Source organism: Cyclospora cayetanensis, unplaced genomic scaffold, assembly GCF_002999335.1.
Source record: "Cyclospora cayetanensis isolate NF1_C8 unplaced genomic scaffold, CcayRef3 CcayRef3_contig_63, whole genome shotgun sequence".
In the NCBI taxonomy this organism is placed as follows: Eukaryota; Apicomplexa; class Conoidasida; order Eucoccidiorida; family Eimeriidae; genus Cyclospora; species Cyclospora cayetanensis.
Window position 1 is genome coordinate 1 of NW_020312624.1, and position 50,882 is coordinate 50,882.

Consider the following 50,882-nt stretch of genomic DNA (forward strand, 5'->3'; position numbering starts at 1 on the left):
CTAAACCCTAAACCCTAAACCCTAAACCCTAAACCCTAAACCCTAAACCCTAAACCCTAAACCCTAAACCCTAAACCCTAAACCCTAAACCCTAAACCCTAAACCCTAAACCCTAAACCCTAAACCCCTAAACCCTAAACCCTAAACCCTAAACCCTAAACCCTAAACCCTAAACCCTTAAATACCACCTTGTAGGGCTGTGCTAAGGCGTGGGAAGCCCCAACTGAGCGCGGTTCCAAGTTGATCCCTGAAATGTTGTAAATGACGATTGAGGGCTGTTGATTCTCGCATGCAGACGCTGTGTATATCTGCAACGCGGAAGCGTTCTTCATACTTTGTCTTGTGTAACTTTTAGCATTAGCTCTTGTAGACTCTGCACACGCTAGACACACAGCGAGGTTCCTCACAAAGTTGCATCCACGTCTGACCACGGCAGTACTGTATGCTTCAGAACATCCGAAAAGCACAACATCGGCTGCGAGACGTGAACTGCCTCGTCATTAGACTTTTTTTTATGCTCTGAGTATTTTCCACCCTAAAGGAGATAGTACTCCATCCTTGATGCATGCACCAAGTCGTGGTAGACGCACTGTGACATCTGCTGCCATTTCTGAGGTGTCCTCACAGTAAATTATGCAGCACGTTGTCCAAAGATACGACACATTATAACAGTACCTTACTGCAGGCGGCCCCCGCTACTCAAGTAGAGCAGTCATAAAAAAATTGTTGGAGAGAACAACACACGGCAAAGATGTGTAGGTGGGCTGGGAAGTTTGTTAGAAAGTGTCATTCATGCTGTAATTTTACCAAGCATCAGAAAGCCTCATCGACAGGGTCTAACAGCTCATATTTTAAGACCTTGCATCCAAGGCCGTACAGCTAATTTTGAATACGGACCAGGCTAACTGAGGCATATGGAGGGAGATATCGTTGCTTGATAACGTCCCTTAAAAAACCCTGAGGTCCCATGGCCCTTATCAATTTCTCCAGACGTGGACTGTCCTGTACTGCTGCAGTACGAGGTGCCCTTTCACCAGGTGAAACCTAGAGTGCCTTTTTAAGTGAGCGAAGCCTCCAAGCTCGCCCAGACCGTCCGTTGTAGGGGACTCTAAAGAAGGCTATGCAACCCACGGAGATGTATGCTCTGAACGCAAATGCCGTGATCGGCTATACTAGCAAGTGCCATTTGTCCACAAAGACAGTGTTGTCCTCAGCCTTAAGCGCAGAGCAAAGTGGCGTGCCTGCTGGGTGTACACCATTTTCCAGAAAGTAAGCGGGCATGGTAACTAAACAGGAGGAATTTCCACATACATTCATGAAGATCAAAGGCAATTCCCTGCAAGCAGCGCACCCAAAGTGCATCCTCGTTGGTGTAGGGTCGAAAAGTAACTCAAGAGAAACGGAATAATCTAGGGTTTGGGTGGAACTCGCTGCCGCAAACATTAGTTAAGCTATCTGCCGGTTTTTGTGACCTTAGGAGAGATACGCATACGATCGAATCACATTATCTTTCCTGGGGGGGGCATTCTTCTACACTGCGTGCAGGCAGAACAAAGGAACACATTCACTCTGCCTACAGCAAAATCGACATGCACGAGCGCGCACTGTACGCTATGGTGGAAGTGTGGATTTTTCACTCAAATTTATAAGCAAACATTGATTCACAGTAACTTATGCTCCTCAGCATCCCAAATATAATATTTCTGTACAAGATTGCCTTAAACTTTCTGCTTTGAGCCTTTTACACGTGATTCTGAGCGAAGGGATGCTCTCATATGATGGATACTCACACCAGGGAAAGTCTTTGGCTGTATGAAGATAACTCATGTAGACAGCTAAAATCAAGTTCCAGTTTCACAACCGACCGCAGTGCAGCACCCCTTCATGAGGGTTTCTGGGTTCTCATGTGCTGGAAAATTCCTCGTCCTGCAGTCCAGGAGAATCGGGATGACGTATTTTGAACACTTACATGTATGACGTACTCCACAGGAGAGGTGCAAATGAGCCAACGAACTGCCCATGTTGCTTTGAAAAGAAGGCCTACAAGCTTCTATGCAGGAATGCATGAGTCTAGAATCCAGAATAACGGGATCTCATAATCCTATGAAGCGGATCCTGCCCCGTGCACAACGCAGATACAAACTTGTGCTACGGGGGAGCACTCGCTAGATTCATGCAAAACTCTTCAATACTCATGAAAGGCACTGCACCATGACGCAGCCAGTTTTGCGCCCAATGTTCTTGAGCGTCCCCTTCCAACACATGTTGTGTAAATCCGCAGTCGATCCAGCAAAGTCTAGGACGGGACCAGTGCAGCAGCGATAGGTACAGCTTAGACTAATGGCCCCTACTACAAGGTCCTGAATGCCACAGTTTTTTTACATACTAGCCTTGGGTAAATCTGGTACTTGAGCACTCTTCTAGAGAAAATTGCTGAATTCAAGAGCCGTCCAAGTTCGCCTTATCACAGCCGTTTGTGGCATCTGCCCCGTGGTACAAATATGAAACAGTTTCATTCCCAACATTACCTAAATGAGAATAACAGTGCTACCTTGCGCGATGAAGCGCGTCTAATTCAACCTGCTTGAAAGTCGAGATGTTCTTGAACTCATGCATCAGGAATGCCATCTGCCTTTTCTACTTGTTTAGCCACTGCTTTGCATCGGACGCGGCACTGCTCGTCTCTGCAGCTATCACTATTTCCAGGGTGACCTATCGCCTTCCGAGATTCTTAGTGGCTGGAAGCAGTGCAGCTATCTTCTAGCTCGCATGCAAGCTGGCATTTCACCTCCCGAAAACGCAGGTGATCATCCTCAGCTACCAACATTTGCAGGTAATCCCTCCATGCAAGCACCTGGGGGAGGCAAGAGGAAAAGTTGTTACTGTGACGTAAACGGCTCCTTCTGCTTTGGCAAACCCCTAAATTATCTTTATCGAGCAAGCTCTTCCAGTGTTGTGCAACATCGACAGGCGTCACTGAGGCTTTCTGCAGTCAACGTCCTGTCACTCTTCAGGTTCTGAATCATTGTGATAAAAAGTGACCCCCAACGCGTAGTCCATTTCCTTTTGACACGAACTTTCGGAGGAGACTGTTTTGACCTCCTATTCTTTGGAAGCCACTAAGTGAAGGTTTTCACTCAAATTGAACGTCCCGTGGGTATTGCTCTTGAGAATGCACTTGGTCACCCATAATGCACAAAACTTGCACCGGACGCCGTTTGCGCACCCCTCCTCGCACAGCTCGACAGATTCACGTTTCACCGGTCCACTTTTGCCGCCGTTCTCAAACCTTTCGTTCCTATGGGAGCTTAAAGTATCAGCTCTGCACTCCGAAAACCCAGATACCCGCTTCTCCCTGTACGCAGCCCCTCCTTATCCGAGCAGCACTACGCAAAACTTTATTCTCGTTGGTGAACAGGGCGGAGGCGTCAAGGTGGTCATACCATCGTCTGCATTCTGCAGGCTCCGTGTTATCCTTCCCAAGATTCTTGGTTCTGCTGAGGCGCATGCTTCTTTCCGAAATCCGCGGTGCTTCTGTCATGTGTGGCTGTCATCTCAGTTGACACTCGTCGGCTGAACTGATTCCTTTACTCACGTCCGACAAGATAATCCTGCAGTACTTGTAGATGTCCTTCGGTCACTAACACTTTTTTGGACCGGATATAAAATACGGGTTGTTCCTTTTCTGGGAATCGGAGTTCCCTCCGTGAAGCTCGCAAGTACTTACCGTCGTATTGTAAGCAAACGTCGTACAATTGGAATCGGCTTGGCATCTCTTTTGGCATTCCGTGGCAGTGCTTGTGGACAAGATTTGAAGCGGCACTGCGACGTATTTGACCCCTCTAAGTGCACAACCTGGAGCAGCCAATGCATAAAGTGGCTCGGCTCCACAGCCATCCTTAGGACCACTCCAAAAGCCTTTTGAACGTGCACCCACAGCACTCTTAGTCTCCCCAAAGAGATAGCATCCCCGTTTACTCGATTCATAGGTCCACCTGCTGCACTTTGAATTTTCTGAACATTGGTAGTGACACTCTGAAATTTTGTCTGTATTCATTGTGGCAACCCTCTGCCCTTGGTATTCAATGTCCTTTAGGAAGCAGCTTGTGTCACAGTGCTTCGGTCCAGTCACGTCTCCACGCTTAGAGAAATAGAATCTTTGTCCTCTAGAAGATTTGAGAAAGCATATTTTATCTATTCGATTGTAGGTGAACCACTTGCAATTGCTGTTAGAGAGACAGGTAATATTGCAGGCCCCATCAGAAGGTGATCCTCGCACCATTGTAAAGTCCACACCATCGGTGGTATATATATCAACTAGGCACGATTCTGCATAATTAGCTGCTTTGCTGCTCACTGAGCAGCTTCCCCTGAACCCACTTACTGCGTTAGCGTCGGCTGCCGTAAGCGCACCATTCGGATAGGAGACACATTGTTGATCCTTCCATGTGAAGGCGCGGCAAGTCGGCTCTCCCTCACACATTGCCTGGCAGATATTCGGGTTGGGGGCAAACCCCAGCGAAGTCCCATCCTCAATGAACTTCTTGCCTTTCTGAAAGCACTCCGAGTCGCAAGACGGCACAACCAGTGTCGACAAGCCTCTCGTGAGCCCCCGCAAGCTTTTCATCAGACTGCATGTTGACGCGTACTCATCATAAATTGCACCGATGCAATACCTCGTCTGAGCGCACAGCTCCTGGCAATCATCTGCACTGGAAATGCTAGAAAGCGTTTCAAGGACCTCCGACTTGCCGTTGTCCACAAGAGTGCCCATACCAGCGCATTCGTTTTGGGGTCCAACATTAACGGCATAAGCCTTCTCCTCGCCTGATACAGTTTCGAATACAACAACTAGAGAACCGTCAGGAGCCTGGATCGTGGGTAGATGCGTATAAGGTGTTCCCCATTGAGCTTCAATCATGGACTGAGCATCGAATGATTGATCTGCTTCTACATCTTGATGCTTCGCGGCGTTCCATGCTTCCGTCCTTTCCTGGTTTGAAAGGGCTACGACCATGGCGGCCAGAACCGTTAGTTCCTTGACCTGCCTCATCGAGCGGCGCATAAGATTAAGGCGTTGCACAGTGCTTAAATATGCGAAGATATACCAACCAAGCCTTTATTTAGGCAGGACCGAAGGCTTAATCCAAGCAGGATGGAGCCAAAGTAAAATTCTGCTTCTCAAATGTGTGGACTGCTGCACTTCATCCACGCGTATAATGCATGGAAGTCACAAGAACCCGATCTGAAGTTGGCGGCTTACAAGTGCTGTTCTTCAGAGACCGGAGTTAAGTACGCTCCTAGCACAGGAGAACGCACTTGGCAAGTTGACGGTCACAACTGAGATTGCGGCGGTGTTCTACCGTTCTAGGTCAGCATTCATCACAGATCACCACTGGGAAGTAATGTAATTGAAGTCTGGACATAGATGGTTTGAAAGAAATATGCGGCTCAAAACAGGCTAAGACCCACTTCTGCACCAATATGAAACAGGAGCTGGGTAAACAGGAAGCGACTGGGCAGTGCAGAGTGTGTGACATGGCGACGTGAGCAGGGGAAGCTGATGGCATCGCTAGCTGCAAATATCTGAAGACACACTGAGCATGGCACGATAATGTCTGCATTAGGTCAGCTAATTTTGTTTCTTTCAAAGTAAACATGTAGAGGTCATAGAGGATCTGTTTCTCTGGTGAAGAAACATGGAGTAATTGCATATCTACGTGCGTCTACTTGTGCAAGCCCGTGTGCCTGGAGCCGTGCTCCTGTGCCGACAAGAATACTGATATCATTGGGACGGCCCTCCATTTACTAGCTGCAGTTTCCTAGATATAAATGCATGGGGAAGGTACCTGTGAGTGGAAGGGTGCCTCTAAAGACGACTCCAGCCCCCGTATGACACAGCGCTGAACTTGCCTACTCACAATTCTGTAATGTAACCTATCTTTTATGTGCGTTTAGCTTATTTACACTATAGTTAGTTTTTACAAAAATTTCAACAGCTATATACTAATTCTAGTATTCTAACTGCTGCAAACAAGCTTCTTTATTGTTATGCCAGGTCTGCATGGTGGATATGGTAACTACTTCTTACCAATTTATATAGGAGCTTCAGAAGAAGCTTTCCCTAGACTAAATTGAGTATCATTATCATAATTTCTACCGATCGCTTCTATTGTAGTACAGACATTGGCTATATAGGCAAATATTATAAAGTTTCATAAGATCAGATTCAAAGCATACATTTGTGAATGTAATAATCGACTTCATATTTTAACGCCTGTCCTGTTCCTTTGATGTAGTTATCCATGTTAGACTTACATATGTATAACTACTAAATACCAACACTTTTGAAAAAAATGTGGCAATAAGCATAAATATGCACATGATCTCCTGGATACTGAATCCTTGCGTGATCCCACTGGCACGGTCCCTGGCTGAACTGTGTTAAGCAACATTCCGAGCAGAGTTAACTAGAAATGCTCCAGTAGTACCTCCTAATGTAAATAAGAAAATAAAACTTAAAGCATACCATTTATCTAATGATATTGTACTAAACATCACGAAGTAACTAAATAGGTATGAACTTTTTCCTAGACAGTATCAAAGATTTTTACCAATAGGGACTCCAGAAGTTAAACTGTCGAGTCGAAATGGGAACAACCGGAAAGGTTACTGCATGTCCTAAAAAAATATATTTGAGTTCAGATATGTGCTATCATCTCTCTGTCACCTTCTGAAACGTTTATTCCGCCAGAAGGTTCTTGTTTGTACACATTAAGTGCTCCCAATCATTCTCGACGCTAAGACCGTCCATGGGCTCTGCCATTCTTCTTTCAGTGTAGGATATCAGCTTCCCGAGATCAGCAGAGCTGCAGCAAGAGATGCTGCTGATAACCCATTTTATCTTAGAAGACACGGAGTTTACTCTCAGTCCATCGTGTCTTATTCTAGAGAGTTGATGATAATATATCCGATTTGAGACATGCCTAACGATCTGCATCAAAGGTCTCCTGGATCGGGCAAAGCTACTATTCAAATTTTCTGCTACACTAGTTGTCTTTACTTAAGGATTAATAGAGAACGGGCTTATTGGTTTGCTTGGTTAGCATATTCTATTCGCTGCAGAGTACTGCGAATTCGACATAAGAAGGCGCAAAATTGTGTCCCGGGGTATGGCTCTATCTGAGGTTTCTAGAAGGAGCTACTTCCCTCAAGGCTTATTCCAGAATAAATGAAAAGCCGTTACGCTGCCTTTCCCTACCATCTGCCCTTAGAATCTTTGATGAGAGCGCAGAGGGATGGCTAGAATGCGCGTAGCTGCACTCTCTACGTGATTCTGACATCTATTCCGCGTTCCGAATCGCATATGCTCCATTGGTAAACAGCAGTTGTGTCCTGTTGTGTTGAGCCAATACTACTCTGCATAAACAGTGGTGCCAGCAGATTAACCGATTGGTCAATTCTTCAAATCCCGCTAGTTGGATGCAATTATTCTACCTGGAAGTGTTGAAGAACACTTTAGACCGCAGCACGCCTCTCTTCAAACTCGCCATCATGATCCCTACCCCGCCCTCAAGACCAACTGCTCGCACGATAGCGGAAGCGTTCCCTTCCTCTCGCCACTTCCTAGGAGGAACAATCGAGAAAAACACTGGAACTGGCAAGTAGTAAAGTATTAATTACAGTCATTGCTTCAGCTGCACTCTATAGAAATGCCCTGCCCTTGCCTCTGATTGCAACGTTTAAAACGGGATGAGGGGCTCTTGTGGGGTTTTGTGTTGCGTTCTACCAGGAAGATAAATAAGGCGGAAACGGTATAAGCTCATTGTGAAGTGTTGTATTCCTTGAGGTAAGTCGACTCGGGCGTCGGGTGCCTGCACAATCGTAAAATATTTGATCTTCCGTGTTTGTACGGAACCAGGCAATGAGCAGCTTGCACCATAGGGAGCGTGGGATTCTAAACATTGATACACGCAAACGGTTTGGGAGTTTTGCGTGCTGGATGCTAGAGCTGTCAGCAACAAGCACCAAATAACAGTGTCGGGGTCGCAAGGATTACAGGCCTCCTAGAGACTCCACACAGCCCCACTGGTAGCCTGATATCAATGTGGACAACACATTTCCGTACCCGCTAAAAGGGGTCCTTGAAAGACACAAGCCCTCCGCCAGAGCCCGCACTTCGGTAGCTAAAGCTGATGATCTGCCGCTGAGCTCAAGTCAAGCGATGCAGTAAAAGCTGGCACAAGCAGTCCTCGGGGCAGATTTCAGCGTAACCGTGGTCGATTACGCGCGCTTCCATCATCCAACTCCCTTGGCCTGCAACTCCCTCTTCGCTGCTTGCTTGCCTCTTCATTCTAAACCGGAGGGCGCTGCATTCCATGTGTTACCTTACCATATGGCGCATTAGGGGTTTTCAGATTCACTGGCAGCTTGACCATGTACAAATCTCTGGGACTAGCGAAGAGTTGCTCCTCGCAGAACCCTACATATCCAGCTTCCGAAGGACCACTTTTTGCAATGCCTAGCAGATCGAGGTGCCACTACTGGAAAGCTTCTAGAATTCTTATTAAATGTCTTACTCAGCTTACTGGCATTACACTTAAACAAAAATAAACTTCGCAATCGAGTCTTATCGAATCTTCTTAACAGAGCATAATACGCACTTTACAACTATGCATCAGTCCACAGCTATGTCCTGGTACTAAGCATTGCTGCTAATACGCAAAGCAAAGCTCTACATGAGCCCCCTCATATCGTAGTAACACATTGCAACAAGAGATAAGAGCAATGAAATTCTATTATCTGTAGTAAAAGCCTTGAGTGTAGTCCAGAATTCCCTCCAACGTCCACCTTATCTAGGAAGAGTTTCACATAAAGTGACTCACAAGCAATCAAAAGCCAAAACATGAAGTATATTGGGAATGGAACTGTTCGTGATCAAAACAAGTGCGGAGTCATGGTGCGTAAAGCTTTCCCCGGCACCGAGCTTCCCTTCCTGTTGTCACCTACGTCCCCTCAACAACAGCTATTGCTGTACACCCTTCTGTGTGTGTAGCGGGCCTGGGGGCGTGCTCGCATGTGCTGCTTTCCAAAGGCCTTCGCCCTGAAACCCTTTCTGTGTTGTGAGCAAATAACGAATTTTTCCTCTACCCGAGAAGTGGCAAGAGCCCAACACGTGCATCGCTTCTGAGGCTAGCCGTTGAGGAAAACCGATACCTTGAGCTGCCTGGTTGCACTCATGCACGCTGCTCTAAGGCTTATCCAAATCTGGCTCACTCCTTTTAGTGCGGACTTTGAAGATGCAGCGTGCAGTATTCGTTTAGGACAAACTTTGCAAAGAAGGACATCGCTGATACTCAAAAAGACAAAGGGGCTTCGGGGAGCTTGGGCTTGAGGAATCGAACTGCTGGTCTCTCCACAAGGCGCGTTCGTGCGGACGGCGCTAGCGCATACGGCCGCTGCATGTTTCTGCTGGGAGTGCTTTTTGTAGATCAATTTCACCTGCCCACTATAACATGCTACCGCACGCACTTGTAACTTGTATGCTCCTATTTTCTTCTAAATGCCTTTGTAATGAGCTACCTGCAGCTGTAATCGAATTATACCACTTTTTAAAATAATTTCAACCAAATCATGCATTAAAATCGGAAGGCAGGTAAATGGCGGCTCTTTAGCGAGGGAGACAGTTCCAAAAGGAGAATTTTAAAGGTTGCTTCGAAAAGCCCAAACTCGTCGCTTTAGATTTTCGTGCAAGCTGTTGTCAGTCTTCCAGTGGTGCAGCGGTGGACAATACAAGTAGTGCTTCTTCCTGAGACCACTACACTCAACGTTCTCAAGCTCCAGAGGAAGAGGTAGAATCAAAGAGAAAATATGCGACAGCGTGTGCTGTACGAATGCATTTAGGCACGTACAGGATAGGGTCACAGATTCCACTGTTTAACGGCTACAAATAGCCTTGATAGTTTAGCGTACACTTTTACTCAGTGCCTGCCAAACACGGCGAGACACCACGAAGAAGGCTTCCAATATCCATCACAGACTACAACGCTCTTCGAGCGTTCCTTTACGACCAAGTCTCGAACAATAAATTTTGCTGCATTACGGCAGCAGAGATACTAAATCATCAGTCATACGGGTGAGACCGCAGCACTTAAAACCAATGACCAGTGCTCTACTACACTACAAAACTCCAACTCGCCACATATAATCCTTAGATCCAGGTGGGAACCCCCATGGCCATCACCCGTATCTGTTGTTGTTGACAGTTTAATTCTCCTCACAAAGTAAATGCCATCCAATTAATTCAACCTTCAAACTGAGGAAGCTGCACATAAGGGACTGTGCTGTGAACACTGGCAGAGCACAAATTGGAATTTTTCGCGTGGCCACATTTTTGCTGCTGTGTATTTCTTTTTCGGCATATATTCACTTAACTCTCTACGGAATAGTAGATAAACACTAAAGAGAGCTTCGGTGCATTGCGTAGGCCATCAGTTTCCGGATGCTTGCTTGATTTCCTCGTCATGAGTGTTTTCCGTTCGCGGTGGCTCCTCAACCCTATACCGCTTATCGTACTAACCTTCCCCTTGAATTTTTATTGTTTACCGAACAATCTGTTCACTACATACTTATTCCAGTCGGGCTATTCTACCTAAATGTATCGTTTTAGGAGTTGTTACTGATGTTCTGTGTAGGCAATCGAGTCCAGTTTCTACACTATGTCAACAGACTAAGAAGCCGGGTAGCTCTGCGTGTACTGAAAAAAAACTCGTTGGTGCATTCATCAGAAACTCACCGACTGCTTTATGACGATTTGAAGCAAATTAAGCATGTAAATAATCGCCGTATGGTCTGCTGCAATATAACGTGTTAAAACCTGCAGCATGAATCTGGAATCAAAGAACGCGTGTGACTCACTGCCGTGAGTATGACAACTCCAAATATACAGCGAACTGCTTGCATTCAGCAAGTGGGCATCACACTAAGCCAACATGTAAACGCACTCACTATCCTTAGAACGTTGCTGAAATGCGGAACTCTTCTTAACGCGTATAAAACGGAAGGCATTCTGGGTGCGTCATGAAATCGAGCACTAACACTTCCTTTTAGATGTAATGCCGTCATTGTATTAGCTGCCGTCCCTGTCACTATTGACCTCCAGATCCCATAGCCACACAGGAAGCATCTATTTTTCAAGCAAATAGCACCAGATTGTTCACATTCGTGTAAATTCGCCTTACTATGCGCAGGAATCGGACAATTTAGCGAGTACGCTGTATCTTGCCCTGGAAAAGCTTTTGAATACAAAAAAACTTGATGAACACAAAAACGTGCGTGCGGGGTTCATGGCTGTTTTGAGGCATGCAAAGCATTCCTGGTATGCGGGTGTGCTGATGTCCTACTTTTAGACAAGGATGATCCTGAATCCAAGGCCACAATTCTTCATCGCATTGCACAGTAACATTACAGACGCTATGGAAACAAGCGAGACCAATGATGCACGTTTCATGCACCATGCCACAGGCAAGTATATGTTTGCATTATCTGAAGATTCTACGTGGCCGGTGCAGTCGAGAAGCAAGGTGACAGGTGTAGGCTCTATAAACGCCCCTCAACACGCAGCATCTACTTCTATATAAGCGAAAAAGCCTCCATTAAAATTACACGCAGCGGGTCGCGAATATGCACACTTTTACATATGTTGAAACTATCCCCTATCTATACCATAGGATCAGGTGTTATAAGATATACTGTGACGGCTCTTTCCGATATAATTACTATACAAGCTACTTGCACACCACTCAAAGCAGAGCATGGTCATGTTTTTTTTGGAGCCTATATTAATCAGCGGAAACGGCCTCATCCGCGTGATCAAGGAGTCCGCATCAGGATTCGGCCCCCTAAAGGCTAGCATTGCCAAGCCCTTCGGCGTCACAGTGTCAGGTAAAATACTACACCCCCAGAATCTGATCGATGCTGCGACATGAACAAACCCTCTCAAGCAAGGGGAGACGTAGCTCAGACGTGCTGGCACTTTAAGTCGAGTGCAGGGAAACAAATTCTTCTGCTCCGAGGCTTCACGAACTTGAAATTCGTCAAGCCCCATAGCCTCAAAGTGATCTGGAGGGGTATGAAGGTAGCTGTTTTCGTAACCCGGTGACGTGAACTAACGCGTACATTCGCCAGTAGAGAATTTAATCAGTTGCGTTGAACACGCTCGCTGTAGATTACAACAAATGAACAAGCTTGTCACCTTCCTGCTGTCAGAATCAGAAATCAACAGTATGGCAACTCCCGCGTGCGGCAAGCAGGATGGCAAGTCATATTGCACTTCATGAGATGCTGGTCTTCTTTTGGATATTGTAATGTAACCTGGCATGCTGGGTAATACCTTATAGATTCACATATTTTAGTGCCTATAAAGCCATGCACATCAGCTTAAGACACTGAATGCGCTTATGCTGCGTGTCTCATCACTAGCGCCTGTGGTGGAGTCGTTCAAAAAGTATATTTTAGCGGTGCATCTTTAGTATGGGTCAGGGGGAACACCAGCATCCAATGCGCAGTCGGTGTTATATGGTTTCATTGGTGCCTCAGATATGGGAATCCGAGTTTTTAGTGCAGCAAGAGAGCAGGGCAATGCGTGCTGTCTGATTGCTAAATATCTCTAAGTGCCTTGGTGCGCTCAGCCTGTTGGGCGCATTGGACTATGGGGGAAGTATTTTGCAGTTGGCAGCAGCACCAACAATCAACAAGGCAGCACCCCCATACAACTTTCCGCCGCAAACCCACCGCTCTCTACGCCGCGGAACCCCAACACAACCTATCTAAAAAACGAACTGATTAGTGTAACAAGCAAACTGAATAGCACAGGAATTGTGAGTGTTATTTTGCAGTCGTCTGTGGACAAACATTTGCCACCCTACATTCTACGGGTGTTGCGCCATTTCATGAGATTCAACGTGTTATAGACGAATAATACAGATAGTGCTGCACTCGTCTTGTAGCGAAGCGTGAAAATGTTTATTGGTTTCCTAGCCAACAGGCGAGCTAGATGTATGCATCGCATAGGACGAGAATGTGCTGAGTGCTCATAAACGTTATAGATGGTCAACAGGCCTTTGCAGATGTCTCACAAGCAATCCCAATGCACGTATCTCTATTAAAAATTGAGCACCTCTCCCCAAAGCATGAAGGCACCTGGCAATCTCTTGCGCATCACGTATGTAGCCGAATCGAATGCCTGTGAAAGAATGAGTAGACGCATAATCGTGCGCAAGCTGGTTGTGGTTCAATAGCATAAGCCGTGCCCTTCATAAAGCCACGAAGATAAAAAGGGGAATCGTTCCAAACATTGTTTGCTGTTGTCGTGCGTCGTGTGATAGCTTGCTTAGTAAGTTGGCTTTTGTTTTCCATGACTGCGTTCCTGGCGACCATACACACTCTGGGCAAAATGTTACATATGGAGAAAAGCCCTCAGAATACCCACGTGTCGCATCCGTAGTAAAAGTGCAGGTAGCCCTCAACAATTCTAGCCAGGCTTCGGAAGATATGCTGCATCCTTGTTGCACATTAGTTTTTACTGATATACGACTTTGTATCTTTCAGAATTTTGGCACTCACTTTTAGGTTCCCCGTTCACTGTTCTAGCACTCACCGACGCAGCATCACTTAGCCGGATTGCTCTTGCCAGTGTAACTGTTCCGCTCCGAGTAACAAAACTTTTGACCACCCACATTGCTCAATCCGTCAGGCGATTCCCTGGTAAAGAAATAATACAATACTGAAGATGTGAAAGCGCTTTGCAAACCTGTCGCGCAAGACAACTCTGTAGCATTGGTAAAAACACATTTTCTGCGATTCACCTGCCACTTGCTTTGACAGTTCAGGGTCTGCCCTACACATTTGGACAGCTATGTGCACTTACATGGCATCGTTGTAGTGGTCATTTGGGGCAACCTCTTCGTTACGATTGTCAATACACCGCGGTGAGAGCGAGGTAGTGTAATGAACGCATTTTGATTTTTGCCTAGCTGTGGTAATACTTCGGAGGTACCGTATGACGTTGTTTCTAGGAATACTCACATGAAAAACATAGAGCTTGTGTAGTTAACTTTCTGCTCAGAATACCTCCTCACAAGACCAGGACTTCATTGACGGCAAATAGTCCTTTAAGCAACATTTGCACATCATGTCCAGCGCCACCTTAAAAATCACAAAATGACTATATCCGTGGTCCATTAAAAAGCAATGCCCCCGTATGACAACTTTTATTCATCTAAAGTAAAATTGAAACCGAACAGCTTCCACGGAGCCATCCTACTCACACATGTGCTAGCCCTTACTGGTGAGCCGCAGCCTCTGTGGTTTCTCTGTGGTGGATATTCTAGCTGGCTAGAGTTGTATCTGGTCGTGCAAAGTGCAGATGCACGAACACTTTGACGTTAAATCTGAAGTAGATTTTTATGTCTCAGGCGTGCGTCGCAATCCGACCAACACGGCGACTGGAGCAATAGACATCGGCTTTTAAAGGCGCACTGTTCTCATTACGCGCACACCGAGCCTCCCCACTGAGAAACAAATATGACTCTCAATGCAGCAGTCCTGGAGCGATGGTAAATCAACAGCACCACAACTTGGCTTCATGGCACAATGGCTTAGTCGACAAGATGACGACCGTCAGAAGGGGAACCGGGACCTCACAGCATACGTAAGACTGATGCTGGGTACACTTCCGCACAAACGCATGCACGCCAATATCCAGAGAAGCTGCACCCCACTGTCAACTTCGAAGCAACTCCATTAACTGCCTTCTACTGCACATGTCAAGCGTACAAACAATAGCAGAGTCTTACAGAAAATCGGATAACACTCTTTAAAGGACCGCATCCTCTGCACCAATGCTCGGAATGCACACTCAACAGCAGCGGAGCCACGCAGCACCGACTGCAGATTGATTCCTGCTGCCTGCGCACAACAAACATCCATGTTGGCTTTTTAATCGCACTTACTGAACCACGCCACGATAGACGCGCATAAAAGAAAGCGCAACATCAGCACACTGAGAGCGCTAAATGCAACAGGGAAACGTGAAAGAACTGCGACGGCTCCAGTGTTTTCAGGGCCTTCGGAGCAAGAATGCAGCTAAACAAACTACTGTTTTTACATCGGTGATTTCGTCGTGGACGTCGCATCTGGCATTTCCTTCCAATTCACTTTGTAAAGGTAATGTAATGTATTTAGCCTTTGATTCCATGGGCATGTAGTCTCCACGCTGCTCGAAATTGCAGCGAAATCCTAAATAGTGGCAAATGTTCGAATATTTATGTACGTGACCAGTGGATTCTACCGATTGGAGCGCGCAGAACGTCCCACATTCTTCGGACCGCTCTAGGCTTCTACTTCAAGGTGCTACACACGGTTGCTAGCCACCGTGCACCAACGCGTCAGCATGCGTCTGTGTACTGCTTTCCACTTTTGGACAGATGAGCATGATATCTGCCTGTTTTGTGGAGTCTCAGCTTTCACTGGCGAAAAGCGTCCAGTCCAAAAGCACCACGCGATCAGCAGTGCATAACCACACTAATAATCTGGAGAAATTCTGCACGTCTTCCACAGATGCAGATATAGCTTTAGCTTATGAATTAACCCATGGAAAACAAAACCTTACAATGTATCTGTACAAACGATACGTAAGTCAAATATATTTGCTTTCCTGCAGGTGCGTCTGTACTGTAGACACGCAGAGCACGTTAACTATGCAAGGTGAGTATGAAAATAATAGCTATGTTCACAAACAACCTTGACAGACACGCCAAGCCAAAATGCTGCAGAATCGATGCGCGACCCTGTTGCTCTGAAGCGATTAACAAATGGATATCAGACATTATTCTGCATATCCCGCGGAGGCACGATAGAGAGCCGTCCGCTACACCTTTGGTCCGAAAACGCCGAACACCAAACATCGCTGGCAGCCCAAAACAACCTGGGAGCACCCATGATTAATGGGCCATCTGCAACGCGATTCGCTGCTCTTACGAGGCCAGTACAGACTACGCACTATGCTTACCGTACAGGTGAAGCCAAGCAATCAACGGAAAACCACTTGGAGACAACTTTCTGGCATAAACGCACCATACCCGAACACCCCGCATCCACACAAAACTCGGAACCCCACCGACAGCGTGCACGACTGCAAGAGGCTTTGTGTAACAGCTTAACAGCTTGCCAATATTAAATACTGCCACAGCAGGATATAGTCAGGTCCCCACATTGTCACCCTCAGCGCCTGCCACCACAGTGGACCATTTCTAAACAGCTAGGGGAACATACCTCAAGAGCAGCACGCAGCTTACTGCTCTTTGTCAGCCATCACTCAGCAGTAGTACTAACAATCACACTGCACCATAGAGCCTAGGTGATGGAGTGTGCATAGCTGCTATAGCTGCAGGAAAAGTCACCACCTACACTCGACCCACCTTTTACAGCAAAGCGATTACTTCCTGAGTCATGCAAAAATGCATATTGTGACAACCCCAGGATCAAATCGAAGTAGGATGTTTTGTAAAAGCTTGTCGACTTCCGTCTACTCCAAGTCCTACATTTTCATGGGCAACCGCGCAGCGAACCTACATATTCTGAGCCAACTGACTAAGTCTGCAAACGTAAGCCCAGGAAAAAGAATTACTCATCAAATCAATCGCTATTTGCTTGAGCCCCTACAAACGTATTCAAAGAAAGAAACCATATGAATATTGTTGCCTGAGCACATGCGATTTCACAAGATAAGACCAACACAGATTCACATACGGGAATCGCACTGCTACGTACTTCCGAATGAGCTGCCGACTGAAAGCATCTCTGTCTTAGTGCATTTTATTCTTCAGTATAAACACAGCAAGACAGGCATACAGAAATCAGCTAATACACACTGATCAGGTGCCGTGCTGCACTGATACTCCCAAACACAATCGAGGCACCAGCGAATCCCTACAACGGCGAACACGCATTGGCTGCTTCTGTGCACCTACATCTCAATCGCTCTTCCCATGCACAAACGTACCGTCTGAACTACGGTAGCACAGCTGCTAATAAACGCGCACTAGCAATATGAGCGCGTAGGCAGCGCCGAAGACAACGGCGAAGCACGAAAGGCCCGCAGTAGCGCCATGGTGCTCAGGCTCCTCTTGCCAAGGATGCCGCTAAAGGACATGTCTATCCTGGCATACGTGCGTTGTTGTTGCAATCCCCATCAACATTTGCTTCCGACTCACTTTGGAAGCCCTACCATGGATTCAGCCTTTGGCGATATCATTAGGCTGCTGCCAGGATGTTAGAGTCCCTGCAAGTATGCGTCGTCATAAGTCTGGATATGTTAGTAGCTTCTGCATGGGCGCGCGTGGAACCAGTGTTTGCTCCACAAATTTCAGCTTGATCACACAGAATTTACGTCCAGAGCCAAACCACTAAAAGATCAGCAACAGATAATTACAACAGTTTTGCCGAACAAACGTAAATGCCCTCCACAGATGGGGGCATGGGTCTAGCTCGTTATTCTATGCAATGCCAACAAGGTCTTACCAGAAGCCTGCGTGACCCACGTAGGGGCCACAGGCCCTCAGTTCTTGTAGGCGCCTTGGAAGTGCCATTGGGTGTCCTGCATGCATATCCACGTTGACAGTTGTAAAGCATGTAGAATGCTGAAAAGCATGGACAAAGTGCGAGCAAGCCTAGGACGGCAAATCTCCATATTGGTCGTTATGCTTGCACAGGAATTAGCTACCGTCTAAACAACACACTATCAGAATTCAATGTCACCAACAAGTGGGCATAAAGGCTGTGCCTGTTAGTAAACAGAAGCTGCACGCTGCCTGTTTTCATTCAGCCACTCACGTGTCCATGCAATCCACAATATCTTGTCCCAATGTTGGCGTCAACCCGCAGCACCTGGTAGAGTGCCAGCCACATTTATACCTGGAGCATGTTTGAGAGCTTTGAAATAGTCTTCGACACAAATTGCAAGCACGGCGTTTGCCTAACACACGTCGGAGTGAGCGTTGCACAAGACAAAGCCAGCGTATAGGATGAAGCGCCTACAGTTCGTAGTAGCACCACCTGAATCCAAGCATAGTCTGGTCAATATGTAGTTGATGCCTTTGGATCAGTGCAGAGCTTGGTCGCGTACCACGTTGCATGCAGCGATGCATGCTATACCAAAAAGAAAAGCTTTTTCTTTTTAGAAAAGGACTCACAAATGGGTACCCGGGTTCCTTCTACACAGCCTCGGGCATGCATCCTTCTGATGGGCTTCCGCTACTCTAAATTGTAAAAAGTCCCAACAGCAGCTAACAGCCTACATAAATCTAAAACGCATCTAAGCGCCTCCCAAGTTGCAGCGCACTTTGTGGCTTCACGGGTCCACTGCAGCCTGAGCACTTTGCTCATCCTACAGTCAATGCCAAACAATTAACGTGGCGGCAGAAAATTATTGCAAACAGACGTTCAATTCCCTGTTGATGATAGAATTGTGAGCATAGAAAAGCCTTGTGCATAGTATCCACATCCTCCCGAATCGTCCCGCTGTGTTATGTGATAGGCATGCAGATAAATATTAGGCAAACCACACTCTACATACCTGCTGGTCCGTTGGCCAGTGTTCATGTTTTCTAGCTAGTGACTCTGGGTGAAAGAGCGAGCCAGATGCTTGCCTCGGCACCAGAAACGCTATCATCAAATGCCCACTCGACTCCAGCGCTCTCACTACGTAGCATATTTTGCTGCTCACCCAGGGACCACCCAAACCACCATTAAAATCTGGTGGCTGCGGCATGGACACAGGAAGCATCGCTTGAAAGAAGAGCAGGCACCACAGAGCAACAGCGCATTACCTACCCTATACACATGGCAAATGGCAGCCTACATTTTGAGCTCACAGACAAACCAGGTGAACTAGTGGCAAATCTACATGTATCTGGCAATACCAATGATTGCGCAGCTCCATGGAAAGGCTAGAGCCTGATTCACTGCCAGCTCAAACACCCAGCGAATGCGCCCTACCCGGCTTGCTGAATTGCGGCTTCTGTTTAACAACATTGCATCCAAATCCTAGCCAGTCCTCACGCATTACACATCGGCATTATGCCAATCATGCACTGGCATCTCTTGACTACTACATGCAGTAAAACCAGTGAAGAATGTGGGTAATACAGGGCAGCACCTACATCCAAATGTGCAACAGTGTATGCGAAGCTTCTTTGGAAAGCCCATCCCCTACGCTGTTATAACAAGTAGTAAATGCGCTCCTTACAAAGTGGACAAAGACAAGGTTGTAGCATGCCCTCTGGCGATACGTGCACAAGCCCACACGGCCTGTCGCACATGGACAAACTGTCCAATGCTGCTAATCTGCATAGCCTGCCAAAGCACTCGACCAAGAACAGCTACACTCTCACACACTGTTGTTTTTTAATCAATTAGATCAGCATCATGTTCGCTCTGCAGAATCGTCGTTAGTCAGACATTGTTCCGCTGGCTTAACTAGCAAGGAGCGCGTGGCTGATATTTTAAACACCCCACATAATTGCTGCAGCTCACATGCGCACAGCTACAAATGGCATGCTGCATGTACGCAAGATCACAAAAACCTTAAAAGGGTGTCCTAGTGCTAAAACTATTGGCACTTGATAAACAGGCGTAAGCATTGAAGGAGGAGGAAAAACTACTGGCTGTACGCAAACGCACATTCTCAAATATGCGAAATAAGATGATCTGCAGCTTGTCAAGTAGCAATACTTCACACACCCTAGGCATTCGTGGTATAATTCAGCCTGAATCAAAAACACATGTTTTTTTGCGTCTAGAGAGCTTAGTCCTCTACAAGTACCCTTCGCCGTGCTAGCGGACAACCACACAGGCTCGTCACTAGTGTGCTGTGGACTCACAACAGGTTCCTATTGTTCCTGGACAAGCGCAGAGGAGAACGCTGTACCTAAAATGGCATTAGCCCTCGCTATTGCTGCATACATAAACCTGATTTGCAAAGTCAACAAATGCCTGTTTGAGAATCCATTCAAAGCAAATGGCATACCTAACTAAGAGAACTGCAAAACAAGCAAGGACGACCACATGCGTAGTACTAACCACGATGCATTGCGCTCCTGCCCTTTGAGGTGCACACTCTCTCACATCAACATGCATCTCCTGGTAGCTTGCGGTCGATGTGCCATGCTAGCCATCAGGCACTGCGAGCCATCTAACAAACACAGTGTTGCATACGGCGCCTCAAGCCGCTTCTCCAATGAAATACAAACTGCGTGAATAGGCAAGAGCATCAAGCCTTGTTTGCAGACTAACGGCCCCCACATGTATCATCAATAGCCCGAATCAGTGACTCCTGGTTATATGCAACAGAGTTTTACACGTAAACAGCTAGCAAACACCAGCAGGCTGCCCCTAACACAAATATGGCAAAAGCTATTTCAGCAGCCTTCATCATAGGTAGCACTTCAGCTTCTGCCTTTACCTTTGATCGATCGGAACACGATGTTCAATCGGCCAGCATACAACCTTAAATGCATCCACGAGCATCCGGGCAGTAGCGGATACCTCCCCCGACGCACCCACACTGCATTCGTTACTTTTCCTCCGCTTGCACATTTTGAATGCTTTCAGCGCCCACCATATGAAAGACTATGCGCCCCATAATAATCATTCCAGTATACGGCCTGTACCCTTTGACCGATGTCGCAAACACGACAATGGCTGGATGGGCGAGGTGGACCTGCATTAGCGTCTACCTGCAGACACTTTACTAGAGAGCCACACCTGACCACGAGCTTCCACACCTCGATGTTCATACAATTCCTATCCACCACAGCGGCGACTCAGGGCATCTGCGCTTCCTCGCACAATGTACAGCCACTATTATACACTACGGCACACGACGCTCAGATTAGAGCATTTGCACATGATGCGTGCATGATCCACACACACACACACAGAGAGAGAGAGAAAGACCTTTTAATCAGTTAACCGCGCCTACTTTTTCATTAGAAGGTTGAGTTTGCCCACATCAATTTGCAGGTGGGCCTATGGAGGCCCAACGGATATATTGCCACTGTCAACTTCCATAGCCGTAGCGCTTATTCCAAGCTAGTTGTTGGAAAAAGTCAAAGTATTGAGCTGCCCTATACTTTGAGCACAAGTGCATTAGGGTACATAGCTGCAAGGAACTTTTTAACCATCTCACGAGTGCATCCACAGCCAGTGGGTGAGCGGGAAGGACCTGCACAGCAACAGGGGGTGCTACCGACCCTGTCGCTTCATCTTTCTCCGTAGTGAGTTGTACCTGGACTCTATACAAACTTGATAAATTATTTCATAAGATCAATAAAAGGCGCTCCTAACTTCTTTTCCGCTCTGTCTAAGCCGTCTGTGTAGAGGGACGGAAAATAGGTGAGCTAACTTTAAGTGCGCCTTAGAGTCAATCCGAGCATTCATAGTTACTTCGATTGAGCATCTAACACACACTCACACGTTGAGCTTTTTTTGAATCAAGCCAAAAGTGCTCTGCAATAAATAAGCTGAACGGGTAGACAAATAAGAACTGAATTCTTTACAAATTCTTACGTAAAGTTCACTAGTTTATTAGAAAGTGCGGGTGTGTAGCTCGGCGCTAGCAAATCCCTAATTAGAGGCGTTTAGATACACATGCACCACGCATGCATGTGACTCTATGCGTGTCTAAGCACAACATGCGTTTGAAGTGCCCAGCATAATGCACAAACATCCAAGTGCATACCTGAAAACATCCAAATAATGCATACCCAGAAGTGCACCTTTGTCTTCGTAAAATTCTACAGCAATCTGTAATATGTTGCCTGACTCAACTTGGACGCTTCAACCAACACAAGAGTGCACCGCTTTCTCCGCCTACCTCTGCTTCTGTCTCTTTAGGCTCGCAGCTTATTGGTCCCCAATACAGGAAGCCTCCTCATCATATTCTACTCGTCTTCCCATAGGTCTGCGAATAATCCATCGCATACAACCTATGTATACACATGCTTCTGTAAATGGCTGGACAATGCATCACGTGAAATTGCAAGCATGAATAAATGAGTGGAAGCTAATTCAAAGCCTGCAAACATAAGTACGTGTGCTCACATACATACAGTGAAAACACCTATGTAGCTGAATCGGACACCATGGTCTCTTAAAAGACGATGGAAACAACATATACCAACTCTCAGGTGAAGGAAGACAGGCAATGCGGTTTATTGCCTAAGGAGAATGGTCGGGGTGCTCATTATGTCTAGATCTTCCGGAAAAGCACAGAGGGGCCCCTTTGTGGGGGACGCTTTGCTTTCAATGTTTCCAGCGCTTGTACGCACTGCGGTGCCCTTCACTTCGCCTAAGAACTTTGAGTACCTGCAGCAGGAGCAGCAGCCCCCACTGCTGCTACACCAAGACATCCGACAGATGCGAGGATGCAGTGCCACTCCGTGAAAAGCTAGAGGAGAAACTACGTTTTCTCAAAAGCACAAGACTCTACACACACTACATAAAGCACTATGCGCTGTCTGCGCCAGAAATCGCCATCAACAATCCACTCAATGGCATGTGCCCAAAACCCCGACGAAGCCGTTCCATCTACGCCATAGCAATGCTGCGGTTCTGCTGTCTCTCGGTCGATCTACGTAGAACCCCCTTTCGGGGTGTACCCACCAGAACCAACTCGCACACTAGCACGCACCTTGTCCCATGGTGTGCGCATCCCACCTCCGGTAGACCATGTTGCACATGCCACTCCATCTACAGCTCACTCTACAAAGAAACAATTGCACGCCACAAGTCGCACACACACAGTTAGCAGCGCCGACAAAGCGTACCGCCAGATACACCAATATTCGTGGAACAGACTAAGGCTGTGCGATTTTTGTAGATTCAGCAGAGTTTCACCTGTCTGCTGCATACCCTCAAAGACGCAGTCGATCGAATACAGTGCAGCGGCTGTGATGCGCGACACAACATCATTAAAAGATGCATTTTAGACGACTACCAACGCAACTGTTGTGTAGTACCCTTAAAGCTTTTGTAAGGGCACAAAGAGTGCTGCATCCAACGGTAAGGACTTTCTGCCTGAACTTTGCTTTTCCTCGTAGAGCAATAAAATGCTCTTTGCGTCATAAGCAAACCTTGCGCCTGCTAGAGTGTTCACGGGGGAGACATATCATGAAATTACTCGAAGTGGAGGCAAGTACTTGATAAATACAGAGAAGTGGCGTTCGCATTCTAAATGTCTTGAACTGTTACAGATGTGCATTTACACTACTCCTTGCCGTTTGTGTCTGTATGCTTTTATTCGAATCACTGCTCAGACATTGCCTGGCTAAGGTGCAGTTGTACTTTAATGTGTAGGTACTCGACCAGAAAATTTATGCGTGTGCTTGCAATGCGAAGTGCGAGTACGTCAGCAGAGTCAATAAACAAGTATTACTTTGTCCAGGGAATTTAGCAAAATGCATCTGCCTACTTCGAGCTAAACATATTGGGTCTTTGATACTTTTACGTGTGCAAGTTGAAAGCTTAGCCCCGAATTGTAAGGATATCGAAGTGAATGCACAGCTCTATACTTACAGGGTGCGAGAACACTGTGTATGCTGACTGTTTCCATTGAGAATCCACCCGACTAATAGCTGCCAACACCCAGCATAAAAATGTTCATCAGTGTTATTGGTTCTCTAAGAGGCCCATAAATGAGCTGCTGTAGTGCAATGGATTTTAAATTGCAAAAACGAAAGTCCACAGTGGAAACCCAAGCTTTTCATAGGATTTTACCAACGTTCCATTCGCAGCCCCGACTAGGTTGTGGTTCCATAACAGCTCTTAAGCCACTGTAGAGCCTGAGGTAACTTTTGCGAAACTTGCTTGTGATCCACTTGTCTATGTGTGCTGGCGATCTCTTGCAAGAAAATAGACGTCCTTGATATTGGAGTTTTTCACAGCGGCAACTCTGGATATTCTCTTGCTGCTTGCATTTTGCACATATTCGAAAGCATCGACTAATCAATCAAAGAGCGACCCTGCCTGAAGAAGTCGAAATTCATAAGAGCCACTGGTTAGCAAATTTGATGTCCTGTGTGGGGTGCATAATCCAGTTGCAATAGAGAGCACTTAAATGCTCATACTTTGATATAAGGTCAGTTTTAAGTTTAACTTTGCGGTGCGAGAGTTCGTCGCAGCTTCGGAATTGACTGCACAAACGCAAACCCATCGGCCTAACTGGTGCAACTACCAACAGCTTTCTTTTAGGAACTCGTCCTGAGCTGCGAACGCAGCTTCACGTCAAAATATTGAAAGCATTGCGATTCGCGACAAACCAGTTATGTGATCGTACCCACATTTACAACAGCTCTGACAATCCCTAAATGTCTGGAAACACGTTCACAGCCGTCATGCGCAGGGCAACGGCGTGAACGGGGCTTTCCGTACGCGCTACAAAAACGCAAGCTTCTCGAAAAATAATCTTTCAGACGCATTGTACGGAAGCCACGTGTGAATTGTGCCGATGAGGCAAATGCATTTGCGAAGAACGTTACGCTAAATGAATAAGAGCACACGAAAAGCAACCTTCATTATTTTGTAGCCACATCATCCTGCACAAAGACAAGTTTTCCCATCGTCAGCTCGGTTTGTGGCCCGAAGAAACGCCTTTTAGATGTAAAGAAGATACTTTGAATTGTGCAAATAGGAACGTTTAGAGCTTTCATATCAGGAACAACTTATCCCGTGTATGAACTGTTCTTCAGAGGCGCGCATTGTGTCTACACGGAAAAGAAGAAGGCGTCATATATATATGGGATCGATACAGGAGGATGCGATGCTGTGTACTAGATGTCATCTGTAATTAGTCGTGAATGGTTGGAGTGCTTACAAGGTGCACAAATAGGCGGTCAGCCTGTCAAAACCGCACATGTCGGGACTTTTGATGGTAGCTTGCAAGGGAAGGATAAAGATTTTTGGGAAAGTCAAAAGCTTTTGATTAAGCTTGCATTGACTTCGGAGTTAAGCATATCCTTGTAGAGACTTTAGATGGAACGGTATCCTGCTAGTCATACAAGCAACCGCAACCTTTTGGGCCGAGAGCTTAGATGATCTGGAGCAGCAAGCAGTTAATCTTCATAGGCACACCAAAATAATGGTGTCCTCTATGCATCGTTTTTTGCCTGGACATCTGGTCATTTTCAAGTGTCACAGTTCGCAAAACCTTAGGGGATAAGACATACTGCAGTCCGGAAGATGTGCCCTTTCGAAGGACTTGTTTCGGATACTGCTGAAGAAAAATGCACCCAGTATAGAAATGCAAAAAACTCCGCTATATATGACATGAATTGAGCGCGAATAAGCTAATGCGAAATCTCTCTACTGTCGGCTGCGGTCTGGTCCCTGTGGGGCGGCATGCATGCAGAAGTTTCCAGCTGGCGCATTCGTTACCTACTTCGCTGAGTTCTTTTCTAAACTATCACCTTAGTAAAACTCAGCTTGAAATCGATGCTGTGTTATGGTCGGCCCTAATAGACTGCATACTGTTCGGCCCCCGTTCCAAGCATCGATTTTAGGAGGCGACCGTCCTTTGTGTTGCCCCACTATATGGTTGTGCATTGGTCGGTATTCTTCATATTTCCGTCCATCGATCTGAGTATTTTTATTCAGCGGTTATGCGCCTTAAAAAACCAACGCCTCCGGCACGCCACAGGTCATGCAATCAACGCTGTTGTTGCTGATACCCAAGAAATATATGGGGAGTTCTTTTATTATACACGGCCGTAGTAATAATAGTATAATTTCTTCCGACATACTGGTCTATAAGAGGTCTCAAGCAGCGGAAGATGCAGGGCCAAGGCCAAAATCCTACGGAAGTTTTCAAGCGAGCGGTGGCGTCCGTATTGGCGCAGTGGTGAGAGAAAGGGACATGCACAACTACATTTGCGTGAAAACCTTCTCTAGAACACGTGCGTGTATCGTTCAAGAGCTTCTTTGGTCACATAGCATGATCTTTTCGAATTCCAGCACCCGCTGTTGTGGCTGCAGGACTCTGCTGAATTTAGCTGTTGAGCAGGGCTGGGGAGGTCGAGAATCATACAAGAAGCGGCAGCTGCTGTACGAAGATCTTGTCAGTGAATTTAAAGAGAGTGAGCGCACGCATACGGCGTCTTTGCCGGTGCATACAAAGCTGTCTGCCTCGCAGATGCAGCGGCATGTCCATTCCAGAATATCGAAGGTACTGTGTCTGTCTCTTTATTTGCAATGTCAGATAAATCAATTGATGTGGAAGATCTCGCGGAAATACTTTGTGAAAGGCTCACAAGAGACTTTTCCGTTTCTGTCGAAGACGATAGCGATGTTAGTTGCCCCACGGTAGTTCTACCCTCCAGGGACGCGTCCAGTGACTATCTTTTCTCCTCCGCTCCTGTATACTTCTATTTCAGTGTATTCTGCTAGGCTGTTGACTCCGAGGTCGATAGTATGGCTTTACACGCCGTGGTCTGTTACTTTCTCTGTGTGTAAATCGTGTGGAATGCTTAGCCAGGGTAGCGCAGCCCCCCAGGGGGAATTCATGCATTGATGTTTTGTTGAAATCCGTGCCTGGTACCCTGTGTTGCTCCTACTGTTGATGTGGCATAATAGCTTGAGGTAGCACAGCTGCTCGTGGACTTGCACAAAGAGACAAGCCACGGTTGCTTCGACTTGGCCATGAAAGTAGAGCAACAACAGCAACAGCATGCAACAGCTACAGCAAGAAGTCGTTGTGAAAATGCCTCATCAGCTGACGGTACTATAGATTTTTCGCAGATGCCGTTGCTGCTGATCCTCCGCATGAAGCTGGTTTAGGAGTACTTGAATCATTAATTTCATCTTTTCCTCTGTTGCTACGGTGCTCAATCTCAGTTGGGGACTTGGGACGAGGCTCCTCTATTGAGGCTGTACTTTTGGCTCCTGGACTTGGGTACGACGATTTTGCCTGTGTCGCCAGCTTTGCCATTGCTGTTTGCAGGCGAATGCGGCGCGAGCGAGTGCAGCGAGACGCATGAGGCACTCGAGACACTGATGGCCTCAACGGCAATCGTCCCCAGCACTGCTGACAACATTGGTACTGCAATATGATAGACCGCTGAGCAAATGTACCATTAGGCATAGAGTGAATGGCTTCAACTCTGAACTTGTAGCCATGGGGATAAGGTTTCTGGCTTTTCATTCATAATGAGATTTCATGAGTTAGCCACGTATCAGCCATTCGGTTTCGAACTACGGTCATCAACTACGGATTGGATGCAGCTGCGCTGTCTGCATGCAGCTGGGCGAACACGCTCCCGTACAGCAGCATTAGAAGAAGCACATGCGACAAGCGGGCTGCCGGAAGTACAGCCGGAAGCAAACCCATGGACCACTGTGGGGCCAAGAGGCAGCAACAGGAAACCCCGCTAAAGAGAATGCAGCAGCAGCTTTAGCACTGATGGTAGCAGCAGCCTGTGCGCTGAGATTTAATGCGGTACCTTGAAATTTCTGCTGCAGCTGTGCCATCAACATTTCGTTCAAAGTCCACTTCGCTGAGCATCCCAGCTTGGTATTGCTGTGCCCATGCTTCGTCACTACAGCCACACGTTAGTAGGAATGTTGAGGATTCTTGAAGCATAGCAGACCAAAATGGCTTTCGCAATGGATCTCCGTGTTAATTGAGGCACCGCAGCAGCCCACGGTGCGTTAGTCTAAGATCATATGGCCAAGGCGTAAGAACAGTTTGAAGTAGGGTTTGTCGTGTCTTCTGGTCTATGCGGTGGTGCGGCAAGAGATTGCGGAGATGCTACTAGCGCTGTGATGTCAATAGGTAGCTCATCCAGTGATGGACTAAGCGGCAATAGCTGACTGTTGGTCATCTTGATCTGGCAGAAACTGTACAGCCGCGGTAGTAGCGTCTTTGAAAATGTTTTCTTAAATGTACTGGCAGTATGGGCTTTCTGGCTTAATAAAAAAGCGCACGTAGTACCCCAGCGGCTTCCATAGGATCTAGGAAAAAGCTTCGCTGCTCAGCTGCCCACCGACCGATAGACGCTGCTGTTTCAGCAATCTGAGGGTAAGCACAACGCGTAAATTGGGTGTAGACAGTCCAGTGAGTCGGGAGAAGCAGGGGTCAAAGCGGTTAGTGTGGGCTAAGGCGAGCGACTGGACAGAACAAGAAAGAAAATGTGTAAGGCATTTATCATTCATTCGTAAAAGGGTCAAAACCATAGCAGGGGTTGATTTACTATTTGAGAAAAGGCAGTGATTAGCGGCGACACATGAAGAGATGTTTTACAGACGCGCATACAGCACCACGCCGTGAGAATACTGTTTTTTGTTTTGTCCTCATAGCTTCCGCTTAAATTTACTTCATACTTTGGGATAGGTATGGCTCGTACCTGAGCTGGTTGTGGCCTCGATGAATGGGCTTTTTGGCCTATATCAGGGGGCGCATAAAGCAAACGCACCCACGCCTCGGATGCACGCCCATGCGCGGTGCGCAGCGATTTCCACAATTGTTGCAGACTCTTGCCGTATCTGCAGGAAAAGCAGTGAAGATAGCAGCCGCGTCATCAACAGCAATACCAAAATGACCCCATTTGTTGTTTTCTGCTTAGCCTTTCAGGAGTTTGCAGCAAGGACCGAGGCAGGCAAGATGACGACTACAAATTCCAAGCGGTGCAGGACACTACCTAAGGAAAGACAGCCCCTACACGTTTTCCACGGAATCCCTGGCTGGATTTAAGAAAGGTGGCATTACCCGTCGCTTTCACCATCGTTCTTCTGAGCCGCATCGCTGCTCGAGCCGATGATTGCCATAAGCTGCGCGTCTCCTGTATGTACGCGAAGTACTACAGCGTCCCCCTTGGATACCTTGAGTGTGAAATCATAAGGAGCAGCAAGACAAGAAGCAGGCCTTAAAGGACCGCTAGGGATAGGCAGCATTAATGAGGTCAAGCCTCCAAGATTCTCAAATGCCTCTACCTCTAGACATATCCTACAGCGTCGAACCCGAGCCGTGGGGCGGTAGGGTATCCATGGAAGCGCATCCGAGAAAACGGAGCTGACGCAGCAGTATGCAAAGTATACCAATGCTCAATATTTTCCCTTCGCGTTTCAATAGCCTGGCAGTGCCCAGCAGCAAGCAGCCAGCTTACGCACAAACCATACAGGAGAGGAACAATAGGTGGTACCTATTTAAAGCGCTCTGGAATACTCACCTGCTGTGTCGGAATTGCTATGACTGCTTGTCGCCAAGCTCTTGTATAGTGCATTGGAAGTGTGGAGCCTGCAACACCTGCAGGAGCAGCTTCATAAGAGACCTGCTGCAGCAACCTTCTTATCGCGACGGGCTGGCTGGAAACTTTTTGCTGCCCTAGAGAGAACTCGAACCAGATCCCTAATGCGTTAACCTTGCCACTATGGATGGCCTCTATGGCATAGGTAGAATCAAGTTTCCGGGCGTTCACGTCCTTCAGAGCAACAATCGTTTCCGCATCTGCAGAAAAAAAGCACAAATATCTTACGTGTCTACCTGTCGATATGGCATTCAAACTGCTCATGTACAGAAAACGCATACCAAGCTCATGGATGTCTTGGCACCCATATGCTTCAGCTAGCTACTCCACTACGAGTGCACAGCTGCTTCATTCTGCTTGACCACTTTGAAACAACAGCAAACCCTCTGTTGTGGTGGACAAGATATTGAACTCAGCCAGTCAGAAGAACAGATGGATTTCCCTCAAGAACGATTAAGCATAGAATCCCCTAGGGATAGCATACCGCATTCTGCGCTCCAAAGCTCCACGGGATTACTTAACAGTAAGAAGTCTTCCTCTTCAAGGCACACCTCAAAGTAATCTCCCGCATCCGCTGTTGCAGCAGCAGCAGCGGCGTGCCATACTTCTGCAGTGGCTGCTTCTGCTGTAACAGTGCGCCCGTCTGAGGGGCCTACACCCAACTGCAGCAGTGCTCCCATCACTTTAATTCCACCGGGAAGCAATCCTGCACCTTTGCGCTTTAGTAGGGCCTGCAAAGAGCAAGCAGCGCACCTCAGTCAATGCTGTATTCTCTTCTTTTCAAACGCAGAGAAGATTAAACGTTTGCTTGAAAATGGCAAACACAAGCTAGCAGCTTGGCTCTATTGGTAGGTGTAACAGGTCGAAGAGAGAAAGTTAGCGTCATATCTCTAGCCGGCTAGGCGCGTTCCTTCTCCGTAGTTGCAGCGCAGCTTCCTCTAGTTATAGTGCCACGGAGCAGATCTTTCTATTGTGCCTTTAGTACGCTTGCCCCTCTCCCCCTTGTGCATTGTCCTTACCCGAGCCGCGTATTTCAAGTGCACGAGAACCCCCTCGCCTAATCCTGCATTGTCAAGACCCAGGGACGCAAATACCCAGGCTGGAGACTCCAGCCTGCGTAGCCTGCCAGGGCTATCTTTGTGCGAATCGCTTTTTTCTTGTTGCAAAAGAAGCTCCTGCAGCTGCTGCTTAATGTCCACCCCTGGCTTCATTCTGTGCGCCTCGGCAACCGCCAAAAGCGCTGTAGTGTCTTCCGCATCTGCAGTACGAGCAACGCCGCGTACACCTTCCGTTCATTGGTGTAGCGTCGAAAGCTATTAGTATGTGCTCTGTGAGCGAGGCCTAGTCAATCGAGCTGGTTCTGCGCAGGTCAAGGGATGAACAACGGGTTACCCTCTGAAGGTAAGAGACCGAAGAGGCTTGTCTGGAGGATCTTTACTGTCTCCTTCAGTTTGACTTTATGCAGCAACGTGACTTCATCGGCTTTGTCGCTCTTGGAGGAGTTCACTTGCGACGATTCGACCTTAGAGTGGGCTGGAGGTGCTGCTGTCGCTATTGCTTTTGCCGTTCTCGACAACTCCTTGATAGGGCGCCAACCTCCCCCTAGTTCAAGCTGAGTTTGTGTCTGCTGCAGAGGAATGGGATTAAATACCTCCTGCATCAAGTCGACCCACTGCATTCAGCCGTTTATTGTGCCCAATAAAGCGAGCAAGAAGCACGCGGAGACAACTCCTAGCAACTAGGAAACAATTGGCAGGGGCAAGAGGTAGTCAGAGCCACCAGGAAGCCTAGAGAGATGAAAAGAGCGCACCTCCGCATTGACGGACAGCAGCTTTTTAGTCACTGCGTGGACGCCACTAAGAGGCTCTGCAGCCACCATCCTAATAGGCATGAGGGCCCCGCAGTCTCTGATCTCTCGCATCTCCGCAGAATCGAAAAACGCATATGTGGCGGCTTGCAGGGAGAGGAGCGGCAGCAGGGCGCAACCCCCACAGCACAAGAGCGACACCGGGGGCACACTTCTCACAGCTTCTGCCAGCTGCTGCTGGGGGCCCTCGTTACCTGCTCCGAGTCCGCTGCCTGCTCGTAGTAGCCTCTGTCTCCTCCTCACCGTGCGCTGGTATCCATCAAACTGGTGCTCCATGTGCTGCAATAAAGCCTCTTGTAGCACTGAAGCAGCAGGCACAGCAACATCAGCTTTCCAGGAAGCGCGTTAAAGCACTTTGGATCGATGCGACGGCTCTAATCCCTGCCATCCATGCCAAGGATTGCAATGCTCCTAATCGTTTGAGGCACCCGAGCGGGCAGGAGCGGCCAGAGACAAAACATGCACCCTATACGCATGCGCCGAAACAGCGAGTGAGTTCCAACAGTCGCCACTAAGCATGCACAGACACCGATATACAGGACTTTTATTCCTGCCCCTCACCGTCAATATGTCGCGGTGGCGTTGGAAGACTTACGGCGAACTAAGACAGGATCGCGTGCGACGTCCAGATAATGCGGTGGCAGCGCGGTCCGATGCTCCGAGGCAGCACAGTATTTTCGCTTGCGTGCTGTAGGGCCGCTGGAGGAAGCAGGGTCCTCGATTATTCTGCATTCGGAAAAGTCAGTAGCCTTCGAGGCTTAGAGCGTAGACGCTTCTTCCTGGAGCACGTGTCTGAAGCAAGCAGTTGGTTCTATGGCCAACAATGCAGCCCACGGCTCCGGGGTAGAGCTGAGGTGCATGCCACAATTGCGCGAACTGCATGTCTGTGAAGAACTACCTGAGGGAAAGTTTTGTAGGTCCATGCGACACCTGTACTCGAATGCGTTGCCCTTCCTCAAGCCACACCGGGGGAACCCATTGAAGGCCCTGCTTTATAGGGCGCTCGCCTTGGTGCCGCGCTTCTGCACTTAGTGTGGTTCTTGGTTCTACACTGGATGCTGTGGCTACAATTCCATGGACGTCACCTTGCCTTTTCACTGGAGCAGTTGAGAAAAAAAGCACATGGGACGCTGGCTTTTCAGGCTCTCCGGGATGCTTTTCTGCAGGCTTTCCCCGTCGCTCATTGATGTCCATCCAAATCGCAAAAGCATTAACATAGCCTGGACGTGAATTAGATTCAAGCCAAAAGGTCTTTTCCTGGTCCAGAGGCAAATCCTAAAAGAAGCAACCAGCGCACCTGCAGCCTATCTATCCGTCTGCATGCGCATTTAAACAGGGATTACTGTGGCCTTAGCAGTCCGCAGAAGCCACCCAAACCCGCCGGTCGTACAGGGTGTCACTCCGTGTGCTCGCCGTATCAAACTTGCCACATAGCCAGCAGGGTTGCTGTTCTCAATGTTTTGCAGCAGATAAAGAAAGGCAGCATGTGGCATTGGTTTTTTCCTTAATAGAAGAGGCTTCACCGCACCTCTTCTAGATTAGCGAGAGATCCATCGAACCGGAAGGACAGCACCTTTCTAGCTTCAGTGCGTGGTGTACAGACGTCCCCGTATGGAGCGGCGGCTTCGTAATCCACCGAAGCTTCTGTTACTTCATCAGGATAGAGCTGCAGCGCAACAGAGGCTACATGAGGGGTCCATCGAGCAGCTGCCTCAAGCGGCGACACATCAAGCAGCCTTGGGTCCGCTGATCTTGAGGCCTGTGCTTCTGCGCCAGCTGTCGGTGCTGCTGTGTCTCCGTCTTTTGAAGCTGGTGGACTGCGAAAAGCACCAAGGGGCCTTATTTTGGGAAGCCGAACTTCGTATGCCTGAATCCATACGTCTACGCTGTAGGCATTCACAGAGAACCCATGCAGTCTACAAAAGCGCCACATCGTACCCTTAATGCCCGAAGCCCTTCGCTCTGAGCCAATAGCCAATAGCCTATCCCCTAGCGCATACAGAGAAACCCCAATCGCGATAATATATGGGTGCAGAAGCCTGAATGAAGCGAGTAGCCCAGTGCGCTCGTTCCCACCATGCAAGTTGGTCTACCTACTTTCGCGCTACACCTTAGACTCACACCCCACATGCTCGACCCTAGAAATATCGGAGAGCCCATGAATGCAAAGGCTCAGGCATCACGTGAACTGTTACCTTGCAGGAAACACCAGAGGCCTTTCGGTGCAGAGGCTTCGGGCGTGGCGAACGAGGGGCAACAGTTGCCGTCCAAGCACTCCGACCTCGAACAGCGTGGAGTCCAGGAAGAGGCAGTTGAAGGGGTGCCGTAGCAGCAGTTCTGTTTGAGTCGTCGTCACGACTCTTTGGTTTGGCGGGACTGTTACGTGTCCCCCAGAATCCCCTCCGTAGTTTGTGTCTTCATCCCTCTTGCCTCCAGCTTTTTCGTCGTATTTCTGCCTGTTATATGCGTGTTTTTCTTGCTCTCCTGAGTCGGCAGAACGTTTCAGAAGGTACGGACTCAAAGGCAAGATGCGAGCGGCCTCGGCGGCACCACAGACCTTCAGCACTTCAGCATAAGTCGCCACTGCAGTTTCACAGAGACACACACCCTAGGCAGTCGTTCAAGCGCAAACCGTGCATGTCCTACATAACCAGCACCAGGATTAACACATTTTTACTTCCTTAACAACCTTAAATGGTGCAGTAACCAGTGTTCCTGGTCTTGCGTGATGTATAATGCCACCTCCGTATTCACTGATAGCACGACTCGTCAAAAGTGGTGTGTTGGTGTTTGATGTTTGGTGCGTAAAAAGGCGTAAAGCATTTTCAGCAGGATGACAATACGCTTACGCATCGGCGGAGAGGAAAACAGTGGACACGCCGTCAAGGTGAGGGGCGCGCACGTTGCTTCACTGCTCTCCTGTGCTTTGGCAACCAGGCGAGTCGCTTCAAGCAGAGGAGCGCAGTCTCCCATGCCGAGAAAGAAACAGTGCTGCTGCGCCACGCGATGGTTGATGTCACTCTCTGAGACTTGCGCATCATGGCAGCTTTCGTTTGGGGTCTTCCTGATGTCAGCGCTTGGGTTTATGAGAGCCTCCTGGACTGCCCGCCGAACGCCTGATAAGAACGCTTTTGAAAGAGGGCAGTTTGCTGCTTGCCGACATCGCTGCGCTTCGCGGAGATCGCTTCCCATCTGGAGAGACAGACAACATTGCCTTAAGCAGTTAGCGAGCTCGTGAATCGCCGTGGTTCTCGGTCCAGCACTACTGAGAGGGGGGGGCTGCGGCTAGCATCCTCTGCGGCTAACGGCCCCTACCACAAGAGGCACAGACTGCATGCAGTTGCAGACAAGCGGACTGGTGGTAGGCAGCTACGTGACAAAGCAGCTAAAGCGGAGCCTGAGGGTCTACTACGTGCTAAAAGCTTTTGCCTGGATGAAATTGGAAAACGCAAGGCCAACTTGCGCCTTGAGCAGGCGCTGCTGCCGTTCAGGAGATGAGGTGGAATCTGCGAGCTCCTTGTACACCTCGGTGAAGTCGCAAGGCAAGTCTGCGCCTTTTTCGAGCGGATCAAAGCGCAGAAGCTGTGAGACGAAATTCGTGTTACTGGAGCCGGGCTCAAAAGCGCCAGATCCCCCTGCAACAAAGCCTTACCCCACACAGGCGCCTCTGCGTAGCGACGGGAAGCAGGTGGCCGTGAATCAGGAGCTCAGTCGTGCGTGCAGAACAAATGCGAAAGACGCCTCCGTCTGTCCCACTGTGAGGTCAAACAGTCGAGCAAAAAGCACTTTCTGCGCCGTAGCGCAGCCCTCCCTTTCGAGACGTACACCCCGCGCCCGCTGGCTTGCAATACATCCACCCATCCATCCATTACGCTGCTGGAGCCTTTAGTTCCTGAGCGGTTTATTACGTTCCTAAGAGTGCCAGACCCGAGGAGGAACCCTCACGAAGCGACAGCAGGAGTACCAGATACTAAACACCTGCTTGCGCAGGCTCAGCAGCAGTAGCAGTAACAGGGCAACTGAGGACATAATCGAAAGCGCTACCAGGATTGCAGCATTGCATACTACCTACCTGTCAGAAGGGATTCAATTTGACGGCGATGCTCCTCCGACGTCTCTGGAGGAAACTCAAGCATGCCCGTTTCGAGGCCCCCCCCAGCATCAGGCACCACTTTCCTGCGCGATTGGGCATTGCAGAAGCATGTACGCATTGATAACGCAGCACGTAGAGGTAAGTGCAGGTAAACAACGGGGTTCGCGGGCTTTACGAAAAACACCGACGGATGTGTAGTCAAGGGTATGGAGCACAGGCAGCACAGCATCGGCATCCTTGCGCTCTGCCGTGAGACACAGCAAGTGGGGCGGCAGCGAGCGCAAGCCTCTTGTCTTACATAGGCTCCTCCTCTTCCTCTGGTTGGATGCCTTTGAACCTGCTGTAATCCAAGCTGACCCGCATCCGCTGCTTTTGATGCTCCAGAGCCTCTCTGCTCTTGGCTAGCCAGCTAGCGAGCCCCTTCTCATCTGGCTGGTACCGCTGCGCTTGCTGAAAGGCTGCAATCGCGCCGGCAAAATCCGCTTTTCCAAAGAGCGCCCGTCCCGCCCTAAACCAGCCCTACTCACAGAGTCGCAGGTCACACCAGGTGCCTGTCGCGTTCATACGGCTTTCCTACTGCAGGAATGACTTTGCAGTAGCACTCTTTGTACCCCCGCATCCTGCAGCGATAAGGGGGGCCTGGGTGTCGTGACATTGTAGTGCAGTGCAACCTGCTGCACAGACAGCGTCCTGAGCAGTTGGAAGCAGCAAAATTCCTGGAGAACTCAGCAGCCATGCATCGGCAGCAGCCATAGATGCCGCGGCTGCTGTGTTTCCAGCGGCAGCATCATCAAGTGTTTTAGTGGCAGTACCTTTGGCCATGCTGGGCTTAGTTTGATGCACTCTCGCGCTGCCTCGAGTGCGTCGTCATATCGACTCATAGCTGCGAAGCACGCGCTGCAGTTGGAGTGGAGCTGCTGCAGCTGCTTCTTAAATGTGTGTTGCTGTTGCATGGGGGGCTGAGACTTTGAGCCTTTCTCGGGTGCAGGCACCAAGTGTTTGTACGCGGTGATAGCTTCTGCGTAGTGCTTCAGAGCACCTCTATAGTCGCCATCCCTGAGCATCATCTGTCAAAAGAGGAACAGTCTTCTAACCCTTGGGAGTGTGAGGAGGCCTCGTTAAGGTCACATGGTGAAAAACGTGTCACTGGGGTTTGCGGAAGAATCTGTCACCTGAAGCATTGGTTTCCAAGTTCTTGTGTGCGTTGGACGGCATACTGCACTTCAGGAACCTGCAACGACCCGAGGACGCGTTGGACCGCCTCAGAGTCTCCCGCAGCAAAAGCTGCCATCGCCCTCTGTGCCGTCTCTTCCATCTCGCGTGTGCCTTAGGGAGCAGTAAAGACAGAAGGAAGTCCCTTAGAAGGGAACTGCAGCAACAAAGCGAAGAAATGGCACGCACTTAGCCACTTTTCCTGCTGGGAAAGAGGGTGTGTTGCAAGCGAACGCCTTTGAAGGGACCTTTGTGGGGCAGCAGGGCTGTGCCAGGAGAAAGGAAGCGAGACAGTGAGTCTCGTTGAACGTCCGGATATCTAGAGGAGGTAGTACGCTAAATACAAGCAGTTGATAAAGCTTAATGCAACGACAAAAGAACAATCTTTCCAACAAAAGAGTGCCTACTTCTCCTTCAAGCCGCTCATCTGCCTAAAGAAGATCCATCGTCTGCGCGTTGGGGGAGGGGAAGGGACGGGGGCCATGGGAAAACATCCCTGAAACATCTGCCCTAGGCTTAGAAAAACCCTGTCTGACAGACAAAGATTTTTCGAAGGCATATGAAGCGCACTTTCAACTACAAAAATAGTCATTTCGTAATGGAACAAGCCATGATTCCTTTTCGACCGGAATAGCAACCGGCGGGATGATGATGAGGCGTTCCGGGTCACTGTTGAATGGCTCGCTCTAATTTCTCCTTATCGCACAAAGAATCAATAAGTCTTAAAAGCCAATATTTTGATTCAAACACTAAGCAAAAACGCGTGAAAATACCCCAATGTGTTGGAGTGTAGATGGTGTACAGAGCGCACGGGTCATCGCGCACAGAGCCGATACTCTTTGCCGCCATACTGTGTCCATCCCCAATCGGTCATTCTCCTCCGGTTTTCCAGCCTGTTGTTTGAATTGTGCTTTGCTTACGCGTCTTCTTTATTAAATAAGCTTAACAGGTGGCATCGCAGGCCTTTAGCCCATGAGATATGCGGTTAGAACCGCAGCCGCCGCAGAAGCCGGCTTACTCGAACAACCCGCTGCGTTTCAGCGCCTGAGCCTTTCTGTTTGCCCTTCAACAGTGCGCCTCTCTTCTTTTGCCGTGTATTTCTGTCCTTGCAGCGTGATCGTCAGTGCAGGAGCGGCAGCTTAGTACAGCCAGCCGCGGCTGCAGCAGCAGCCCTCGCGTCGAGGCGTCCGCAGTGGGTGTTCGTGCCTTCCAGCATCAGCAGCACGTGGTGCTTCACGGACGAGAGCAACATTAAATAGTCCAATGGCCGTGTCTCGTTTAGAGACCAGAAGGGATATCTTGTCATTCCACCCGGCAGCTCCATAGCTTTCAACGACTATGCGCACTGTCAAGCAGCTAGCGACCCTAAAGGCGCGTTCTGCACCTCCATAGAAACGCACAGAACATTCTGTATGCAGAGAGATATCCTAGTTTTCTTTGGTTTCTCACAGTGTGGGGTTTTCAAGCCACCAACCCCACCATCCGTACCACCTGCCCGTGCCCGAGCAGGAGAAGGTCTGCAGTAACCGTGTCTGACACATCAGTCAAAATCGTGCGGACAGTGCGCACATCAGCGAGGCTCCCTGATGATGTCGGGATCTCACGAGACAAATTCCAGCAGCCTCAGCTTTTTCCACCCAAGTTCACCCTTTCTTACCCCCGAAGAGGGCTTCATACAGCACGGGGTGCTGCAAGACAGCAAATGCTCGCTAACCCCACACCTGCAATCTTTTGCACTCCCTGAGCCAGACCAGCAGCAGCAACAGCAGCCGATGCCTAAACAACCGCTGCAAGGCATCAGCAGACCGATTTTGGAGGCGGTCCGCCAGCTTCGCGAACCTCAAGCTCTGCCAAGACACAGCCCACGAGGAGAGAAGCCTTCCCTAGATGTACCTTCTCTCTTTAAGCAGCAACGTGCAGAGCCGCCGCGAGCCGCAAATGGCCAGCCGCTCAGATCACAGCCGCTGCAGTGGCTGCATCGCACCCGTGTGAATGGAGGCTCCATGTGTTACTGCTGCTGCCCATTCCCTCCGGTTCCAATCCCAGAGAGCCTAAGAGCAGAACAGCAGCAGCGGCTGCAGGAGCAGCGCCGTAAAAAGCAACAAATGCAGCCCTTACAGGCGGAAAACTGTCGGACGAGTGGCGATGATGTGTGGGCAACGCCAGCCTTTGAGACTGGACCGCCTTCGCGAGTCTGTGGCTTCAGTTCGTGCTTCTCCACACCTACCCTGCCACCAGCGCTTTCCGCCTCTCTCTCCCACATACATCCGCAGTCCGATCATCACCAACAACAGCTGCTGCTTCGGGAGGCTCTGACGCTCCCTGAGCCAGGAATGGAGCAGCAACAGCAGCAGCTGCACGTGGAGCAGCAGCAACAGCAGCAGCTGCACGAGGAGCAGCAGCAACAGCAGCAGCGGCACGTGGAGCAGCAGCAACAGCAGCAGCTGCACGAGGAGCAGCAGCAACAGCAGCAGCTGCACGAGGAGCAGCAGCAACAGCAGCAGCCGACGCAACATTGCCAACAGGCACAGCGCCGCGCATCGCCGCCCAAAGAGTTTAAAAGGCTCTTTAGTGCGAGTAGCAACATGGCTTATGATGCTATTTTAAAGGCCTTAAACCCCCAGGCGACGTCTCAGCAGCAACATGCCATTGGCACCTCCGAAGCAAGCAGTCTAACTGATCAAGCTGAAATGTGGGGATGCGAAGGCGCAGACAGCAGCCTTGGGGGACTGTGTCTTACCACCAGTCTGCCTGAGCCGCTGCAAGCGAGGGAGCGGCAGCACCAGGAGGCTAGAAGCTCGTGGTCCTTTGACGGAGTGTCTCTTCTTCCTTCGGTGCAAAGGCTGGCAAGCTATGCTGGCATAGAGGCCAGGGTGCGTCACGCACGTCGGCAACAACAACAGCCGCCCTTGCTGCGCTTGCAGCAACAGACGCAGCATGCACGCACTCAGACTCTCCCGCGGCGAGGCTCTAGTGCGGATAACGCTTGTAGCAGCTGTGATACGAAGATGCTGTCGAGGTTCTGACTCGGGAGTGATACACAGCCGCACGCCGAGAAAGCGCATCGATCAAGGCAGCAGAAGCAAGAGGAGCCGCTGCTGGACAGACAGCAATATGCCCAGAGGATGCAGGTGCATTAGCACGAAGTGAGCGCGCAGTAGGCTGTTGAGCAACTGTGAGGAACAGGGGCGATCGCCGACGCCGCTCGTCGAGGATACGCAGCTGCAACAGCCGCCACTCCGGAAGTGCCTCCTGTCTTCTGTGCACGACGTGCATGCCGCCAGCACCCCTCTTGCAAGTCTGCTGAGCGCTATTGCTATAACGTCTGAAGACTTGTCGTCGAGGTTCCTGCCATGGCGACGACGCCCCTGTGGAGGCAGGAGGCAGGCAGCAGCCGCTACTGGACTGACCTGTGCGAGAGAAGCGTGCAGCTGGCGTCGCCTTGCAAGAACAACAACTCTTCGTGTACTACTCTGCGGGAGGCTGCGAAGAAGAAGGCAACATGCACGAGTGTGTCGCGGCAGTTGCGCAAATGCGCACAACCGCCGCAATGCAACGGAGAGCGCATGCCGCGGCAGCAGCCACTGGTGCGACTGCTGGGTGCGCTTGAGGCGTAGCAGGGGGCGAATCCACACAAGCACGAGCTCGCAGTGTGTCTACTGCAGTGGCAGCACCAACGCAGCTTGTGTGTACTCAACAAGCGAGACGTGTGGAGATCATCATAGCGGCAGCAGCAGGAATGGATCTTGGGGTATTCTGTTTGCTCCACAAACAGCAACACGGAGCAGCAAGAGACGCACAGGTTGTTGCTGCCTCAAAGCAGCAGGTCCAACATCGGCAGGCAGACATGCAGACAGGCAGGCAGACAGACAGACACCGGAAACTGTGGATTAGCGTCTGGAGCATCTGCTGGACACAGCAGGGGTTGCAAGTGCAGTAAAATCTTCAGCAGGGGTTGATTTTACCCCTTTCTCCCCCCTACTACTACAGCCGCGGAGTGCGTCCCCCAGCGGCGAAGGCAGCGTACGTTGAAAAGGTGGGCCTTACGCCTTTCAGCGTGTTGCAGAAGGGTGCAGGGAGAACTCGAAAGTGCGCGCTGAAGAAGATGCAGCACAGCTCTTCGTGTGGTTACAGCAGCAGCGTCTCTACCGACATCGGCTCTTTCCTCACTCCCCTGAGGCTGCAGCACCGCGCACTTGGAGATACATGCAAAAAGAGCGGCGCACAAAACAGCTACAGGCCTTGACAAGTTCATTGCGGCACCCTCCATAGGACGTGTCAGCGCGTCGAGCTTCCTTAACGGCAGGCACTAAAGCCGAGTTGCTGGCGACAGACTCCCAGGCATGACGGAGCGCCCTTCAGCTAGCGGCTTTCGAGACACGTTTGCGCGCAGCTGGCTGCGCAAGAAGGAACGCCTGCAAAAATGTGATGCACGAAAAGTTACTCGCGTCATGGCGTTCCCCGTTGCTGCCGAGAGGCATGTGTGCACTGCGGGCCGTGTCTATACTCGAAGCCACCAATATGCCGTTCTTGAAGCAAGAAGGCTGTGTGGATGCACGTCTGGTATTCGCCCGTCAGTAGAAGCTGCAACACAAGCACGGTGAATAGCTCGGATAACCGCATAAACGCGCGGCAGAAGCCGCAAAGCAAAGCCGCATCCAACCCCTCTTGTGCAGGGGCACTGCTGCGAGGAGCTGCCTGCTGCGGACTAGCAGCGAGCGCTATGCAACACCTCTTGCATCAACCGACGCAACAGTCGCAAAAACATCGATTACAAAAGCAGCAGCAATTACAAAAACGCGAGCGCGGCGGCAAGACCACGGCGTTCCCACCAGCAGGCGAACGAAGAGCTGCACTGTGCGGAAAAGGTGCACGGGGCATATCCACTGTTGTTGTTGTCAGGGGAAGGGGTATGTGTTGCACAAGGAGCATCGGCGTCTCAATCAGGGAGCAGAATCGAAGGTTTTTTTCCTAAGAAAAGGCATGTAGCAGTCGTAGGGAAGCGGAGAGAGCCACTTCGTCTGAGCGGTCTCATGTGGCATAGACAGCAGTACACGCTGGAGGAGAGCGGCCTAGCGCCGCCTCTGCAACCACATGACTTAGACAAGGCATCCTTGCCAAAGCAGAAAGACAAGGCAACTGCTTCCCCAGTTTTGCGTGGAAGCGCAGGTGTAGCTGCAGAAAGCAGAGCGGCGACCCATACGTGAAAAAGCTGGAAGAAGCAAAAACCAGATGCTCTGCGATAGCGCTCCAGAGCGAGCAGCTCCTGCTTTCAAAGCAGCACATTCTCCAGCAACATCATGTGCAGCGACGCGCTGAGCAGGAACGTATAGAGCCGGAGATCGATCACGGCGATATGCATGGGCAAAACGTTATCGTGGGCTTCGCCAACTCGCGTGTGGTGCATGGGAGCGAGCCATGCACCTGCAGCAGCAGCTGCAACAACACCAGCAGCGGAAAGCCCTTCCTGCGCAGCCGCAAGGTGTCTCGAAAGAACGAAATGCTTCGTGCCGGCAGCAATATACTGTCCAAAAAAAAGCAATGGCAGAAACAGCAGACGCAAAGCACCACATGCGCAGACACACAATTACACAAACACGCAGCTACACACGCACACACAGAAAGAGATACACCTCAAAGGCAGCAGGGATTTCTGCAGTTGGAGAAGCTGCAACACGGCCTTGTGCAGCTCCAACTCAGCATGGAAGTGGCATTCTGTTGCAAAAGAGGCAGCGGTTTCTTCAGCTCTCCGTGAAGTGTTAGCCGTCTAGCAAGCAGTAGGGAATGGTGGGCTAGGTGAGCGGGAAGCTTGTGCTGCCTGCTGTTTGACGCCGCGCGAAGCAGCCACACACAGGTGCAGCAACAGAAAAAACGCTGCGTCTTTACATACAGCTTGGAATCATACGCAGCAGCTGAAGGAGCAGCAGCAAGCCACTCGGATTCTGTCGAAGGGCAAGGAGTTGCAGGAGCAGCTGCTGCAGCGGCAGCAGCACGTAAGACAAAGGCATTCCCAGCTTCATATAATTTATTCATCCCCGCATGCATGCATGCATGCGGCCGCAGCCAAACTGCTGCAGCTGCTGCAGGCTTCCCAGCGATCACCTGGAGAAGGCGTGCCGCACGAAGCTGGCGCTGCACTAAGCCCGCACAGAGCGATAGACACATACACACACACACATACACATACACACACACATACAATTTTGGCGGCAGTCTCTGTTTCCAAGACAGTCTTTACATGCACATCCCCCGCTGTGTAGAAATGCCAACATCGGCAGCACCAGCGGCAGCTTTTCTGCTGTTCACTCCCCTGCCAGGGGCGAACGCTGCAGCGTGCGACAGTTGCCGTCTCACCGCGTCTCAGCAGGTGTTGTACGCGACTGTGTGGAGGGAAAGCATGGCATAAAGTGTGTATTAGAGTGGGAATGTCGGGCTGCAGAATGCAGGATCGCCTTGCCGCTCTCTCTCCAGCAAGTGCAGCAAGCGTGGACGGGAGCCTGCTGACGCGAGCAGCCGCATGCCCCCATCCATCCCGCGTGCTCACGAGGGTGGAAGGCGGCTGCTGGTGAGCCAGGAAAACAGAAGCAAGCCGTGGCTTGCTAGACACGCACAAGCGGATGCAGACGTAGCTGCACCCCCTGGAACGTATATGCAGCGGTAAATGCAGCAGAGGACGTAGTCGGGCTATGCAACAGCAAGGGGGCACTGCCTGGTGCAGCCTCTGAGGGAGCAGGAGAAGCAGCTTCAGCAGGAGATGCCGACGCAGAAGCCGCATCTGGGTTTGGCAGTGTTCATGACATTAACCGGAGCCGCAAAGCTGACAGCTGCGATTGCTAAGTGCGCAGCACACCGTCAGACGCAGCAGCTGCAAGCGTGCAAAAGCAAGAAAGCTTACGAGAACAGAGATGAAAGACAGGAAGTCACGAGAGGCCACAGACGCTTCAGACGGGTTCTTCAAGACAGTCGTGGTTCCGGCTTTTTGTTGTGCGTCATGCGCTGCGGAATGTAGACATACATATATATATATGCGAAGAAGAGGCAAAGCGCTTCGCAGCTGCAGAAACAACAGCAGCAACATCCCACTGTACCCTTGTTCGCAATGCGGAGCCGCTTGGAAAACAGCCTCGGAAGAGACGATGCAGCCAGGAGTACTGGTGCGATCATTGTTTGTACTTGGAATCTACCTGAGGCTGCACGCGCCGCGACAGCCGTCTGCTTCTTCCCAAGGAGGGAGACAGCAGAAAGAGCAGGCAAATGGCAGCTGATTAGGGCAATTGTGGAGGTTGCTTCAGTGCTGGATTGGACTGCACGCCGTTGCAGTTATTCTGGAGCCGCCGCCTAAACTGTTTAGCAGCGAATCCCCGCCAGCAAAACAGCAGCGGCAGCGCTTTGGGTGCTACAGAATAGTGTTTTGCAAAGGCAGCCTTTGCGGCAGCAGACCAGAACAAGGGTGCGGAAAAGGCGTTGACAGATCGCCTCTCGCCGCCGTAAGGAAGCTGGAAATGAGCATAGCCCTTCTTTGGTCGTCGAAGGTGAAGGAGACACAGGTGTGAAGGTGCGCGCTGATGAAGACGTCTGCCGGAGAGCTTTGAGGTAACCAACTACACCCCTGTTGTGCTGCTGCAATGCCTCTGCAAGTTGGAGGTAGCCACGCAAAGGCAAAGGGCGCTGTCGAGAAAGAGCAACTTGTGGAGATCCAGGCAGCGGAGGCCAAGAGATGAAGACACTTGAGGTGCCCCCTGCAGCTGCTCGCGCTCAGCGGCGTTCGTAGGGAAGTTGTGCGTCACTTGTGGAAAATAGGGAAAGATGCGAGACGCTGATAGTGTGCTCGGGAAACTCCGTGGTATGGTGCACATGTCTATCTGCTGAATTGAGCACATGTGTTGCAGCAGCTCGGCGATTTGCAGGGCATTTACTCCCAGTACGCTTGGTAAATTCTTTGATGACACTCAAAAGGATTTAGAGCGCCTGACTAGGGGCTTTACGCTGTGCGCACTTGCTGTCATCACAAGAGGGAAACAGGCGGTGAAAGGTCCTGTGTGCAACAGCGGGAGAAGAAATACTTCGATGAAGACGGCGAGAACGGGGGCCTAACGAAGACGTTCAGAAGCGGCGAGCCGAGTTCTTTTTCTGTACAGCCGCCGCTGCATCGAGAAGGGAGCAAAGAGAGCAGCCATAGCTGCTGAGTGCGCCGCATTTTTTGGTGCCTTTTCTGCAAGTGCGAGGGGATTTTAGAGGAGAGGGCAGGGGTAACAGCCAGCGAAGCGCATAGACTCTCAGCGGTCGTGTGACCCTCGCTTCTTCAGCAGACACGTGGAGCCTCCTTCACCACCTTCAATTCGCCAACAGCAGGAAGGGCACCAGACCGTCAAAAGAGTTCTTTAGCAGTTCACATTTCTTCGATATTCAGCAAGCCACGAGTAAAGAGGCGCTGCTTGCACTATCAAAAGCCTCTTTAGTTCTGAAAGTAAGCTTCAAGTTATTCGGAGCCGCAGCGGACTGCGCTGAGTAGATAACTCAGCGAGCGAAACGCGACAGCCGTATCTGGCTGCTCCGCGGTCTGCAGGCCGCCACGCTAGGTCAATAAAACAAACACGCCAGCTAAACTGCTGGCAACAGTGCAAACCGAAGGCGACTCCAGCTAGCCAAAGGGCTGCTGGGCAGATGCCAGGGGGGACGCACCCCTCTAGAGGTGCGCGTTACACACAAGGCGGGCAGCGCGAGAAAACTGTTGCCGCGCAAACTCATCTGCAAGCTGCAGCATGAGGCCTGCTTTTAGCAGGGAGAGCAGAGCAGCCGCCGCTGTTCGGCAGTCCCCTTTCTTTTCTTGCATGCCCACTTCATTGCGGTCGCGCTCGCACGCGAAAAGCTGCAGCAGCAGCGCCAGAGAGAGCGACCAAGGCAGAGCAGCCAGCTGGCAAGAGTCCTAGCGAGTGGGATTACTTAGAGCGCACCAACTACTAGCAAAGGCGCTACCTAATCAGAGGGAGGACACAAGGGCGAAGAAAGGCAGGAAGAAAAGGGGAGGAAGGAAGAGGGAAGAGGGAGGAAGAAAACACGGGAGAAGAAATGGGGAGGAAGAAAGAGAGGGGAGACGAAGAAGGGAGAAAAGCGGGCTGTGGGCCGTTCAGAAGAAGCCTCCTAGATCAACGATATGGGCTGTTCCGAGCTATTGCGTGTGATGTATTTCCGTTGCGCGAACGAGAACGCTAGCAGAAAGGCGTTGACTGCAGCATCTCGGCAGCCCCTGTGTTTACGGCGAACGCGCAACAGCACAACCGTAACAAGTGGCTTTTCACGCAGACTTTTGCAGCAACCAGCGGCAGAGGCTAATCCTCCTCCAAAAAGAGCAACTCTCAAACATCTTAGCGGGTTTGCACGAATACGGCAAGTCCTTAAGGCCCTCCCAAAGACGGCTGCAGCGCAGTTTCTTTGGCTAGCCAGCAGCAGCAGCAGGCCTTGCTGCTCCAGCTGCCCGTACACTGATAAACGCTACAGCTTTAAGGGGCAGCTAGCACTGCCTTCAAGCTGCGCTGACCTCGTCCCCCCCGCTACCCCGGCGGGGGCAGCAGCGGCTGTTGGTGGCAGTGCAGCTGCTGTTGCTGCAGAGTCTGCGCAGTGGCGCGCAGCTCCGCTGTCGTGCAGAGCGAATTCATAGGCCACCAAAGCATCCGCAGGGGACGACACCCCCGCAGCAATGAGACACATATCCTGGAGGAGCTGTCTTATTCTGGGCCCTCGAAAGACTTCTAGGCAGTGCAGCAGGAGCTGTTGCTGCACAGGCTCCAGCTGCTGGAGCGGCGAACGGCTGCTGCTGCCACTGCCGCTGCTGGTGCTGCTTTCTCGCAGCCACGAGGAAACGCACAACAAGAGGGTGCTGTTGTAGCGCTCCCCCCACTGCGCGAACACCTTCCAGAGCACTGCCAAAGTTTCAATACCCCAGACTCCCAGCGAGCCGAGAACTGCAGGAACTAGCTGGTGCAGCTGCCGCTCCATTTGCTGCTGCCGCTGTCGCCTAGGGCAGCAGCAGCAGCAAACATACAAGAACCCCAAGCAGCGCTTCGCGACCTCCGCGTCATCACCCCGCAGGATGTGAGAACACAGCAGTAGCGATTGCTCGTACATGAGAGACTCGAAGAAACTCGTTTCCCTCACTACTTCTGCCCCCCCCCTGCCTGCTGCCGCCACGCCTTCCCCTTTTGCCTGCTGCAGCACCTGCAGCTGCTGCAGTTCTTGCTGCTGCTGCAGTTCTTGCTGCTGCAACTGCTGCTGATGCTGCGGCCCCCACGCAGATGCGTGGGCAGAGAGGAATTCCAAAAGAGGTACATACGCATCCGCCATGTCAGGTGGCAGTTGGTGGCTCAGACATACATACAACTCAAGAGCAGCTGCAGCGTCGTGCGCAATGCGCTGCCTCACAAGGCGCTGCAGCGGAGGCGTTGCTGCCGTAATCCTCAAAAGATCGGAGAGCAGCACAATACAAGAACCCTGAAGCGCGATCGCCGCAGCAGCGGCACCCCCTTGGTGCTGTTGCTGCTTTGCGGCTGCAGCTGCAATGCACGATTCTACAGTGGTAATAACAGCGCCCCACATATCCTGAGCGTCCTCCCGGCTACCCAGAACCGCCAGAAGTAGTCGTAGACACCGCAACGCACGCACAAAGAGATCGCCCCCCGTCTCTGTTTCTTGCTGCTGCTGCCGTTGCTGCTGCTGCTGCTCGGGGTACCCGCCTTCGGCCTGATGTTGCTGTTGCTGCTGCTGTTGTGGGAGTCGCGCTCGCAAATCTATCAGCTGCGAGAAGGACAGGCGTTCTCGTGAGGCACCTCCCGTGGGGAGCGTTGAAGCGCAATGCAGCAGCACATCCCGTACGAGCTGCAGGAGGTACACCCACAGCGCGGTGTCTTCTGTGTCTGGCTTCAAAAGCAGCGGCTGCTGCTGCTGCTGAAAGAGGTAGCACCCAGCTGCGTGCTGCCGCAGAAACTCCGCCTGCTCCTTCGGAGAGCGCAGCAGCAGCAGCGCAAAACAGTCGCTCGCGGCACTGACCTCGTTGCTGCCGCCAGCGGCTGCCGCAGCGGCAGGCCCCCTTGACACTTCAACCCGTCCAGAGAAGAGAGCAGCAGCGCAGCAATCCAGTCTGGCGAGCAGCCTCGCCGCTTGAGGGTGTCTCGCGCTGGGGAAAAGCGCAGTGCCGCTGTTCGCGCTGCTGCAGCTGCTGTTCACGCTGCTGCTGCGGATGCCCTCCGCAGTTTCCTGCAGCAACTGACAAAAGAGACACGCCATGTCTGTCGGCAGAAAGTGCTGCAGCAGCTTCACGATGGACGCGTGGAGCGTCCCATCGACCAGCGGCAGTTGCTGAGGCGCTACTGCCGCCACGAAGTCGCGCAGCTCGCGGAGCTGCTGCAGTCGTCTGTCTGCAACGACGGCGATGTCTGCGGCTTCCGCGGGAGCAGCGCTACTCGGCGCGCCTCCATTGACGGCAGCCTCCTGCTTCTCCACGTCCTCGAGCGCGGCGACTCCGAGATGGTGCCCTCCCCACGTGGTGAGCTGCAGCATGGCGTCTGAGAGGAGCGGGGGGTGCAGGAGCAGCAGCCGCGCGGCGGATCTGAGCGCGACTAGCCAAATGGTCGCCAGCAGAGGCAAGCTGCAGCAGGCAGTCCTCGAGAGACACGACTGCAAGCCGTCATACTCCGGATCCTCCGTGAAGTGGATCGCCGCCTTGCGCAGCAGCAGCGCCGCGGCTACGGCGACGTGCTGCTGCTGCGGCAGCCGCTGGAGCAGCAGCAGCGCGCCAGCGAGAGACTGCGGGATGTGGTTAAGCGCCTCGATGATGGCGTCTAGCAGCAGCAGCACAGACTCGACTTCGCAGACGTCTTCCCTCTCGACGGCGCCACGCAACAGCGCGGAGAGGGAGAGCAAGAAGGCATGACCTTGCTTCTCCCCGCACGCCTCGTGCAGAGCAAACAAATCCGCGAGCACGTCTCCTGCAGCCTCCATGAAGGGTGCCCACTCGGCTGCACCTTCCGCCATCCAGCAGGGGTTGCTGCGACGGCTGTGCTGCAGCAGAGCGGAGACGCAGCAGGGGGAAACTGCCGTCGCGAGCTGCTGCAGCAAGTCTTGCTGCAGCAGCCCGTCGCGTCGCATGTCCTTCACCTGCGCCCAGAAGGCGGAGACGCGCAGCCACGTCAGCGGATTCGCGCGCCACAGCAGCAGCAGCAAGCTGCCTGCCGCGGCAGCGCCAGGCAGCAGCAGCAGCTGCGGGTGCCCCTCCAGCATCGTCAGCAGCACGCCCCCCCACCGTATCAGGGTGGCAGTCTCTGTGCTGCGCGCGTGCTGCTGCAGCTGCACGAGATCCTCCTCGACTTGCTGGGAGAGCTGCTGGAAAGCCACCAGGAGACGCTGCAGCAAAGATCCCTCCGGCGTGCCTGCCGGCATAGAAGGCGCACCCCAGAAAGCCTCTATGGCGCCAGGTGCGGGCTGAACTCCCCACAAAGCCATAAACGCAGGCAAACGCGGGAGTGCTGCGACGAGGCAGTCGGTGAGATCGATGCTCAAGAAGAAGGGAGAGACGGCTTCCCCCAGCGCGCAGCACAGCGCAGACACGGGCACATCCGCTGTCTCTGCGCCATCCAGCCACGCCGTCAGAAGCACCAAGGCGCCCTCTCCGCAGCGCGCCTCGACGCCGCTGCTCCCCCTGCCTCCCCGCGCTGCTAAGGCTGCTGCTGCTGTAGAAGGCTTTGCAGCGGCACTCGCAGCGGCACTTGCAGCCGCGAGCACGCGAGATCCAAAAGTCAGCACCGAGTGACGGGCTAGTGCGACAGCTCGCCCTTGAGCGCCATCTCCGAGTCGCCTTGCGCCTCGACTCGGCAGATCCGATGCTCTGAGGAGGCATGGAATCGCAGCCAAGGCAGCTAAGGAGATCCAACAACTCCACGTGAGCGGGAGGTTTGCGTCGTCGAGGGGAGTGCTGCTGTTGCTGCCATCGGCAGGGGACGAGGGCATCCCTCCAAAAGCCCTCTCGCCACTTCCAAACGCAAGGAGCTGTCGCAAAGGTTCCACCAAGCGTTGCTGCTCCTGCTGCTGCTGCTCTTCGTGCTGGTGCTGGTGCTGTTGTTGCTGCTGCTCGTCGTGCTGCTGTAGCTGCGACTCGCCTATCGTTTGAAACGCAAGCGCGGCAAAACAATGGCCAAGTCTCCCGCCAACGGCATAGCTGAGCTCGTGCTGCTGCTCCTGCATGTGCTGCTGCATCTGCCTCACAGTAGCAAAGAGGGCGGCGGAGAGCTCCTCCTTGTGCGCCTGTTGGAGCAAATGCCCCTCATTGTCAATCTTCCACGCGAGGGTTTGGGCGCCTGCAAGCTGCAGCTGCGGCTGCTCCTGCTGCAGCAGCAGCCGGCACACTGCCCACGCAGCGGAGGATCTCTGAAACTCGAGCAGCCAGCTGTTCGCCGCTGCCTTCCTCTGAGGATCAGGGTCGGTGTAGAGACGCTCCAGCTGCTGCTGCAGCAGCACTACCAAACGCTCTGCATCCGGTGCTCCTCCGCCTCCTCCTGCGTTGACAGGCCCCGCCGTATCAGAGGCTGCTGCCTCCTGGCTGCGCTGTGTATTCATGACCACCAAGGTGCATCTGCTGCATCTGCTGCAGGCGCTTCCCCTATCGCTGCCGGTTCTGCAGAGCGGCACGCAGCACGTCGCAAAGCAAACAGAAGCACAACCAGCAGCGGCAGCCGGAGAGGGGCTGCTGGCTGCAAGCCACACACGGATTCAGGGTGATAAGGATCAGCGACCCCAACGCCTGAGGCTCTCAAGCCGCACGCCTCTAGACGCGAGCTGATGAATAAACTTGCTGGAAGCAGGTTGCAGTCAACAAAAAAAGGAGCGCCATAGAGTGTCTTGCGGCTTTCGCCACAATTCCCTGGCCCTGCATGCATGCATGCATGCATGCAGGAAGAGCAGCCTCACGGGGAGCGTCGCAGACGGATGCCCCGTTCAATGAACTCTCCATACCGTAATAGTAGAAAAAATCTTCCTAGAGGTATCTATATATGCATCTCTACTTGCATACGCAGTGGCTTCATCAAACTCTGCGCCGCGTGCTGTGTGCTCGGGCCTTTCAAGTGTATGCACAACAGTAATCACGCAGCCCGTTCCTGCTCTTTTTCTGGCAGTGTGGCTGCTGCCGCTGACAGCATGCGCGCTTTGCGCACGCATATCAGCCAGTACATACGCCGAATGAGCGGCAGCTGCGGCTGCCCTTAGCCAAAGGACTACCAGCAATTGCAACACATGCTTCGCAACAGCAGGCGCCATCTAGCCGTCGCATTTGCGGCTCTCCACGTGTCACATCTGCTGAATCTGCTCT

General features: G+C 51.0%; 4 protein-coding genes across 4 annotated transcripts; 1 reads left to right on the forward strand and 3 right to left on the reverse strand.

Moving 5' to 3' along the window:
• Positions 1-3,316: 3,316 nt before the first annotated feature.
• On the reverse strand, positions 3,317-5,065 carry LOC34624375 (micronemal protein 4). Its single transcript, XM_026335242.1, has 2 exons — positions 3,728-5,065; positions 3,317-3,487 (listed from the first exon to the last, which is right to left on the reverse strand). Exons 1-2 carry the CDS (start codon positions 5,063-5,065, stop codon positions 3,317-3,319), a joined length of 1,509 nt encoding a protein of 502 aa, XP_026191027.1.
• Positions 5,066-25,886: 20,821 nt separating this feature from the next.
• LOC34621608 lies at positions 25,887-27,162 on the forward strand. Its single transcript, XM_026335244.1, has 5 exons — positions 25,887-25,954; positions 26,089-26,189; positions 26,312-26,400; positions 26,686-26,830; positions 27,053-27,162. The coding sequence occupies exons 1-5, from the start codon at positions 25,887-25,889 to the stop codon at positions 27,160-27,162; spliced, it is 513 nt and encodes a 170-aa protein (XP_026191029.1).
• Positions 27,163-28,018: 856 nt separating this feature from the next.
• On the reverse strand, positions 28,019-36,629 carry LOC34621607. The gene is made up of 18 exons (XM_026335245.1): positions 36,487-36,629; positions 36,127-36,370; positions 35,613-35,833; positions 35,294-35,397; positions 34,651-34,856; positions 34,071-34,413; positions 33,417-33,804; positions 32,750-33,107; positions 32,120-32,496; positions 31,817-31,947; positions 31,165-31,523; positions 30,747-30,978; positions 30,374-30,612; positions 29,839-30,085; positions 29,277-29,554; positions 28,817-28,929; positions 28,455-28,593; positions 28,019-28,123 (listed from the first exon to the last, which is right to left on the reverse strand). The coding sequence occupies exons 1-18, from the start codon at positions 36,627-36,629 to the stop codon at positions 28,019-28,021; spliced, it is 4,227 nt and encodes a 1,408-aa protein (XP_026191030.1).
• An 8,840-nt stretch (positions 36,630-45,469) lies between these two features.
• On the reverse strand, positions 45,470-50,131 carry LOC113146809. Its single transcript, XM_026335246.1, has 3 exons — positions 46,782-50,131; positions 46,118-46,697; positions 45,470-45,502 (listed from the first exon to the last, which is right to left on the reverse strand). The coding sequence occupies exons 1-3, from the start codon at positions 50,129-50,131 to the stop codon at positions 45,470-45,472; spliced, it is 3,963 nt and encodes a 1,320-aa protein (XP_026191031.1).
• Between the last annotated feature and the right edge of the window lie 751 nt (positions 50,132-50,882).

Bases quoted from the DNA above. Each gene is read 5' to 3' on its own strand.
- LOC34624375 (XM_026335242.1), bottom strand. From the start codon at position 5,065: ATGCGCCGCTCGATGAGGCAGGTCAAGGAACTAACGGTTCTGGCCGCC. The intron at 3,488-3,727 runs GTAAGTACTTGC...AGCAGAACCAAG, and splicing joins CGTTTGCTTACAATACGACG to AATCTTGGGAAGGATAACAC.
- LOC34621608 (XM_026335244.1), top strand. From the start codon at position 25,887: ATGCAGGGCCAAGGCCAAAATCCTACGGAAGTTTTCAAGCGAGCGGTG. The intron at 25,955-26,088 runs GTGAGAGAAAGG...TTGTGGCTGCAG, and splicing joins GCGTCCGTATTGGCGCAGTG to GACTCTGCTGAATTTAGCTG. The intron at 26,831-27,052 runs GTACTATAGATT...TGCTGTTTGCAG, and splicing joins AAATGCCTCATCAGCTGACG to GCGAATGCGGCGCGAGCGAG.
- LOC34621607 (XM_026335245.1), bottom strand. From the start codon at position 36,629: ATGGAAGAGACGGCACAGAGGGCGATGGCAGCTTTTGCTGCGGGAGAC. The intron at 31,948-32,119 runs GTAGTTCTTCAC...TTCCGAATGCAG, and splicing joins CCTACAAAACTTTCCCTCAG to AATAATCGAGGACCCTGCTT. The intron at 30,979-31,164 runs GTGCGCTCTTTT...CCTCTGCAGCAG, and splicing joins TGCTGTCCGTCAATGCGGAG to ACACAAACTCAGCTTGAACT.
- LOC113146809 (XM_026335246.1), bottom strand. From the start codon at position 50,131: ATGAATACACAGCGCAGCCAGGAGGCAGCAGCCTCTGATACGGCGGGG. The intron at 46,698-46,781 runs GCAAGAACTGCA...GGCAGCAGGCAG, and splicing joins CATCAGCAGCAGTTGCAGCA to GGGGGGGGCAGAAGTAGTGA. The intron at 45,503-46,117 runs GCACTGCCACCA...CCCTCTGATTAG, and splicing joins ACTCTGCAGCAACAGCAGCT to GTAGCGCCTTTGCTAGTAGT.